The sequence below is a fragment of the Rhea americana genome, unplaced genomic scaffold (genome assembly GCF_003343005.1).
Source record: "Rhea americana isolate MKP2758 unplaced genomic scaffold, rheAme1 scaffold_400, whole genome shotgun sequence".
Classification (NCBI taxonomy): Eukaryota; Metazoa; Chordata; class Aves; order Rheiformes; family Rheidae; genus Rhea; species Rhea americana.
This window is the reverse complement of record NW_028186536.1, coordinates 29821-90768: the sequence shown is the minus strand read 5'-3', so window position 1 is coordinate 90768 and position 60948 is coordinate 29821. Positions and strand designations below refer to the sequence as shown.

The following is a 60948-nucleotide window of genomic DNA, read 5'->3' as shown; positions in this document are numbered from 1 at the left end:
GATCTGACTGTTGTCCTCTTCTCAATTTGCATCATCTCAGGCTTGAAAAATCAGCCAAGTGCTTAGCCTAAATGGAGCTAACAGTTAGGATAACAAATAGAAGGAAAAATTTCACTATAGTTTGTGTASAAGAAAATAAGTGTCTGCAGAGATATAACAAACCAATTAGCCACAGCGAGAGGTGATGAAGTCGTGGCAGTAACAATCAAATAATTATAGTCTTAATGGCAAGACATTACCTAGACACAGAAAACTTCTAGAACACATTCTCCAGATTTGGCAATTTTATTGAAAGCTTCACAAGACATGATACGTACCTAAATTGTTTAAATGTTTACTTGACTGTGATTAAAAAACAGTTTCCACTCACTTGATGTTATAGACTAAATTACTTGGATACGTTGGCTCTTGGTGGTGGAAAAATCTGCCTGGAGGTCAGTAATGGTTTAAACCACAACCAGCCACCCTCCTTTTCAGTCTGATTAACTTCAGCCTGCAACTTGTTCAAATGGACCCAGTATTCTGACTTTAAGCTAAAATTGGTTAAAGGTCTGCACAAGGGTCCTATGCAAAGTATAAGCTCTTCCATATGCTTTGTGTGTGCTGTAGGCTGTTTGTGGAAGTTAGCTGGCCCTTCTTCTGTCCAAACACACGGTAGGAGATGACTGTAATTCAGTCTCGGCCAGAAATGAGAAAAACTGGAGAAGGATCTACTGAAAGGTTGGTAGTACCACATGGGTGAAATGCAATATAAACAGCTTCCTGCACGCTGCAAGAGTGGCAAACCTTCCAGCACAGAAATTGCATTAGTAGTACCAGAGGAGCTCTTCCGAGTCTTCGAAAATCTTTTCTTAAATTGGAGAAAAGTTTCTCTCAATACCCTTCTCCACCCTTCTCCAGTATGTGACACTCAGACATTAGTCATCAGGATTTTTCTGTTTCTTTCCTAAATTACAACTCCAAATCAGGTCTTTTGGATACGCTCTGGTCTGTGCACAATCTGAGGATGAATGATGATCCATCTCCACCCCCCACCTTCAACTGAACTGTTTGGGATTTGGGGAGGAGGGGGGTTGATTCTTCAGGTTTTTGGTGTTGTGGGTGTGGGTGGATTGGGTTTGGAAGGGGGGTTGTTTGGAGGGAGGTCTTTTTTTTTTTTTTTTATCAGAAGTGCTTTTTTTCTTTTGACAACTGGCTGAAATATGCTCCTTTAAGAACCTCCTACGTGGTATGTATTTGTAATTTGTAAACACAAGATGTCAAAGGATGGTTTGACTCAGTGGTGAGGCAGCCAGCTATTTGCATGTCATGAGGTCTAAGGGAAACAAACTGACCCTCAGCCTTCTTCCAGGCAGCCAAATTCTGATGGGACCCTCAAATAGCTCTGGCAAAGCGTTCTGTTTCTTTTGGACTTACTGAATGCTGTTTCTGCAAAGACATCCAATTATTTCTTCCTTTATTTTGCTACAAAAGTTACAAGGAGAAGCAGCTTGAAACCAAGCGTGAGTATTGAGTATTTCCATTTCTCCTTTATGTAATAATGTTTCAGTGTGGTAGTGCAGCAAGTGAGTAATTGAGTATTTTAAGCACTTAAGCAGGAGKTTTTTTTCTTCAGACACAAAACTGCTAATTCCCATGGCTACAGTTTCTTTAAATTATTTGCAGAATTCCACATTTATGTTAAATTTTTTACTTTTGGGTGTCAAAAAGAGATGCCACATTTTCAGATGCAGTTTTCTTTTTATGCACTGGCTTACTAATTAATCTAGGGGAAGATTGTTTGGATCTGGGGTTTCTTTTTCCCTTGGTAATGATATGAGGATTAATATTGTTTACTTGAGAGCACAAGCCATCAAAAATGCATATGCTATTTCCTGTGACATTTGAATCATCATTTTTTCTCATGGCAAGCTTTCATAGTTATTTGATATTGAAAGAAAACTCTCTAAACAGTGTCTTTTCCGATACGGTAAGTCACTGGTGTCTAGTACAGTTAACTTCATTGCCTAGCATGGTTTGTTCTCGCTTTTTCTTTGAATTAAAAGCAGTTTCCAAGCTGGTATTTATAGCAAAATTTTGCCTTGTTATCAAATCAAGTATCATTTCAAGATAYTCCCTCCAYAAGATATTTTGTTATATCTTTTATCTAGCACATTTTTAGGATCGTGATCTTGGTTTGGGATTTGAAAGGGTAAGAGTAGAACTGAAAGAATAAATGTCTGTTCACTAAAATTGTTCTAGAAATGTGTACCTATACTGCAGAATTTTAAAAGTACTGGTAACAGGGTGGAAATATTCCATAATTTAAAGTCTATATATGTTAATTGCACTGATACCTGATTTCTTAAAGTTAAATTAAACTTGGATTAAAGTATCAAATACAWTTTATATTTCAATAATATATTTTTAAATACCATTTTTGCTTAACTTTCCTAGTTTCAAAAGATCTTTTTGTGTACTGGAACTTGACACAAAATCTCTTGACACAAAATCACAAAAACAAGTTTCAGATGTCTTTCGTATTTGTGTCTACTATTTTCACCCACATTTTTCTTCTGTTTGTGTCATGAGTTGACATTTCTAAAGTATTTTAACAAAACAGGCTGTAACAGATTTAATATACTAATGTTATAACGGATTGCTGATGGTCTTGCCTTGTAATTTTATTGCAGTGTCACAAAAGTCACTTTGATTTAAAGTTGCGTAGTTGGTAGGTTCTTAAGATGACATATTAACCTTCTTGTAATCCAAGAGCGAAATTAAATCAAAAGTTGTTTGAAAGAGATCCTGATCAACTGTGAACTAGGATATCTCAAGGTTATTTGTAGGCAGTCATATTTTAGGAAGTGTATATTTTTGGTTGACATGGTAAGACAGAAGTTCTGTGGGCCATAAACAAAAAAGCTTAGTTTTCTTTTTGTTATTTTTTTCCATTTCTGAGTTTTACTTACCAAAAAAAAATAGTAAATAGTTGAAATCTATTAGTATTGCCTAACCATGGATAGACAGGAAGAAATCTAAAATCTCAACCGTCAGGCTTCTAAATGTCRAGCCTAAAATTAGAGGGTGAAATTCTGACCCTGTTCAAGTGAAAACTCCTCCAGTTCACTAAACAAGACCTGGATTCTGATCAAGCCTTTAGATCATCTAAAGCCTTAATATTTTTCTGTATGTTCCCTGCCAGTTAACTGTAGGATGATGTCTTATGTCTAATTCCAGGATGTTCTTAAAATAAATGATTTCCAGTTCAGCTTTTCCATTAAACTTTCTAGCACCCCAGAGTTTGGAAATGGGAATGATGAGTTGCTGCTTGGATTCCAGGCGTGCTCTTACAGCAGAATTCGCTTTGCTGGGAGCAGGGCGTGTGGTTCTCTTTGGGAAGATGTGAACTCATTTCATATGCTTATATTTTCCTATAAAAAGTAATAGGGATGAAATGGGTGCAGTTTCACAAAATTATATAGACATTTCTCCAGRAACACTAAACTGATACATTAAGTTAATATTATTAAAAACCTRCAACATGAAATTTTGCAGCAGGGATACTGTGAGGGGCAGGACTTTACCACAGCTAGCTAATCTTCTTTTATTCTCTCTTTTATAATGGCTAAATTATATTTCTGCTATGATTCTGATATGAATCACCCTCAAGAGGAATTTATCTTTCTCCTTCAACTATAAAGAGCAYATTAGTGAAATAGCCTCAGTAGACTTAAGTTAGCTTTTGTGAATAGCCCCGGTTCGTCTGTGATATTGCACAGTATACATCAACTACCGTCCCTTCTTCCGTCTTCCTTTTCTTAGACTAAGAGTTTTCTTTGATTCTGCTTCATTACTTTCACACTAGTAGGTGTGTTTCTTTTCAATCAGAGCTGTCTTGAGTTTGAACTTGTTCTAGGTCCATATATAAAGACTAGTAAATTCAAGATATTATGAATAGTGGATCTGAATGGGCTTCCCTTGTTCACTGCTGGCCTCACACTTGACTACTTTTATAAACCAGAAGAACATTCATTTTTCTATAACCTGTCTTTGTGCATAGATAACTGAATTGATAGAAAGAATCAGAGCATAAAAAGAATTAGAGACAGAGCACAGCATTAGTGACAGAGCACACACAGAGGAGACCTGGATTTAGTTCAAAGTGACCTTCAAAGTTCGAAGGACAGTTGTTCTGCGCCTCAGTTCCCCATCTGTAAAACCAGGTTTGTTACACTGAGGAGAAAAAAATGAGTTCAAAATAACATTAGCCAAGATCAACTGGAGACAGCCCAGGTTCACTGGAAAATCCTTAATGATCAGGAACTGTCTCAGCTGCTGTGGTCTTAAGAGGTTTAACAAAAAACTGGACAAATTTCCCTCAGAGTGTCTTGGGTAAGTATTAGTCATAACCCCAGAGTCATTAAGGGTGATTGTAAAGTTCACAACTGGAGCACTTTATTGCTTCAGCTAATTTTAGTAGCGCTTTCTATCCAGCAGTGCTTCAGCTGGAAGTTGTGCACTGGGCAACCTTCACAACCTACAGTACTTGTAACTCCCTGTTGCCAGGTCCATGACTGCAGTCTGATGAGCAAAGTCCTCTAAAGGCAAAGGCAGGACAACAGCGAGCTTCTCTTCCCRTTCTTCCAGGTTTGCGCTCTGGTCTTGGGCTAATCAGTTATTTTATTTTGACAGGCATTAACCTTTCCTGTAGACAAGTATCTCTCGGCCGTATTTCAGGATCACTTTATTATTATTAGAATAGTGCCTGAGATCTTTGAAAGGAAGGCTGTATAAACACCTCCAAGCATTAAGCTATGAGTCTGTTTATCAGGAGACCAGTCTTCCTCAAGTGAGCAGCCTAAGCTACTAATTAAGCAACATCAATATTCATTTATGTATTATAACATGAAAAATTGTGCCATCATTCGAGTTCTTTGTATAGCTGGGTTTGTTCTCTATTTGCATGAAGGAAGAAAGAAAATTAGAGAAAATMTTTCATGTTGAACAGATATTCTAATTGTGAAAGTTTTAATCTGGTGCTTGAAAATGGAAGAGCATTGAGAAACATTTCAAATTAAAAATGCATAACATTTTCTTATTTTAAATGCAGTAGCAGAATTCTTAGATTTGTGTTTAATTGCTTGCTTTTGCTTTTTCCTGAAAACATTTACCAAATTTAACATAAGTTAGCAAAAGGACTTGAACTGTTTTTCTTTTTTTTTATTTTAACATAGTTTCTGCTGCTTTTTATCACTTGCCTCCCCCTCAGGCCAGTCTTGTCCCACAGCTAATTAGAGTTATGGACTCTGAGGGTCATCCTATGCTGAAAGTGATTAATTCCATTCTAGGTTTGCAAAAGAAATTGCTTTTCTATCACTAAGTGTCAGGGTTCACATTATCACTTGGCTAGATTTCATTGTTACCCAATACTCTTGAGTTATATTACCTGTTTTTAAAACAATCCTAAATGTAGGAAAGGATTTTTTTTTCATTATCACTTAAGTGATACTGAAGATTTTTAACACTTATAATTTGTCAAAATTAAATATTGCCTGTTTTGGGTGTTCATATAATCTTTAGCCTTAATTTCCTGTTCACTGGAATAGGGCAATCCCACACTGGACCCAGCTTTTGGATAGTATGTATTTATAATTGTAGAAAGGACTCTACTTTGAAAGTAATATAGTGTCAAAAGCCAAAAATGACATTTTCACATGCCAGGATATTACAAAAATCCCAGCAGAGCAGTAATTGAAGGGTCAGTAACCTCACATCATAATAAAGTAAGACAGAATACTGATATCTATTCATTTCAGTGTCTAATTTTAATTCATAGCCACTCCGAGGAAGACAGACCATGTTAAAATAGTAAGAAATATGTTTAAGATCTAGTATTGAGATTTTAAGACTTAAGGGAAAAGCTAAGATACCCAGTCACATAATTGTTCTGAAGACCTTACCACCCCAGCAGGCCCAATAGAAGAAGAGGGGGAGTGAAAGAGGCCGAGAGATGTGACTCTTGACGTGGCAAAAGCGCAGAGCAAGTCTCTGGCAGGGCATGAGCAGAACCCAGAACCAAGTCTAAGGACCAGTCAATGTTGCTACTCCCACGACACGAGCAGTGAAGATAAAACAGAGTCTATGCAATGACATATTTGATCTCATGAGGAAACAGGATGTTATTTACTCACCTGCTTGAGATAGAAAAAATCTTCAATTAAGATTTTTATTCAGTGAAAATGCTGATGCGCAAAAACATATGTTAAAAAAAATCAAATTTTTCTACACCAAATTCTAGCAACATTCCTTTATTTTCTCACTACAGTAAAGAAAAAAACAAAAGCAAAGGATTTCCACTCCTGCATATTTCTTTCCATCAACCTCTCCTAAGTGGGTTCATGGCCTTCAAAAGTCATCTAGTGAGCTCTCTTGTAGGACTGAGTTTTTTCACTGAGACATAATTTGCTATGTTGGGATTAAATGTGTTAGATTACTACCAACAGTGAAAATAGGTCATCTGTCATAAAGAAGTGTGTATATCTGAGTATTTTACCTTTTTTTCCCAGCCCAAAGAGCAGCAGCCTGCCCTTGATGCACCCGCATAGTTAAACTAGTAAAATGTTCCACCCTTGCAGCACATTTAAAACAAATGCAGGGCAGAGAATGAAGGCAAAATGTCACCCTGCCGTAATTCCATCTATTTAGTGAAACGCACATATGGCCAAATTGTACCAGTTTGTTTCTGCAACTTTGGTGCAAACGTTGAGACTTGATAACTGAATTGTKCCTAGTGCTTTCCCAGTAAGTATGAATTCACCCAACATGCAGAGTTCAAATCTTCATTTCCAATCCAACAMTTGACCCTGCTGAGTGGGGAGGTTGGACTAGATGATCTCCAGAGGTCCCTTCCAACCTTACTGATTCTGCGATTCTATGAATTACTAAACTGCCTGTTAYGACTTCCAAGCATTGAGTGATATTAGTCAGCTGCATTAATTTACATACATACGCAAATGTTTCTGGCATCATGGTCCAAGAGAAGAGGAAGCATATGTTCATGTAACACCTGGGAGGAAACAAAACAAGTTATATAAGACTACTTAAGACTATCCACAGGGTATTTTCATGACAGCTGGCTGTTGGACATTCTCCCAAAAACCTTTTTTGCCCTCAGTCTCTRTTATATTCTATGAGCGCTTCACTATTTTAAAAGTAGGAGAATACAAAGAGCATGGCATCTTTGGGGATTTCACCAATGGATTAGACCTTCACTGGTTTATCTGCCTAGTAGATACACATGCATGTGTATATGTATTTTTTAATACCACTATGTTGCTGTTGAACCTCTGTACTCCAGGGAGGTAGCAGTTGTAGAGGATAGTTAAGACTAGTTCTGCTAGCARTGCCTACCGAGCTGATCATCAGCAGAAATCCAGAATACACAGGCAGTCCTTGCTTTGGCATCACGCTACTATGGGCTCCACTCAGCRCTCTGCGCAGCATTTCTTAGTCTGTACATAGCAGTGACTTCCCAGCCTGTGATTCCTGTGGTCACAAATTGTCTGCAGCACTGTTGTCTGTGTTTTCCATGTAAAACTTGGTAAAAAGGAGGCATCTGATGGGTGGAGCCCTACAAGCAACAGAGCTGACTGGCCTAAAAATGTAAATACCCGGGAACAGGGAGAACTGAGATAGGGATCATACATATTAGTACTCTTTACACCAGTTTTTGTTTTTCCTAAGCTGTAATGGCATCTAGCTAGTGACAAGCTTGCAACACGACTGAGATCAGAAACCTTTAGATTTGGTTCACTTTTATAAGATTTCATATTTTTATTAGAAAGTGCTGCATCTGGGTTTATTTTTTTCCTCAGAAAACTACGTCAGGTTGGCATAGTACAGCCAGGAGAGAAAAGTAAGAGGCTGTGCTGCTGCAGCAGATGCTGTATTACCACTTGGGGACATTATGTTTGGTTTGGTGTTGTGGGAGGTGTTTTTAACTGGGTAATGAAAGTCCTTTCCAATTTTAGCTTGCTCTAAAGCACATATACTGCTGCTGCTGCTGCTCATCTTTTTCTTACTGCTCATTTCATTTCTTAAAACCATTCTGAAGTAGGTCATAGGCTTTTAAAAAACCAGTCTGGAAAAAAAATGTATTGCACAGTGAGTTGTTGCTATTTTTAATAGCATTTTAATTCATGTACTGTACCCGTTTTCAAGAAACATGCTACTATTTATCAACTTTTCTCTCCTTGAAATAAAATGTAAGGGTGGGAGAAATCCAGTCCCTGCAGCTGGAAGCATATAATAAAGGTATAGCATATTTCTTGCTAAGATCTTAAAGGCTGCAGTCAGCATCAACAGTGCGTTTTGAAGCTCTGTTACCTCTTGGTRATTTTAAGGCTGATTTCTTTCATCACCTCTAAGCACCTTACCTTATCTGAGACATCATTTTCCGCTGCTTTTGTTTCCTGGAGAAAGCTTTCAGTCCCAAAGGCAAGCTTGTTTCTCTGCAGGGAGATGTGTTCCTGCCCATAGCATTAGTGTCTTGCGGAGATGCTGCTGTTTTTCTTGGTGGAGTTTTGCACAGCTGCGCAGGCATGTTGGCCTCTCCTGGGGTCATCAGTGCCTCCTACAAAGGAGAKCCAGGAGAAGGATTTTTGACGTGTGGACGTTTTTGACGTTGTAGCAGAGATCTTCATGCTGTGGATGCACTCACTGGCCAATCTCTCAGATAAGGACTTCACCCCATGTCTTCATTTGTAACTTTTGTTTTCTTTTTATTTAAGCACTTTAAACTATTTTCCATAATTAGATCATAAGTGAGGGTGGAGGCAGGAAAGGGGGCAGGAGGAAGCCAGGCAGAAAGGGAAGAAGTGGTTGGGGGCAGAATTTCTGTTCATTGCCAAAGTTCAGCTGTGGCCTCAGAAGTCAATTCTCGCTGTGAACAGTTCAGCCCAGAATTATTAATGTTTCTTTTCCTCTTCTGAAAAAATTTAGTACTCGCTAGCGCTTAGCTTGATAGTAGTAAAAGATACATTAGTATTTCCATGCAAGTACGACATGTCATTCCTGGCCTTCCCACCATTTTAATTAGGAGACAACCATATCCCAGCATAAACATCCTTTTGCTAATGAGTTTCTTACCTCAAAATGAGATGATTCTTTAACTCAGATTCCCATTTTTCTACATTTAGATTCTACATACAGATTCCCACTTTTCTACAAATTTTCCCATTTTTGTAGGCTAATATGTACAGCTAGTTAGAAGTTCATTGCTTCCTGCAATGAACATTTTCACTTTATCTCAAAAATCAAAATTTAAGTTTTTACTAAAACATTTTTCTATCAAAAATTTAAGATCTATTTTTAGACCAACATTTTTCTTGGGTTTCACTTTTGTGAATCTTACTTTTATAAAGCAAAATGAAAATTTTCCTTGGATTTCCTTGGAATGAATAAAAATTCATTCAAAAAAATGTTAATTGGAATACATCAAAATTTTAAAATTATTAAAGCAGTTTGAACCAGGCTTAGTGCAAAACTCCTTTTCTTCCAAGAATACCCTGATGCAGTAACTTCTTTTAATTTATATCGGTTTTGGAAGCTTATATATCCTCATGTCCCAGAGCATGAATCTAATCCCCTAAATGGGATTAGGAARCTTTTCTCAAGAGCAGGTGGTTGCCTAGGCATCTCGTGTAGGGTTTCTTTTGGCTTCCTTAAGATGGTTTTGCCTGCCGAACTAAAAAACAATATGTACAACTATAGTCCTGTTCCTTCACACAGTCTTTAAATCATGGCTAAATCATTTTTAGGTCTGCCTTCCCTCCTGAGTTCTGGTCAGGAGTATATTTAGTGTGGGCTGTCAGTGCCCAAAACACGTCTTTATTCCTCATTGTTTCATACACAGCAATGCTGAGCGATGGAGCAGAGCGCTGCCGGCGCTTCCTCCCGAGCCAAGCCACCRGAATAATTGAGATTGCTGAAGGCATCCGAACCTGCATATCTCTTCCGTAACTTGATCTGTGACAATTAACACCAGCTTAACATTCAGTATTATCAATGAAGAGAAAGAGTTTTAACTTGCACCAAAGTGCAACAATATCAATATCAAAACATTTTTTTATTGTAGAAAACCAGATAGCACAGATAGGTCAGAAACTCTTTTCCACCAGAAGGCCTCAGCTCCTGGACAGTGGTTGTATCTAGATCAGGCTGGTTGACAAAAAACATATGGATGATACTTCATGCTCCGTGACAACGCAGAAAACAGTGGAACTGGCATTCGCTCTTAATTTCACACATGGCTGACACTTGAGATTGTTGGAAGTGATTTTTCCCTGTGGAARTGCTGACTATACTGAACCTGCTCTTTTCTTTGACAGAAATTGGCTAAAATCACTAGTTTCCTTTGCCTTTCCTCCTGTAACCAGATTTGTGCACTTTCACTGAATGTACTTTCACTGAGAAGGAGACATGACATATCGGGAGACATTGAAATGAATGGTAACAAATCTCGTAGCTGCTTATGTATTTTGAAAATCCCACTTCTTYGTTTTCTTTGAAAATATCTTTCAAAATCTGGGCTTTGTTGGACTTGCTCTGGTAGCTCCATGTCTCTCTTGTACYGGGCAACCTAAAACTGTACCCAGCACTCCAGCTGTGGCCTCACCTGGGCTGAGCAGAGGGGAAGATCGCCTCCCTTGACCTGCTGGCAATGCTCTTCCTAACACAGCCCAGGAGGCTGTTGGTTTTCTTTGCTGCAAGGGCAGGTTATTGACTCACGGTCARCTCAGTGCCTAGTGGGACCTCCAGGGCTTTTTCTGCCAAGCTGCTTTGCAGCTAGCTGATCGTCTTCCAAGCCTGGTGCATGGGGTTATTCCCRCCCAGGTGCAGGACTCTGCACTTCCCTTTACTGAACTTCACAAGGTTCCTCTCTGCCCAACTCTCCAGCCTGCCCAGGCCCCTCTGAAAGGCAGCACAGCCCTCTGGGGGTATCAGCCGCTCCACCCAGCTTGGTGTCATCTGCAAACTTGCTGAGGAGGCACTCTGTCCCTTCTTCCCGGTCATCAACGAAGAAGTYAAGCAGTCCTGGCCCCAGTATCGGCCCCTGGGGGACATCATCGCTGGTGACATTACCTAAACTTCCTTTAGGATTGTACCTCGCATTCGTTAACCATTTCTCAGCCATGCCTTAGGCCTGTGACCGCTTTGCTTTCAGGACTCAGTGCATTTTGAACTTGGCCACCTGAAGCTCATCAATTTAAAACAATCTAAATATCTGTTAAGTGTTTAACTCACCAGCTAATTTTGATGTAGTTTTCCACATGGGACTTTTGTGCCAAACATAATCTTCAAACTTGTGAGATGGCTAAATGCATATAACAGCCCAGAGAATACTGATAGGTTTTCACATGAAAAGGTACACCAGTTCAGGAGTGATATATTTCATAGGTTCATGCAGGATTATTGTCAGATTTATAAAACTGAAGTAATGAGCTCTGTAATGAACATATTAGGAGAACATTCTGGTTGTTCCAGAATATGTTTAAAAAAACTGTAAAAAATGCAGGTAAGAATGACTTGAGAAAAATACAAGCAATGATCTAAGTCTTAGCATTAACCTTCCCCCCCCCCCTCCCCCCCGCCCCTTGTACTGCTGCTGTTGAAGATATTGACAGCACCCAGGAATCTGAACAGATGAAAAGGGTTTGTGTTCGTGGGTAATAAATAGCTTGGGAGAGACCCGAATCGACGCAGAACACTCCACGGACTGTTCAGCTATGCTTAAATACTGAACAGCAACACTGAGGACCAGCCAAGCTTTTTGTGTGCAGAATAACAGTATCGATTCTGATTGGAAACTCTGGGCACCAGTATAAYATTTTTATTAAATAATCAATTGCAGTCCCCGACTCTCACATGTTGATTAGTTTAAAAAAATTCCAGCAAGTCATCTGGATTTAATTCTGTAGTCAGTCAGCAACTTTTCTGGCTCCTTCTTCTGAAAAACAGCTTTCAGCTGTTACTTGTGATGTGCTTATTTCTGACCTCTAATTTCTCTGTATAGTGGGTTTACTGCAATGGTAATTCTTGAGCTTCAACAGCAAACCTCGTGATATTCATTAGGAGAGAGGCATACATCAACTTAAACATTGCCAACTAAATCCCTTAGTATGACCTCGGCAGCAAGTGCAGGTTGTACTGAACAAGCTAGATGCTGCTGGTTAAAGTTGTATTGATTAATTTAAAGGAAAAACCTAGATGGCCATGGAAGAAATGGGGCCCGGAGATTCCAGTTCACTCTGGTGAGTACGGAGGAAATTTTGAGGGACGGGGTTTGTCTGCTGCAGGATTTCTGTGCATCCTCACCACTGCAAATCCTAAGCAGGTGTATTTTCATCACTTTGAAGTCTAAGCAAGTAGCAAATTATGTTGCACTGGGATAAAGGGAGTGAATTTAGCTGATGACAGCAATGTTCGAGTTTATGTGGAATAAACAAAGCTCACTGCAATACCAACTAAGGAGAAAGTTACAGAATTCCTGTGATGCTAAACCCCCTATTTAAGTCAGAGAGTTTTTTTTCCTTTCTACTCATGGTTGTAGGGTATGTAAACACAGTACAATGCAGTATGGTGCAGTTACCAGATCAACCACTATATGAGCTGCTTTACCTAGACAGTCCACTAAAATGGTGTCACTTCTGGACCTTGAAGCATTAGAATCACATTTTTATAGCCTAATCTCAGTTATCATGGCTGTCTTGGCTCCTTAAAAGCAGAACTTTATTAGTGAGAGCTCTATACCCACCAAATGTTTGCAAGGATATTGCCAGTGTTTTGAAAATGCAGCACACACTTAAATGTCCAGTGGGGAATTTATTTTTTTCCCTTCCATTAGGTCTAGTCACAATAAAACAACAGATTTCTAGGGAGTAGCAGGCCTCCAGAGGAAAAAAAAAGAAACTGTGATCTTTGAAATGAGAAAAATTTCCTTGCAGAACATTCTTTGAAACTTTAATTTATAAAATAATGATATCGTTAGCTCTAGTATGGAGTTCTAACCTTGCGTCGCTAATGTATTTTGCAAATGTATTTGTGATGAATAGTTCAGCAGCTTTCAAAAAAAAAGAGCAAATCAAATCAGCAAATTCATGTAAATGAGCAAAACTATGTTCAGAGAAGAAAACATGCTTAACTGAAAATAAACAACTGCCTGGGGTGGCTTACAGGGGTGTGTCCCTCATAATAGATCGATTTGTTTTTCTTCTCCTTCAGTTAAGTTATTGCAATGATTTATTTTGCTATCATTTTTCTTTCGTTATGCCTGTTTCAGAGACTAATGGAGAGCCTTGTTCCATTTATCACATGTTCTTAAGGAAAAAGATGAGGTAGTTCATGGCAGGCTTATTTAGATCAGGAAATAGCCCATGAGAATGTCATAAACCAAAAGATACATATTTATATATATGTGTAAAAATATATAATGTGTGTAAATGTATATGTCTATTCATTCCATCTAAGCACAACTAATATTTCTGGGCTTTGTATATTTATATAATCTAAAGAAAGTCARCGTACATTTATTTAGAGAGATATTGAGATTCCAGCTGTTCTTTTTAACTACAGTGAGAAAACAAGCACTGCTTTCCTGTTGGTTCCACATTTGTCAGGTTTGGATAGACTTCACAACCACTTTCCTACRGCTTTCCTCTCTGGAAGCTTTTTAGCACTCTACATCTTACAGGAAAGAATTTGCCTCTAGAGCAAGTCCCTCTCCTAATTTGTGATAGCTGTATTCCATCTTGCTCTGCTGGAACAGCAGGCAGAAAAAACAGCTCTGTGTTGCTTTTTTTTCATCTGCTTCATATTTTCTACCATGAGACTGCTGCATTCTTGACTCTGACCCCAGGGACATCAGTGCAATATCCTCACATCCTCGGCAGCGTTCCTCTGCACCCTTTGGGGTATTCTAACAACTATGAATCACATATCTGTGCCTACTATACACATTCAAATTAACTTACTTTACCCTTGCTCCAATTTAGATTACAAAATAATCTTTTCTCAAGGAGTGCAGAAGTCTGAGCGTTTCCCTTTGCCTAGGACGCAAGCTAGCTGCTGGGATCCTGGAGTCAGAGTTTCATTCCATGAGAGCGAACAGCATCAGACCCCCAGAGATTTCCTAAATGACCTCCAAAACACAAAGTCCAGCTTCCAGAAAGCTTAAAGTAAACATATTTCAGAGATTAGGATCAAAGCACAAGAAATATGGTCTACTTAACTGCATGATGCTTGTAACATTATTTATTTACTGGGACAAGGGTAAGTGGTACTGGGRGAGATGTGATTCACTTATTTTGCTGTGGTATCTAACAGTAAAAGCAGTTCACAAAGATTACCCAGATCTTTGTCAAGAAATTTGAAAAAATCATTCTTTTTCATGCCATCTCTGCTCCATATCCAAACATGGTCTCACTTCATCATGGTCARTTCTGAACAGTTTTTCTGAAAAAGAGCCTTGTAGAACCCAAGTTCTTTATTAGAAAAAACAGCTTCAAGGGCCTGACCTTTGATTCTAGTGTAGCTTTTAATGTTCTCCAGCAACTCTTCTCAGCTGTAAAACAAGGGTAACAGCTCCCACATAGGTTTTTAGGAGATCTGTATTAAAGATTCYGAAGTTCTTGGGTATTGCAATAGCATGTCTCCTATGAGCACACAACCCAGACTTTCTCAAACAGATTGGCCAGGGAGGGAAGGAAAAAAAAATGTACTACTTTTTGGAGAAAAAAAAATGTGAGGAATGCAGAGTTTTCTTTTCAGTAGCTTAATAGCTTATTGCCATTCACTAGAATGAACACACACAGAGATGTATCTGCAGACATCTGAAGCTATTTGCTGGTGAGCTTTGTGCTACAGAAAGCACTGTAAGTATACACACATAAGTTCTTCGTGTATGTTCTGTTAGTATTTTTCTGTTGCTACTGTTAYGCTGTGATGAAACTTTTTTGGAAAGCTGAGGTTCAGCAAGGAGAAAATCAGGTAGTCTAGTCAGGGTTATCCTCAGAGGCTKTTTAAAACTATAATTCCCATAAAAAGAGGAATGAAAATTCCTCTGAAATCCAGTTCCAAGCCTGTTCTTTGGCCTTGAATATAGAGCCCAGTCAACCACAAACATTCCTTCTTGACTGTGTCCCTAACCACCAAACTATACTGCTGCCTCATTGTAGAAGGAAAAGAACGAAAGTTAACCCTGATATTAGTGATGACCATGTAGTACTCCTGCACTGAGTTCCTGTGCTATGCATGTCTTTTTTTATATGTCACGTCATGTAAATATGCAACCTGATGGATGTCATTTTCTCGTATACATGGGTTCATTCTTTGCACGTTCCAATCCCTGATACTAAGGAGATGGAAGGCTAGCTTCAAGCACTGTTATCCCAAGGATAGGAAATAAAATGCATCTGTAATATTTTTAAGCAAGCAATTTTTAAGCAATTTTTTTCAACTTTTAACATGTTTCCCACTGATCTGAGTTGCAGATTATTTGACTTCTTTACTGCACCTTGTCTTGGCTAGCACAAAGCAGATTATTTGACTTCTTTACTGCACCTTGTCTTGGCTAGCACAAAGATTTAGGGCAATCAGAAAAACAGTAAATCAGTTCAACCCAAAAGATTTTCAATTTGCAGAAACAAAAAGTTTTACATAGCTTGTGCCTAATCATCRCTACTTTTGGTCTAAGATAAGCATTTTAGCCTTCCTCCCTGCCCCTTTTTCACGGTGTTACTACAACCTCTCCAGGAATAGATTAAAAATTCTTGGYCTTAAGCAGTTGTGCTGGTGGAAATTTGCAGTAATTGTCTTTCCCATAGTTTAAACTATCATTTTGGATTACATCTTGCAGTTCACAGAGTAGAAACCCAGAAAAAGATAAAACGCCTCTTTGAAGCTGAACTATGATTATGTGATAGGCAGTTAATGTATAAAAATAAGTATTTGAGTGAGCTTTTAATTTTAATGGGCTTCTAAATGGGCCAAATGTAAGCTCTGGGATGGTAAGTGCTCTCTCAAACCTTATTCCTCATATGCRTCTCTTCCTTATTTTCATTCTTTGCATCTAGTTAAGATAAACTGACTTGCACCATTTTTCAAAGTGCAAAGATTTCAGGTAAAGAGTCAATGAACTATAAATATTTTAAGAGACCTTCAGCAGTTTTTTTAAATCCTCACAAATTTATGATTTTTGGCACTGATTGCAGTGATTAATTTGATGACTTTAATGAAGACTGCAATCCAGCGAGCCCAGCAGATATTTCTGGGTTTGCTTCACTGGGAACTTTCTGGATTCTTCTTCATTCATTCCCAGGAACTAAAACCCAATTTTAGCAAAGTGCTGATGAGTGAATCAGCAACAACAAGGCTGAAATAAGTCCCCATTTCCACAGTCCTTAAAATGTTCAGCATTGCAGACATATAACAGCYGAAGTTCCCAAAAGAAGGATGGGAAACATACAATCGGTTCTCAACAGACTTGTGGTATTTCCTGCACTTGGCTGGCACAGAAATATCATCTCTCTCTCAGGATTTGGGCACTGCCAAGTTGGAACCTGGGAAAAAGGCAATCTTTTGCAGTGACAATAAAAGGGAAACTTGCTTTGAGTCAGGATTTTGTCTAGGTTTTATTARTTTAGTTCTCTATATATTTTGCTCTTTCACTATCCAGGGCTGCTTGCATCACCTTACATTGCCATCAAATGTTAACCCTACAACTGAGATTATAACGTGAAAGCTGACTGTGTAACTTGGAGTTCCTTGTCTTCCCCCTGTTTACTTAGGTAGAGGTGGGGTTTTTTTGAAAAGGAAGAAATGAGCAGAAGGATAGGAATGGCAAGGGAAAGCCAGGAACACACTTAGGAGTGCCTAACGCTTCTCTTTGACCTTTTAACTCTACTCTTCTTTGATTTTTAAACTCATGTCCATTATATGGACATTATGTACMCACATGGACATTATATGCCCACTATAATCTCCACCCCTGACTTTGGGATAAGATATTCCTCACAGTGCAGCACCTAATGCTCACACTAATATAGTTCAGTAAGTTGTGCACGGAGAATGGGAAGACAACTTCATTCTCGGGTACCAGACTATCAGTGTAAGTACCACTGGACTAAGCTGAAGCAACCTTCCTGCTCTCTCTAACACAACGCATAGTATATGCTGTTTAAGATTACCCATTAAATGCTATGCTACCATAATCATGCTACCATTGTTAAGGACTACTATTTTATACATACACACACACACAAACACACACACACATATATATCAGATGTTAAAGACTACCACTGTATGTCAAGACTATCATTTTACTGTGGAACAGTTCTGCATTAGAAACTCAAGTGTTCTGCAAATATCGAGAAGCACCTGTTCTAACTTGCACTGATAAAGCAACAATTATTTTTATTATTTGGGCAAGGAAACTCTCACCCACTGAATACATGATTCTTCCATTTTTCCAGATCACAGGTAAAAACGCGCCAGAATGACTAGCAATCACACAGGCTGCCATTACTGCCTGCAGTCTCTTTGTGGGAGGAAATATGCATTGAGGGAAGAAAACGCTTATTGTGTTCCATGTTACGACAGCTTATTTGCCAACTCCTGYGAAGAGTGCAAGCAACCTATTGAGTGCGATTCCAAGGTAAGGACTCAGCTTTATCTTGCTGCTGCTTGTTAAATTACAGATAAATCCCATTTCTTTAAGGTATCAGGTCTTCTGCRTATCCCTGTGCTGGTGAAGAGACCCAAGCACAGCCATTGCACCATTGTGCATCCATGCACAGCAGGGAGGACCACTCAGTGCYGACTTGGGATAGGAAAGCTCAGGGACAAACACTAGGGAATCTACACTTACGTGCACTTGATAAACACAAATATAGRGTGAGACTCATATAGCGGTTTTTGGTTGACATGCTGGATTCTGTCCTTCCTCTGCACTTACTTCCTAGCTGCAAAGACCACACAATGCTTGAGGGGTAGCAGGGCTGCTGATGTACCATGAAAAAAACAGAATTATTTAATCCATATCCATAGTACTTCTAAGTATTTCTGGTGCAAAATGGCACTTATCAAGGTTTATATATCYGGTCAGGTGTGAGGCAGAGGACTTCAAGCACATGCTTCCAGGATTTGGCATTCATTACATACTCATCTGCTTGAGAAGATAGAGAAATTAGGACTTTCCTAAAGGCTGCAACTGTCAGAGATCAGTAKCTTACGTTCAWACCCTGGCACGATTCCCACACAACRTATTTCCTAGGCTTCTTTGCCTCAGGGGCCCCTGGATTCTCTCAGTGTATTTTAATGTCTACTTCAACACACATCCCATCTCCAATTGCTAGATCAGAAAGTGTTCRTTGAGCTTGTTACATTCTTTGAATTTCATTCAGTGACACACATGGATGTGTTTTTGATGCCTGCTTGTTATGTCCYCCATTCTATTAACAAATGTATTGGTTAGAGGAATTTTTTGGCCTACAGAAAACCCACATTTGAAGGTTTACCTAACTTCAAGCAAGTATTCCTACTTGTTTGGGTGTTCAGTCCCCTAACTGTTGGGCCAGAGGGGGCTCTGAATTCACTCTCTGTGCGCTGTCCTGTTGTCTGTGCGCTGGATCACAGGAAAGGATTGACTGGTGAAAATCATGAGTGGAAAAAAGCACCTGCCTGTGGCCCAGAGTGAGGTATTAGGTGTTTCTGAAGTGCTAGGGTACCATTCCCCTGTCCACTCTCACTCGCGCAGCTCCCCTGAAGGGCAAGCACATCCTGTGGGTCACGCTGGACACCCACCCTTGAAAACTGATGTGCGGTGATTAGGTCCTAAGCAAATGTTATAGTTGCAGTTTCTGGCTGTTCTCCAGTCTGTAGGTGAGGGGTGATGTGTTTCACTGAGCAGAAGGGATTCTGACTCCTTCTTTACACTGCCATTCTGGTTTGGATTTGTTTTTTTTTTTTACTTTGGAGGGTGGTTCTTGCAACAGCAGAAAAGAAGTTATATAAAATTTTGATTTAATTTTCTCTTTACTGTCCTGCATAGCTGTAACTTTCTTTTACCTTATCTGTGGGTAATTCAGTGGATTGGGTTGAATGAAACTTTAGAATTTGAGAGCTGCCCACAGAAAATTATTTTAACTATATAGTATAATTTACTTTTACTGCAGCTACTCACATACAGAAATCAAGCTGAAAAGAAACCATATTTACACTTTTATGTTATACCTTCCATCCTTGGAAACAAAGTACCTTTTAATTTTAACTTAATTCCTTGCTTACCTTGCTTGTCTCATAGGTGACATGTTAGTGACTGTCTTCCAGGACTTTGCTTTCCTTTCCCTTCTCCCCTTTTTTAAGAACATTAATAATATGAGTTCTTCTATTCTCTTTGTCAGGGTTTCCCCCACCCTTTATTTCAATTTACAGCCTGTATATTTGACTTTGAATTTTAGGGCCAGATGAATACTGTACAAACACCTTTTGTCTTTCYGAGCTCAGTATGTACCTTCTCCCCATGCTTGCTTTGCCTATGTTCATTTGGAATAAAAGGTCATACAGTTATTAAAACAAGCCTCTCAGGAAGCCTCTCCAGCCAATGMACCTCATGGTGCTCAAAGCACATGCCATGAGCACAGCTCAGGGCTGTAAAGGAAGCATCAAAGGAAAATGCTGATTTGGATGAAAATTGTCCTCAAACTCTAACTGGCCATTTCAACAGTAAACTTGCATCTGTAGCCCCAGACAGGGTCATCCGGAGAACACATGATTGGGTTGACAAATTCCACCTTTAAAATTTAAAATTAAGTGATAGGAGCAGCAATCATTAATAAAAAAAACAAGTCTTTGGACTGAATGGAAGGGAAAATTGGGACAAAAATACTGCAGGAGTAACATGAAAGGGGTGCAACAGGCCAGGGTCAGCTTGGAAAACAACCCAGAGATCTGTCGGTGTTTGCCCCTTGCAGTACCAAGGTGCTAGGGCTTTGCTCTCTTCCTCCCCTTCTTCCCCGTTCTTTTGCCTCCAGCTGCTCTGTGGTGATAGCCTGTTTTTTAGAAACTTGAGCAACCAAAAGAAGCAAGTGCTCAGCACCTCCTAAAATGCAGCCTGGAGTGTATTTCACTTCCTGTTTCAATACTTTAAAGAGAGGGGTACTGACAAAGGAGAAAAATTAGACTGGATTTGTGCGTTTTTGTGCTTCGTTCATTATTTATAAAGAAGACCTGGAAGGATCTGGTTTATTTTGAAGGGGTTTTTCTTTTTTCTTGGTGGTGACAGTGGTAATGTGCATTTTCCCCCTGTTTTTTTAACCTTGGAAAAATAAAATCTGCTATTTGCTCTTTATTTGAATTCTTAGTGGAGGTCTCATACATATGCTGTTAGCTTTCTTGGCCCTTAAGCCTGCTGAGTCTTAAACAAACAGCTTTCTGCCAACTTTTTATGGGGAGTTATATTAGGTGTAAACAAAAGCAATGTTTTTTTTAAATAATCTTCATAAGAATCATTTCTTCCTCAAATAATGAGGTTTTAAATGCTTATTCTCTACAATAACATGACCTTCCTTTAGTCCTCTATAGTGTCAACTGGAAAAAAAAAGTGGTGATGTTAAAAAATAGATGAAATTCTAGTTAGAAGTCTGTAGAGTATGCGCGCCTTGTCAGGCGGTCTGTGCATATTAGAAAAGATTAACTATTTGCTTCCACTTGAAGGCCAACTTTGAAATATGAAATGGTTCTTCCAGTAAAAGCTTGTCTCTGATGCTAAATGCGAAAAGACAGTTGCTTGTGCTAAAGCAGGTCTTAATGGCCTGTACAAGAGATCTACAAAACATCCTGACACAGCAGCTTTGAGTACTTATCTTCGACCAGGCTTTCTGCCAGATACACATGTAAATGCTATTCAAGTGCTCTTCATTTTGCACTTTTTTTTTTTCTAGGAGAAGCTGGGGGGAAAGAACACTGTAAGGAAATACCTTCACTAACATGGACTTACTTTTTCCAAGGACTTGGCCTACAAAGGCCGTCACTGGCATGAGGCGTGCTTCAAGTGTGCCAAATGCAATCGCTCTCTGGTGGAGAAGCCGTTCGCTGCCAAGGATGAGCTCTTGCTGTGTACTGAATGCTACTCGGATGAGTACTCATCTAAGTGTTTCCACTGCCAGAAGACTATTATGCCAGGTAAGACACCAGGGACCCTTTAGTGAAAAATGAAACCATAATTTTAATTAAAAGCTCATCCTTGAATAAGCAAGCTACAAAGTCCCTGACATTCAGAGCAGCTTTCAGGTGACTACTTCTCCTTCAGGTAGTACCCTCCTAGCAGTAAATGGAGGGATGACAGACATCTCTGTCCAGTACTGATGGCATTTATGAATCCTTACAAGAAAATAGAGTTTAAAAAACAATAAAATGTGCTCCTGTTGAGTTCTTGACTYTGCTTGCAGTTTTCAGGAAACATACCCCACTGCCAGTGTATGTAGACAAACGGAGCTACTGCTAGCACGAGTGCCAGACTAGACAAGACATCTGCGTTTCATTTGTCACGTTGTCAGGATTTTGAGTATCAGACCTGGCTCACGTTCTTTATAAACCATTTGTTTTGCTCAGAAATATTTTTTGCTTAAATTGTCAAAACATGATGTTCTATGTTCAAATCATTATCAACACTGTTGCCGAAAAGAGCACATATACAGATGTGTTTATGATAGGATTACTTCTTGCCATAAGCAACTTAGAAAATTCCACACTTTTAAATAAACTACTTCTCAGCTTTCGATCATGTCTGTTCAGGACATCCTCTAGTGCTTTCACTGTTTCCACAACAGTAAAGCTAATGCAGCAGAGAGACTGCCTAAAAGCTGCCTCTTCAGAGCCATGTAAGGGCAGCAACAGCAGCCAAACACACAACATGGAATAGCTGGTCTAGGCAAGTGAGTCCCAGACGTTTGGAACAGTGAACTACTCTCAGTCCTTAAACTTTTTTACAGATCATCAGCATATCCTTAAGGAGCTAACCAATTCATAAACTAAATGCTTCAGTATAGTTCCAAACACCAGCTGCAAACTATCTGCTATGGCCTCATAACCATTGATCTGGGAACCACTAGCCAAGGACATCAGTAAATGTAGCAAGTTCGTTTTTCAGTAGATCTTCATGCCAAACAATAAGGTCTAGTCCGCACGGATTTGTTGGCTCAGTATAAAGGTTATCGGTGTATTGTTCAACCCGGAGCACTGATGCAGTTATCAGCTTTCACAATTTATTTCCTTTTCATTGTCAGTGTAGACAAAYGTTGCAATATTGTTGTGTTCAGTTCAGGGGTGATACACTGCTTAGATTTGATATAATTAAAGCAATGTTATCTAATAGATAAACCTTACCAGGTGTGACCAGAACAGCACCAGAAGACAGTGGGTTTTGCATTATTGTCCACTAACATCTTTTAACCCCGCAGTCCGGGAAGCAAGCGTTCCTGGGTTAACCASTTGTACCAAAATTCTCTTTTTCCTGTGGAAAGGATTGTACGGCACCCATGTCCTCCTCTCTCCGCAGTCCAGCGTTACCAGAGGGGGAGCAAGCTGTAATGAGAATCACTGAAAAAATCATTCTCAGATGTATATGCATATATCTTAGAAGAATATATCTCCATTAAAGTGTGTAGTGCACCTGTTTTCAAAGTAAAGTGCTCTGAAGCTCCTCTGGCAGACGTTTAACTAAGTGACATTCTTTTGAGATTGCATCTGACATTACAGTGGAACAAAACATCCAGTTGAGCAGGAGAAAAAAGAACTGTCCATCTAGAATGAAAATGATGAACTGTAAGAAGACACTGTATAGTCTGCTTTTTCACAGAAGATACTTACTTTAAGAAAAAKAACATTGCCAGCTTACTATGATCAAGATAAATAATGCATGTATGGATGAAGGAGACTTAGTTTAAGGAAGGCAAGAGACAGGAGATTAATAGATGTGCTAAATATCTAAGCAAATTCATCCTTAATTTATAGAAGTGCTGTGTACCTGAACATTATCACTGATTTGACTAGCCTGAGAGAAACTCTGAGCCACCAAAGCATATCACAGAAAAGTTWTCCTAAAACATTTATATAATTAAGTATTCTAAAATCACAGTTTAGGCAAATTAACATGTTTTTTTTCCAGGAAAGCATACAGCACATGTACTCTTGCAGTTAAGCATATACTTAGAAACTGTATTAAATTGGGGTTAAGTGCTTTCTTGGTTAATACAACTAATATTGAGATAGAAGATTTTAAAAAAGAGTCTTCTCACCTTATAAAACACATTACAAGGCTATGTTTTGGGGTGTTGTTTGCTTGGCTTCTGCAGGTTCCCGTAAAATGGAATTTAAAGGAAGCTCCTGGCATGAATCCTGTTTTGTTTGCCAGTATTGCCGGCAACCATTGGGAACAAAACCGCTGATCACCAAGGACAATGAGAATTACTGYGTTCCTTGCTTTGAGAAGCAATTTGCTCACTATTGCTACTCTTGTAAAAAGGTAATTAAATGTACAACGAAAAAATAATTTCAAAGTACTACCGTGTTATTTTTAGTCAGGTCAAAGCCAGGTTGTCCGACAGCAGAAACAGTGCCAGTGAGGACTGTTTCTGTAATCTTTAGAGTGTATGTTTGAAATTACCTCTGCAAATCCATACTTTCATTCTCAACTACAGGTTTAAAGTATAGGTCTCCATCAGGGAACAGGGAACAAAGAGATTATCAACAGAGCACATGATTTCTTCTATTTGTTCTTTTTGGATAGTCTGTAAAAAGACCATGGATAAACTATGCAGTTASGTACTAGGGCTTATGAGGACAGGTCACAAAGCTAAACAAAAGTTCAGACTGTATGCTTAACAAGCTTTAACAAAGTAAGAGCATAATTAACTTTTTTTTTGTTTGTTGTTTGTGACTTATTTTGCTGTTAACTTTTTCTGTCAATATACAATATTTTTAGTGGCTTAGAATGTTTTWCTAAAAGCAGGTAAGGAGCAGGAGAAAATGATCTTGAAATCAACAGAACTTACCCGTTGTCTAAATCTAAAGTATATATTCGTAATTGCTGATAGATGCTTTACAGGAGTGCCTGGATGTTGCTTAATCTCTCTAACAGGTATTCATACTACCTGTTYTAAAGTATTTAGCATAGATGCATATGTTAGAAGCTTGTAGTCTGTTTTTTTTTGTCATTGGAGCTCCCAAGATGTTTGAGATAGCACCTGGGAGGAYATAGGGAACTTAAAGCTCCCAGTCTAATCACTAAGTCATATGGCTAAAACTGGAGATGTGGAGACACTAAAAGTGACCTGTTCACTGGGATATCTGTAAAATCCAGAGTCCAAGTCTGTTGTGAAGAGTGCTATATTTGTAACTAATACCCACCTTTGTGGAAGCCAGCAACCCTTTTTCTGAGAGCAAAGCTAGATCAAAATGGCAGGGGGGCCGATACTGAGGACAGGATACACTGAGGGAAAGACACACTATCTAACTTTAGATAGCTGACCTAGATGCCTCTTCTCCATAACTATGCAATATTGTTCATGAAGTGGGATTGGACCATCTAAATTGCCTGGTGAACTAACAGTAAGAGCAGGAAGGGCAACTTTCCTTTGGCATCTAAGTTGGACACCAAAAGCTAAGAGTAGCAATGTTACTGTCSTCCTCTAATTAATAATGATATAAGCTTGATTATATTTGAAATAAATTTATTGATTAAAACAAATACTTYAGGGTTCTTTTGTTATTGATTATAACTTTTAAAGAAGATTGTATTTTACACATGTAAATTGTGAAAAAGCTGCCTCTATTGGTAACAGCTTATCTGCACAGAGAAGCATCTCCCTTGCAAACATTTATCAGATATATTTGCATATAGACTCAAACTACCTAAGTGGAGGAAAGCATTAACAACATTCTTATTTGTTTTGCTCCTGACATGTATCAGACATATTCAGATTAAGTAATATTCAGTTGTGATAATAAAAGTCAAATAGTGTCCCACCATTTCACTATATGATGCTTTCCCTGTGGGTACCAGAAAAATTGATTTCATATGTATTATCTTTTTATTCTCCCTTATATAAACAAATCAATTCAGACCTCCTTTGATTTCTTCTGATTTAAAACTGCCTCTAATTGATGAAAACTCTCAGAGCAATGCACTATTCTAGTTTAGGAAGATGTTTTAAGCTGCTGTCTGTGACATAATTTCATTTATTCTTTAATGCCACTATTATTTTGGAAGCAAAGGTAATTTTTCTTCACTTCATAAAAGTACTTCTAAATATTCCTGTATCTCTACATTTAGTCTTCAACTTGCACTAAATGATCACCTGAAAAATATAGTCATTCTGCTCTATATTTATCAGAAGACTTGAGGTCAGCAACTTTTTTATGTGAAATAATCAGGATTGGCTTCTTAAAAATTCTAAGGCTGCAAATAGGCCTCATCATACTTAACAGATAGAAACAATTTTGCTATGTAAACTTTCATCAACTCGCATAAATAAGAACTGAGCCTGAAGAGATTAAATTGCTAAACTGCAGTCTTGAATTTGATGCCAGATAAAGAACATTTCAGATTTTGAGGTGCTATTGTGAACACAAATGAGAGTTAGAAGTAGCCCAATACTGGAATACCAAAGAGTTTTGGAATGATTTAAGTTTTTTATTGGCTAGCATCATCCAGTATTATTCATTCTTTATTTTTCTGAAACTGTATTTCCCAGGGAAACTCTATGGTTCTTCTGTTTTTACTTATACAAGTTTCTCCAACTTTATCTCCTCCTAGTCCAGCTATGCATGCATTTATATGTTGTCATACATGACTTGACAGTGGAGAGACCATGTTATAGCTCATCTTTATTTCCAAATAAACTGCTCTATACAGTCTCTCACAATTTCTGTGAAACCTGCTTTTCACCACATATACAGATACAACAGAGCATTTGGAAATTTCATTCTTCAGCCACAACCAGAGGCGAGATCTGAGTGAGTTGCAGGGAATGAGAACTTTGATGACATTGATAAATCTTTCTTCTTCTGACAGCATAGATCTCTTTCCTATCTCATTTCAGCTTCTCTGCTGGCTCTTTCCTCATCCTTAAAATAGGACTCAGTGGCAGTTTTGAGACAGCAAATTGCCAGTTCCAATATGAGATCAACCCATAATCTCAAATCAGTTCTATCATCCACTGTCACTAAGAATTGCTCTTCTGAGCAGCTGCCTGATACTGAGCCTTTCTGCATATGTGTAATAGAAGAATTTTATAACAAGCTTACCTTTTTGCTACAAATACTGAGGTTATTTTAGCTGGGCCTGTTTAGCCTGGGGAAGAGAAGACTGAGGGGGGATCTTCTCAATGTGTACAAGTACCTGAAGGGAGGGTGTCAAGGGGAGGGGGACAAACTCTTTTCAGTTGTCCCATGTGACAGGACAAGAGACAATGGGCAGAAAGTGAACCACAGGCAGTTCTGCCTGACCGTGAGGGGGAATTTCTTCCCTGTGAGAGTGACGGAGCACTGGACCAGGTTGCCCAGAGAGGTTGTGGAGTCTCCTTCTCTGGAGATCTTCAAGGCCCGCCTGGATGCAACCCTGTCTAACATGCTCTAGGTGACCCTGCTGAGCAGAGGGTTGGACTAGATGATCTCTAGAGGTCCCTTCCAACCTTACCGATTCTATGATTTTGTGATGAAAATCAAGAATAACAAAACAATGACATGTATAGCTCAACCAGAGTTAGCTGAAGTTGATATTCCAAATGAATAAAATTGAGATGACCACACACTCTCTCTTTGCTTGTGCCTATCAGAAATCAAAAAAAAAAAAAAAAAAAAAAAAAAAAAAAAAAAAAAAAAAAAAAAAAAGGATTTATGAGAGCATAAATAATCCTTCATTTAGACTTCATTTAGAACTTAATAGCTACCTGAGCTGCTGAAATAATGATAGGTTCAACGGCTCATGATCCATACCTTTGTTTCATTGCGGTTTGCTTTCCGTTAATGCATTAGGCGATAACTTCTGGGGGAGTGACCTACCACGATCAGCCTTGGCATAATGAATGTTTTTTGTGTGCTGGGTGTAAAATTCAGCTGTCTGGACAAAGGTTTATTTCCAAAGATGAGTATCCATACTGTGAAGATTGTTTCGCCAAATTATACGCAAAGAAGTGTGCTGCTTGCAAGAAACCCATTACAGGTGAGTCTAACATTTTAGATTGGACCAGACACTGAGCCATCATCAGTCTTCTATCAAATCAGATCTTTACTTTAAAAAAAAACAGCCTGAAAAATAGTCCCTTCATGATGAAAGAGTGAAGGAGTTAACTATTASAGAGATCCCTTGTTATATGTAACATGTCTTGCTAGGACATACTGATCACACCAGTCTCCTTGCTACTGAGGAATTTTTTATGTACTGAAAGGAGTTTCACTATGATTTGTTTTAGTGTCTTGTACAGTCYTAAAGTGGAAGACCTTCAGATGACATTAAAAATCATCCTTAATAATATAAAAGAGAGGGAATTTCTTGGCTTCTCCCCAGACAGTGTGGTAGTTGGTGTGACTTTGTTTTTCAATACAGAAGTGATAAGATTGGAGGTGAATTTGATTAACTGCCTGTTGGTATGATACCTATATCAAATTAGAGAATTTGACAAGATAATGAATACTCAATCAAATTGGCAYAATTTTACCAAAATACATTAAAAAGTAATGCTTTATTTCAGATATTTATGCTAGGAACTCCATAATCTGCAAATTTTCCAAATCTCCCACACTGAAGAAACTTAATTGAAATAATTAAATTTCACTCAGTGCTGTATAGAAACTATATATATCTACACATTGCAAATGACTTTAATGAAAGTTTTTTGGGAAGATCTGCAAACCTTAATAGGCATTCGAATAAACTTGCCCCTGTTCAGAGTTCATAATGAGATATGAAAACAGGCAAGTGACTTGTGATTTTACTTAAAGTGTTTCTCACTATCTTAAATTTTAACTTTTTTTTCCTACTCTGCTGATAAACAAAAAGAATATTTTAACCTGTAAATTTTGTTTGTTTGTTTGCTATATGAATAGCAATATGACCATGCATTAGAAAACAATCTTTCTTTTCTGAACCACATCAAGAGGTAATGAATTCACATCTTCTTTCTCATTTCTCTTTCAGCTCTCGGAGGTGCCAAATTTATCTCATTTGAGGAGCGCCAGTGGCATGGAGAGTGCTTTAACTGTGCGAAATGCTCTGTCTCGTTGGTGGGCTTAGGATTCCTCACTCAGCAGGATGATGTCCTTTGTCACAAATGCGGCTCTGCTACATAGTTCTAGAGAGAGCTATACRGCTACTTTATTCTCACTCTACAACCATGTACTTCATTACTGTGCAGTAAGGAAATCAGCTAAAATGCATAATAGTTATTTAGTCATTCAAGTTACTTTCTAACAGCAGTTTAATTATATCATAGTTTTCAGCTATTTATATATAAAAACTAGATAGCTCCATATTGACCAAGAAAACAATTCAAAAAAGATTAGTAGATATTTTAAATCTAACTGCAACAYGCTTCTCCTTGTAACACACTGCACTCTGCTGTTAGAAGCTTAAAAATTTACATTTCATCTCCCATGAACCAAGGAGGAATATGAAAAGTCTATAYGGCATATGACTGGTGATGAGGCTCTAGCACTACTCCACTGATGCAGATTTTGGTGTGGAAAGCCAGACACATGCATTTTTCTGTTGGACCATAGTGTTTATCAGAGCAATGCCCTCCAAACTTYAAGCAAAGAAGCTGCTGGCAAAACAGTTCCCCCAGTATGAGCAGAAGGGGACACTGTTACACAATGGGCCATCACAGAATTTCTTCCATTCCAGGACTAGATGAAGGGATAAAAGGTCATTTTCTTCTCATTACTAAGATTACACCTCAAAAAAAAAAAAAAAAAAAAAAAAAAAAAAAAAAAAAAAAGTTTCCTATGTTCTAGTCATCCAAAAGACTGACAGGTCCTTTCCCAAAATTGGTTGGCTGTACTTAATTTCTCTTTGAGGCATAACTGCTTTAGAACATAAATACATAAACCCGTACTTTGATCTACTGTGAGGTGAGGATCTCCCAAGTCTGGATAGTGCTAAAATACAGTTTCCCTCTTAGYTAATATGCCTTAAGACTCCATCTCCATTGTCTTCATTAGACCTTTAATATCTACCAGAATTTACAGCAAGAGCTGACTCACCCTTGTCCCTTTAAACTTGTACTTTTCCTCCCCTCAAAACCCACTTGTCAGCAATCCAGCCAGTTAGTGACCTATTTCCACATGGTTATGTCTTTGACTCACACTGTATTGCCTTTCTCATAGATATGTGCTTACCTATAGCAGGTTATAAGCTCTTTAGAACCAATATCTAATTCATTTTGCCACGTGCCATATGCATTTGCCAGTATTATGTCAAAAATTTGTAATATTGTCACTGCAAGCTAGGCAGTCCTCGCTTGTGATAGTAGTACAAGGTGTTAGTTTCCAGGCAGTTGGCTTTGAGAGGATTATATCTGCTTGCTGAGCTTCGGAGCTCAAGAGCTATTACTAAAGATCATCTAGAGCAGAGTCACCAGCATTTTTTCTCTTTCTTGCTCCATGCTTGTTACACTTGAATCAAGCCACTGTGGACAGTGCAGATTCTGTGCCACTCAGCACTATTTTAGTCCTAACCTTGTATGTCTTCAAATCATACRTTCTCTTTTAGATTCTGATCGTAAGTGCATGGAGCTATTCTGCAAACCTGAGTGGGCTTTTTTTGTAATAAAGACAGCCATTGCATGAAGTASAAAAGTGAGGAGAAAAAAAAGAAAGAACACGTGAGCATAGCCAAGCCAGAGCTGAACTGCAGTAGCATAAAATCAATATAGATAATGACTGACCAGCAAGTACATAGCACTGTTTTTAGTCAATAAAATATTGATCTTTTGCTCTGTGTGGTGTTCATTTTTGTTTTTCAGTCTCTTCTGTCACGGCAGCTTTTATTGGAGTTTGGATTTTGATTAGTTTATGCCTTTTCATTTTATCCCAGCTGTTTCCTTTTCTATTCTCACATCTCACATGGCTGATACAGGCTCTTGGTAAGACTTAGATTCCCATAGATAGCATTAAGTTGCACCACCTGGAAAAAAAAAAAAAAAAAGTCCACAGTTATGCATGTTGTTCTAAAAATGTGCACTAAAAAATGAAATCAGACCATTAGTAAGTGTCAAATGACTTCGATTGTTAAATGAAAAATGATGAATCACAAGAAGCAGCTGTGGCTGTGGGGTGCACCTTTCATTTTTGTTGCATGAAATAACGTTCAGCAAGATACAAGAATGTGGTTTGGGCCCTTTTATCAATCTTGTCCAAACAATGTTCTAGCTTAATTACAAACTGATGCAAGAACTGGAGGGCAGAATCCTAAGACACAACATAGCCACAGATCAGACTCTCCGATCACGATAATCCCATCCTTCCAGCCTTAACATTCAGGAAAATGAAATTCTGCTCTGACTCATTAACTAATTATAGTTTTAGAAATACCAACTGAATTATTTACTTTGGCATTAAATATGCTACAATCAACTCTGAAACTGAGCATTTTCACCTCAGAGTAATAGTATGAAATAAATGTGACTGCTATAAATAGTTTGAATAAAAAGTTGTATCAGACATCAGCTTGTGATTTTCTTGTCTCTATCACCAGCTACTGATGTCTAGACATAAACACAGTAATGCTCTGTACCTTTTGGGTCACCTTTGCCTATGATAGATGAAATTCAGCTTTAATAGGTGCAGAGAAGGGCTACAAAGAATGATATGGAGGTGTGTAGATCATGGAGAGGGTAAGGCGACTGCTATAGGCCAAGAGACTATGTTTGGTTTAGGACCAAAGGAAAGCGAATTTCTCATGAATAGAAATTGGAAATTAGAAGGCTGCTTTTACCGAGTAATGAGGTTATAGGGCAGCCTACAACTCTGTGGTCAACCTCAAAGTGATGCTCGATCGGTTTATTAAATGGAATATATTTCCATTTAATCCAACATGATTGTCTGTGATAGCAAAGCACTGGACAAAATGAACCAGATTGTTAGTTTCAGTCCTGGTTGCTAACATTAAATTTGCGGTAGGATAATTAGGGTACAGACTCCAGTGCAATTCAATTTCATCTAATAAGTCTCAGAAGACGGAAGTTTGACAATTTTTTTTTTTTTTTGGTAAGTCAATTTTTTTTAATGTCATGTGCTTTCCTTTAATACTGTATTGTTTATTTTTCAATTTTTTCTGGTTCTTTCCCTTCTATGAACCGGCCAACTCTAAGATCATCGCATTGTTTTTGCTATGATGAGGCTAAATACAGTGATCCCTCTAACGCCCTGCTCACCCCTCCACTGTACTTATAATTACCCCAGTGGACTGGGGAAAGGGCTGCCATCTGGCACTGACTGCAGACAAGTGAAGTAGGTGCCTTATTACCACTTTCAGTGCTTAAGGCTAAAGTTTTCTTGGATCACTGCCTAATCCTGGGAGAACTTCCAAACAGAACATTCTTAAAACGTGGAGACAAGCCCTTCGGTATTATTACCAAGTGACCTTTCTCTGCACATATTTTTGAAAGTCACATTTTTCATTATGAGAAGTTCATACAGCAAAAGGAAGATATCAACCTTTTACTGGACTTTTTCTTTTAAAAGCCAGGAATGATTTCAGTAGAACTATCAGGCAACAGATAAGGTATAGTTTAACTCTGGGACTCAGGAGCACTTCCCAGCCTTTCACAGCCTAGRCACATGGTCTTGATCCATGATTTACACACAGGATGACAACCTCCATTCTCTCCTGCCCTTGTCCTCTGGTTTTCTGGAAAGAAAATCTGAGACTCTAGACAGGAGGAGACCTATAGCATAGTCTGGCGACATCAGTGAAGTGTGGGGTTTTTCCTGCGCATTCACATTACAGTGTATTTTTTTCTGATTATCTCAGCACATGTGACTTCAACAGGTGCTGCACTCTAGCACTGAATATTCTCCCACGCTTTCCTGATAGGAAGAGTGGCTCAGTGCTACCACAGGAGCATTAGGATCTGAACAGTAACATTTTGCAAGGTCTCCTGGGTGACTTACCAAATAGTACCTTACTCCAGCAAAATGTAACAAAAGCCAAACAGCCTTAGATAGTTGCTCATATTTGAGCTCAAGTGCTCAGCTGGAGTATTTGTTCCTGGATGAAGATCCTCATTTGACTGTCACTATGTCTTCACACAGATACCTAAGATTCGATTTTGCTAGACTATTTACCAAATAAAAAGCAACTCTTCCACCTGAATAAAGCTTTCCTGGGTAAAAATGCTGACAAATAGTGCAAGATAAATGTAAACAAGCTTCTGATGAATTTTGTTTTTTGTTGTTCTTATTTCCCAAAGGAAAACAAAATTTTTGGACTATTTCTTTAGAAACTGCTCTTTATTTATAAAAAAAGCAAAGCAGGCACTTTAGTCAAACATTTTTCCCTGGAAGAATAACAATCCGAACAGAAATTTCTGGCTATGAAAGCACATGGCCATAAAAGGTTGCTAATATGAGGAATAGCACTTAGCTCAAATCATACAAAAACTGGTAACAAATCTGTAATACAAATGATAGCCCAGTTTGTATTTTGTGAGCTTGTGACAGAGAGCCAATCTCAGGTCACCAGTCTCCAGTTGGCGGTCACTCTGTTCTCATACAGTCTCAAAGAGGTGACAAGTTGGGAGATCTTAACCCTTTTAAGAATTTGGATTTCTTTAACTTTTGAATTTCCTGGCTTTTTTATGATATCCATTTATTCCTTGTTAGCTTTTCTTATTTATTTATTGCTACAAATTCTTTATTGCAATATTAACTCTTAACTCACTGGAAGGTAAACACACCCTTAACAATTTTTTTTTTGACAATGCTTGCTTTCATTCACTCTGATCTTCCATTTGTAGCATGTTTTATCTTGCCTGTAAAACACCTTCAAAGATAAATGGTTTTGATTGATCTATATGCCAAGCTTTCTTAGGCCAGTTCCTGTTCTCCTCTTCTCCTTTTCCTTGTTTACCTCCAGAACATTTTGATTAAAACCATCATGTCATTTCAAAAAACAAAGCAAGCGAACAATATAACATTTGGCTTACGTTAAAGAATCCTGGAACATTTTGTTTGAGGAGTTTAAGTGCTTCACTAGATTTTAGCTCGGCCCTAACGTACAACATAAAGCAAACTTTTCTGTCACGGAAATGTCTCCTGCCATTCCCACARAAGTCCTTTTGGCCCAGTTACCTCTCTTCTTCATAAAAGAGCTGCACATGCTTTTCCTACAGAACAAATCCATGGTTCAGGCAGTGACCACAAGAGGAGAACAAAGGGTCTTAGCTTTGTTAATGAACTACCTATGGAGAATTGGCATCTGGCTCTGTTTCTGCAATGCTATATAATTTGCACAGTCACTGTTGTACCCATGTCATTGCATGATGCTCTGGAGAGCAAGTTGACCAGTTTGCAGAACTGCTGCATGCCCCCCRTATCTAGGAGATGCCATGCCAGAGCTACTCTCTGAATGCACAAAAGCACTGTGTAATACTAAGTACTCCATGAAAAAGAAACCTMAAAACACATTTTAGGTTGGGTACAAACTTCAGTTCCTCAGCTGTAAGATGAAARTAACTTTCCATCTCGGATGGATCAAGTTAAATAATTGTGAAGYTGAATTAACACATCTAAAGCACTGTGATAATGGACTGATGACTACCACAGGCCAATCTCAGAATAAAATTAGTAATTCTGYCTTCAGAATAGCTTTCAGTATAGAGCCCTACACTAAATGGCRATGAGAAGCCCAAACACAGGACAGTACTCACTGCATGAGCCACTCTGCACAGACGATGAGGAATAGACTGCCTAGAAAGAAAAAAAAATCTCACAGTGCATTTTACTTAAAGCCTGAGAGTCTGCCTTGACATGCAGGAGAAGTAAATAAGTTGCACAGGCAACTTTGAGCTCAGTGAAGAAATACCAGAATTAGAATAAGCCCTGAAAATTCTGCCCCAAATGAGAACCCTCAGCTAGGATTAGTCATTTTTATCTATATTTAATACTTTTGCAAAACTGCCAAAGAGCACAAGGTTTTCAAAAGAGGAATTTGTCAAGATTTACATCCTCTGGCCGTGGCAGAAGAGAAAGCRGAGGCAGAAGCCAAGCAGCCAGGGTTTGACTGTCCAGCTGGCGTCTTCTGCCAGTTGCCCACTAGATGGCACGGTACCGCTGCGAGCAGTAACACACAGCAAATAAATGTCTTTTTCCTGCCCAAAGCCACTCTGTTGCAAAACTGATATTAAACACAAAACTTCATAACCCCTTAGAGTTACGCGAGTTCAAAGGACGTGTCACTTATGAGCTACAGAGGTGATGCACTGCCTTAGATTTGCTACGCGTTCAGAACGGGCTGCTTTGGAAATTCAGCGGTGCTTCGCTTTCAGCTTTGCTAGCGATCMTCCGGCTCCTGCGCCGGGGCCAGACGCAGGTGTGGGAGACACGCTGCCTCTCCCCCCACCCCAAAACCATCCCCGCAGAACCGTTTCTGGAACAAAGAGTTTTTCCTCAGAAAGCAAACCGTAGGGCTGTTCACTGCAYGTAAAAGATTCAGTCCGAATATAAAGGTGCAATTCTGTTCTTTATATGCATCTAACTGGTTTTCCTTACTGAAATTAAAGCCACTCTGTGTCACGACAATAGCAGCCAATGGCAGAAACTCAGCTGCAGTTATAGGCTGATAGWTAAACAAAAGTAATTTGGAAATGCTGGAACTATTACATTTTAAAAAAGAGTTTAGGCTTAGCATAACACAATTTCTGCCTTGCTTCTCTTTTACCCAGAAGCTTTAGTAGTCTGCCGTATTCCTTGGCAGGGAAACGATCGCCGTTTCCTTGCGGGAAGGAAGCAAAGCCGCATCCCTGTTTTATCCTTCCCAGCAACAAATTATCATCTTAAAGCAGGAGCATTCAGTGAGCAGGGATTTGAACTCTATAACAAGGAGCCAGTTATTGGTACAWTCCGAAATCAAAAAAGCACTGTATTTCTTACTGAGTAAATTTTCATATTACATGTYATTAAATATTCATTGACTCAAACATATGAAAAGAGCTTTAACATTCACAATTAAATTACTCAGCTGGAAAATGCAGAGTGACCATTTCCAGCTGCRGCAGGTGAGCACTGACACTATTTGACTGTCAACCAGCCTTAAAAGCGAGACAATGATTTCTTAAGATGCAACTCTTCTGGAGGAAAGGCTGCTTCTGCAGCCTGCGGGTGTTTGTACAACAAAACAGGGTCATAGTGAGTGCAGTTTTGAGTGGGGAGAAGCCWTGTACTTCATGAGACAGATTCAGCTGTGAGATCTTCCTCCAAAAATACCATTATGACAACTTTAAGCACAGTGGTACACARTCTGGATTATGAATCAATATGTTAATTGCAGTATATGCAGGAACTTATTTGTTTTCACAGAATAGGAAACATAGGAAGCAAGGAATCTAGCTCATTAATTGGTTTTTAGCAGTAAGGTTACAATTTCAAAGCCTGACATTGATGAGAATTGTCCCTCACCAGAGGAGCAGTAGAAAAGTGGGTTCTGCAGAGATACTGCTGGACCTCCAGGGACAAGGGGCGGTGCATCTCTTGATAGGAATGGGAGTTTGTCGCAATCTATTTCTGATGAAACAASCTAAAAGCTGCTTTTACGGCATGTTTCCATAGTCACTTCGGAAGTGGTGATTCATACATTTTATCAGGTAACTGGGAAACCTTTCAAACAATACTTGCTCTTTCTTCTCATTCTGTGTGGCCAGATGGGAATTTTAAAATGATGTAGAACAGAAATAGTTGAGAACAACAGTCAGTCTATTCCATGCGGTATTGCTGGGGTAAGAATGATTACTTTTACTCTATTGTAAAATTGGATAAAAGAGGAACAGACTGTATTCCCGGCGGGTACCTAAGGTGGGTAAGTACTAACAGTTGTATGAAAATTTCTGAAATACAAAGACATGGTGTAAGCAACTATAGGAGTAGTAATGGAAAAAATTAAGAATGAACATGAGATGCAGAACAAGTAGGTCTACTGTAGCTGGCTCCAGCTGTATTGATCAGAACAATCTTTATAAGTGCTAAATCAAAAGCATATATGTAATTTCTTTGAATAGCTAATATTAAATATGTACACAGTATTCTGAGAGTGATAAGTATAGTAACAGAAAAGTGAGGGGGAGCAWATAAAATACAATAAAAAAGTAATGCAATCAATATTAATGGCACAAGTTCCATATATTAAAATGATGCAACATTTTAGTCATAGAAAGAAAATGTTAAATCTAAAGATTTGTTACGTGAAYCAATTAGATATTAAAAAGGATTGCTCTACTTTTCAAAAAAAGCTAGAAGTCCTTTAGCCTATATAACTATCAGTAATATTTTATTGTCTGTTGTATTGTCACAACAGTCAGTAGGTGGAAAGTTTATACAATAAAATGGAGGAAAAGAACAATTTTCAGTGCATTTTTCCCCTATAAATCTTTGATATGTTTTCAGCACACTTAGTACTTGCATTACTTAGGCAACATATAGTAGAGTCTGTGCAGATGCTGATCTTTATAATCCAGGCTAGCTAAGATTGTTTTCACTTAATGAAAGCATTTTGTGTTGCCACACAGATTTCCTTATCCTGTTAACTGAAGAGAATAGATATGTGTGTGCGCATTTATTTCCTAGTTGTCAGCCTTCATAAACAAAAAAGAAAGAATGTCCTCCTTGTTCCAGTAGATCTATGAAAAGTCCTTTTTTTTAGTCCAGTGCCCAACAGCAATAGGACAAAAGGTTAAACAGGCGTGGATTACCACCTCTTAGGAGCACGCACAATTGCATACTCAGTCCTCGGTGCCACTGGAGTCATGAAAAAATCAGGAGAGTTGATTTTGCACCCACACAGCTTAGGAGAATTGGACTCTTCATTCACATACAGAAGAGCTGAATCAGACAGCAGTTAGATTAGCTTATCCCACTGCATGYAACTATGGCTAGTAAGGTTGCAAATAGTTTGTGTAGTTTCTCTGCAATTGCATAGCGCAGGGAAGGTTAGCAGGATGGCTAAACAAGGCTACTTCTAATCCACCAGGTCACAATTAGTATTCAACTATGGTCAAATGGCCCTGTAACTGCTACTGAAGTTGGAGGTGTAGCCTCCAGCACGCCCCAGCCATATAGCAGACATGAGCACACTCACCTCGACCAGCCCTATAAAGCTCACAACACAGGCTCTAGCTGTCTTATACCCRTCAAGCTAGTGCTGAACAATCTTTCCAAAGTGCATTCTCTGTTGAACTTAAAAAACGGTTTTGTCAGATCAGAAAGAGAGATGGCTACTCTGTCAGGTGTAATGGAAAACTAGAACAAGCTGCTTTTACACTGTTCACATCAGCCCTCAGGAATGACCACAGACTCACCTTTCAGCATGAAGAAACAGAAATGGAAGCTACTTGCTATTATCCTTTGCAAATTCAAAGCTCACAAAAGAAAGTATTACAAGAAAGGTCTGTTAGACTAGGTTAAATGTCATCTGCAGCATAGTAGTTTTCTCTCACACCACAAGAGTCTGTAGTTCATGTGCCAGTCAGATCAGCAATAGTCACCCCCTCCTATACGGCTCTTCATAGGAGTCAATATTCACATTCAACTGACTGCGGCTCACTCATATTAAGTTCATCAAGTTCATCACAAAACACGTTACTAACCTGGAAAAATAAACATTCAACATGATGCACATTTGCAATTTCTACAATTCTGGTGTTGCAAGTCAGCTTTCTTCCGAAACAGGGTAGTTTAGCGTTGCTAGATTTTACTTGACAGACAGCCTGCCAGAGAAAGTCCATCACCCAAACACTAGGTACAATCACAAGAGGTTGCCAATTACCTGAAGGTTTCCCCACATCACATGCATGAAGTAGAAACATTACAGTATTTTTCTTATTTCCCTACCAGTTTTCATGCAAGCTAATAGTTCATCAGGGATACTGAACATTACTTATCAGGTAAAATATTGGTATTTCTAATGCCAGAATCAAATAAGAAAACCCTCCTGATGCACAAAGATATTAATATGTACAGATCTAGACATTGCTAAGCTCCAGACAACCTGGRGTTCTACTGTACTGTGTGTGCATACACCTTTCTAATTACTTGTTATCAACACACTACATTTTGAGGTACGAGCATTGGAAGAGAAGGAGGATGAGCTCTATCATTATAGTTGTGGATTAGGACAAGAGATCAGAAGTCAGTTCCTAGCTCTGCAGGAATTTGGACAGATAAGTAACCTCCTTCTACCTCACTCGCCAAGCTGAAAATGGAGACAACCATGCTTCTTCTTCCCATCCAGCCTGTTTGTTCTCTGCAAGAATCAAAACTTTGGGATCAACAGCTGTAATTCATCTTCAGCAGTTTGCACAATTAGGCTTTGACCTAATTGTGAAATACAGTACTCTAGCCGCGGTCTCACGAGTGCTGAACAGAACAAGCATTACATCCCTTGACCTGCTGGTAACACTCTTGCTAATGCAGCCCAGCATGTGGCTGGCCTTCTTCACAGCAAGGGCGCRTTGCTGATTCATGTTCAACTTGTCAACCAAGACCCCCAGGACTTTTTCTGCAAAGCTGTTTTCTTTTTAGTGGATTCCCAGCTTGTCCTGGTACATCAGGTGTGGGATGAGTATGTTAATGCTTGAGGTACACAAATAATCAAAAAAAACTTCCTATCAGCACTCTGTCATTTTTTACCTACTACCTATATTTTCAAAGAAGCTTTTTAAACAAAGCAAAAATCTCTTACCCTCTCTCAAGGAATTGTTGACTGCTAATATAACTGGGCCCATGGGAAGTTCCCATAGAAGCATTCAGCCACAGCACTCCTATATTTGCCCTCTTTTCCTTTTTATTTTGATCTTTTTTTCTGTAATTCTTCCTTTCTCTCAAAGTATTCATTCTTTAAGAAGTTCACCTTAATGTGTGATAATAAACAGCCACTTTTTTTTTTTTTTTTTTTTTTTTCCCAGAAAGTAAAAGCACAAGGACATAAGTATCAGGGGAAACATACTAGTGTGCAGCTCTGAGTTTGAGTGGTTTATGTCATTCATAATTCTGCTTTATCAAGTCACTGCATGCAGTAAATCAGCAGGTGCATTTTCATTTGTTAGTCTGGTGATACATCTGTGATTTCCTTGTAGATGATCACTGGGGTCTGAGCTGTAATCTCCTACAAGAAACCTGAGCAGTCAGTAAAACAAAATTCCTCTAAACTCTGTGAGGTATTTGCACTTGGAGTCTCAGATCTCACGACAGGGCTAGTTACATGACAGGGGATTAGGTTAGTGAGCACTGAGAGACTCTTTTTGGATTCTAAAAGTCAACTATCAAAATAGGAAAATACCACCTACAGCAGAGACTTAGGTGCTGGTCCATAAAACTCTGAGATCAGTGCCACTAGCTCTCTATCATTCCACTAACGGTTGGTGGGAAACGGGGCTATTTCTGTCTCCTTGTGTCTGCCCTGGTTCTCTAAGTGATTTAGGGATCAGAAGGGACCCCCACAGCAGAGACACCAGATTGGGAATGCCTTCAGGCACTGAATGGCATGCTGCAAGGCAGGACCTGGGCCTCTCGGGAGAGGAGCAGACCTGGCCTCTGCCTCCCATTCAGTTCTGGCCCAGGGAAGTGAACGAAGTGGTGGTGAGAGTCAGGATCCTCTGCTCCATAGGGCAGTAAGGTGCTGCTAATAAAGTGACTGGAAGTACATTTCCTCAGGATCAAACTCTTATTGATATTCTGTCAGCACACTAACAGTCACACTAACAGCTCTGTTAGTGTGTTCTTCCTGTGAAAGAAAAATACAGTTTAGTATCATCCTCAAAAGCTGCCGACTTATGGCTAGGTCATGTGGATTACTGAAGCCCAAGAGAACTTCTGTGTTAGGTCTGTAAGTATTGGCTAGCTCACCTGGGTTTGTTGATTTGGTTTTAAAGATCATCAGGAGTAAGTGCTGATGAATCTGTAATAAAAATAGTTCTAGGATGGGAAAGAAAATACTTTATTAGGACAACCATAAGAGAGAAGATGGAGACTTTTCTGACATTGGTGCATTCAGAATTTGAATTATGTTCATAATTCTTTAACCGGGATTTTCCTTCCCCCCCCCCCCCCCCGCCATATCTGAGACATTAGACTTTTAAACTCCAGAAGCATAAATCTATATTTAATGATGTTTGGCAGTTTTTCAGTAAAGCGTTTACTTTTTCACAGTGCTTTGGAAACATAAAGTACATTCTTACGGCAGAGAATAGCACCTAAAGAAATTATAACTGAAGTATTTATAGAGTCACAGGCAGTCAGAGAGAAGGGGAAATGGGCACATAGCTGCAGTCCTTCACCTTGTAACAAAACAGGAGTCTCACCTTTGTAAAAACCTCAACAGTAGGCATAACCTCCACATAACCTCAACAGGTATAAAAAGCTCAACAAAAACAAAACCTTTAGAGCACAGAGGGACTGACACAAAACATAAGGATACAGTTCACTTAACCACATGGACATGTTTTGGGAGATATATTGGAACTCATCTTGCTTAACTTTATCTGGGTAACRAGAGAGAATTTATCCCCAGCAAGCTGCAGACAACGCAGAGTTGGGGTGAGCAGTCAATACGCTGCAGGGCTCAGTTGCCATTCAGAGGGTCCTAGACAGGCTGGAGAGAGCGAAAYGGCATGAAACTCGAAGGGAAACACAAGGTCCTGTCCCTGGGCCAGAATAACACCGCACACCAGGACATGCTGGGGGACAGCCAGCTGGAAAGCAGCTTTGCACAAAAGGTCCTGGTGTACCAAAGCTGAACACGAATCAGCAATGAGCCCTTGCTGTGAAGAAGGCCAGCTGCATTAGCTGGACTGCATTAGCAAGAGTGTTACCAGCAGGTCAAGGAATGTAATGCTTGCTCTCTAATTAGCACTTGTGAGGCCACAGCTAGAGCAATGTGTCCAGTTTGGGGCTTCCCAATACAAAACAGACATCAATAACCTGGACTGAGTTCAGCAGAGGTCCACCAAAGAAGTCATGAGCTGGAGCACTTGTCTTGTGAGAAAAGCATGGGGGAACTGAGGCAACTAAAAGATCTTATGGCTGTATACAACCACCCAAATGGAGGGTGTAGAGAAGGCTGAGCCAGACTTCTCAGAGAGCACAGTGACAGAGCAGTGGCAGCAAAAGGGAAATTCCAATTTGATGCAAGAGATCCTTTTTCCACCATGGTCAAACACTGGCACAGGCTGCCCAGAGAGGYTGTGGAGTCTCCATCCCTAGAGATGTTCAGACGTCAGCTGGACATGGCCCTAAGCAACCTGATCTAACAGGCTCTGCTGCGAGCAGGGCATTGACTAGRCAAGCTGAGGAGGTGCCTTCCAACCTACATGAGTCTGAGTCTGCGACTGATCAGCTTGAGAGAAGTGTTCGTGTATGTCATACCACAGATGCTGAGGGAAAACCACATGAAACATAATGGTGATATATTCAGTATCAACATTGCTTCATGGCTATTCTGAAGTAACCTAAAACRTGCAAGTAGTTAATTCATCTCTAAGTGCAGAAAAGAATACAGCATTATAGCAATAGCAACTGCAAAGGAGTTCAAGTCTACTAACRGCTTCATGTGGACTTTATGTCTCCAGGAAAAAGGGGTAAGAGGAGATACACCTCAACCCAAAGGACTCAGAAGGTTTGAATTTCTTCTACCAGTGGTAAAACTGTCATATTCTCCTASATAATATTGATGACACTAATGTAAATAGTTCTTATTTTTAACCTCCTGACTCTAGTCAATTCAACAGTTTTCAGTTACAGTCAGTCATGAAACTTTCCAAACTGGACACTGTTATGCCACAGTATTTTCTAAGCACAAACTTCATAGCAATCCTCTAAGGTGCATTCACCAAGCTATACACTRGGACAAACAGAACTCCACAGCAAGCCTTCTTCCTTCAGCACGTATCTAGAGCATGAGTTACTTTTTACAAGCTCTCCTTGCCTTGCTCGGCGTTAGGTTCTACACTACTGTGCAGCATAACTCTTTAGCAGATACTTCCGATGTGCTAGCAGATATATATAGCAGTTTGCAAGGATATATTTGTTCATATGTAACCGTAAATCATGCCCATGGCAGAATCAACTCACTTTATAAATAAGATTTATTTTCCTTTGAAATGATAATACTGCTAATACTTTCTAATCTGTGTCAAAAGCTTCCTTTTTCTTAAGGCTCCAGGTCTTCRATTTATGCTATTCTTTTTTGAGAATTTCAGAAACTCAATTAAAAAAAAAAAGGAAAGAAAGAAAAGAAAAAGGTAAGCTAACCCTCCTCATTAGGTAAAAAGTTTGAGAACCAAAACTAGTATAGCCTGAAAGCTGATGGGGGTGGAGAAGGTGGAGAAAGGGAGGAAGCTTTTATCTTTCTTTTTTTCTTGCATTTTTAAGCAAGTTTTAGGACAATATTGGTGTCTGAGTGCATTGAATGTGCTTAACAACTCCAAAGTAAACAAACAAACAAAAAAGGGATTCAGATACAGCCTGCGTCTCATCCGCTACAAAGACATTCTGTGTTAGAGCTATAACAGACAAGGTTTGAAGACATTATTAGCCCTCCATTTGAGCGTCCTTCTCTCTGCTTGCACTCGCTTGGCTAAGGTGAACGCATCTTGCACAGCACAGGAAGACTTGTTTTAAGAGACTGTGCTATGATCTGGCAGCACTGATGTTTCTGCTGGAGGAGACACTAGCATCAGTCATAGYTGTCTTTCACTCAGACAGCAATATTCTCCAAACCTCTTCTGTTAAATCTTCTGTGTCCCCCGAGCTCATGGCACCACAGGAAAGTTTTGACAAATATCCTACACAATTTTCTGCCTATAGACAGGATCAATCATTTCCTCATTCCAAATACGTCTCAGCTGTAGCAGCCTCTCACGGTAGATGTTTAATTAAATCAGTTTGGGATTGATGCTTTCCTGAGTCGCATTGGGAAAGAAAGGAGGACGCGACCATCGCCAAGCTGTGAGCAAAGCACAGGTCTCGAGCAGTGGCTCCTGCGCGGTCAGCCCAGCCGCACTCCCGCTCCTGCCAGACGGCCAGGCTCTGATCTAACTAATCACTGTGCATATGCTTTTGGTTGTGTGCAGCAAGTGTGAACATGCTATCAGCTGTCATGTGATCCTCTCTTACAGGAGGCATTAGACCTCACAGTCTGATGCATTACCTTCCCCTACTTTTTAAACCTTTTGCTTCTACATACATGTGAAGCTTGCTGGGTGCCTTTCATTTCAGGCATACACTTATATCAGCAAGTTTAACCCTGTGAATATTTCTCTAACTTCTAGTTTATACCATGAAAACTAATTCTGTGTTGAGTTTAACCTACAGTCCATCCTCCCCAAAATACTTGTGTACCTATGGAGGTATGATGTAGAGTTATTGCATTTCAAGAACTACTGCTGCAAAGTTAACTCAGCCAATGTCATCTAAAACCATACTTTGCATTGTTGAATAATAAAAATTTGCTCAATATCACTGACTTAAGCTATGCCACTTTTTTCTTCCCTATTTAAACTTTTCTGATTTATTCCTACTGGTATATACAAGGTTTAGCCTTCTCTTTTATCTGCAGTTAAATGTTTACCCTTAATGGGACCTCAGGCTTGTTTGGCTTGTATTCCAGCATATTTAGTACAAGCTTTTAGACAGTGATTCAACAAGGCAATACAACTTTCCAGATTTATTTGATCTGTATCTTCGAAGCAAATAGTTAAACTGCCTGTCTCAGAAAGAAAATAAACTACTTGAACTCTTGCCTTGGTCCTAATTTAGAGTTCTGTTTGCATGTTTGTATTTGCATCTTCTGGGAACATTCTGTCTCCTTAAGAGCTATTCCCCCAACATAGGAACACAATTTGACTGAGGCTTTCCCAAAAGCTGTGTCAACTTAATTTTATCTTAAATGTGCAAAATGCAAGGATATAAGTTATAGTTGGCATTTTAAAATGCAATACTATAAATGGGAATTCTCATCAGCTGTTATGCTTCCAATATGTACCAATACAGTATTTGGCCTCCAAAATGGATATTATCTGAAGATATTTCCACAAAAGCTGAAAGAAATCTGATTTCTACCTCCTTAATAATCCTTTTCTGAAACCACCTAAATGCCTGTACAAAATAATAGTTAGGTGAAGGCTCACATTTTTAGGGACTTTCCACTTCCACACGTTTGAAATTTTAATCACGTGACATTGAAGTTAATGGCATTACACCTTCTTAAATCCCTGCTACAGGAAGGCAAAGCGACCACTTCTTTGGGTCTTGCTAGTTTGATCAGTAGGCAGGCAGTCTGCTCAGAGCAAGCCCAGTGCGCTATGGCTCTATATTGTATCAGAGACCTTCATAGCAAGCAAGAAGTCTGTACTTGCTGATATTATGGACACAGCAAATGTCTGCCAGCCCTGTCTACATACATTAACATATCTGCTGTGCTGCAGAACTGCATAAAACCTCACTGTAGGGAGTTTCAGTCGTACAAACGTGGGAGACAAAAGGCTTAATCTTCAGAGAACAGGCCACCTGTGACAACCAGCTTGGGATGAGAGGACAAGACGGCTGACTGAAGAATAGAAAAGCTACACAGTAAACTCATTTTAGACCACTGTAGTATATTTGCATTGAATATTCCTGGATATCATCCTCAGGGTAATTTCAGTGATAGGCAGTCTGTCAATACAGGTGTTTGCTTTGCAGCTGTGCCAGCCTCAAAGGCTGATCCGCTACACCAGCCCAGCATGTCAATAGTATATTGAACAGCACTTACTGATCTCTTGAATTTAATGTTAATTCTGAAGCAATAAAAAAAAATACAACTAGAAAGCAGTGAAGTTCTTTTGCTTCTGTTGTGCTAGAAGAGCTGGCTAAAGTAGGCTCAGCATACAATGCCTTCTTTTCAGCTGCCCAATAAACAATATTGATGTGCAAAATAATAGTAAATTGGGATGTGACAGAAAGCTGGAGTATTTTGCAGGCTGCTTTCTTCRTGACAAAGAGCAGCTGGCTCTCACCCAGTAATACTCCAGTGTATGCCAAGTTCCACAAAAATCACAAACCTGATCAAGTATCACATACCAAGAAACAAATGACAGCTTTCCAGGCAGTGGATGGCAGGAACAACATGTATCCGTGCAAAAAGCAAGTCAAAGTGGCAGCTGCCACTGTGAGACTGTTGAGGGAGGAGAAGGGGAGGTYTGCAACATGCAGTAACAGCTCTTTTGAACAAAACCATGGAGATCTAAATGCAGTAAAATAAAGCAATCAAGGCTTGGACTCCCAGAATAAAATACACTTTTAGAACTTCATTGCCTTTAACAAGAAAAAATAAAATCCAAACCATAAAATCCTATTTAATAAGAATATTAAAGAGGATTAAAAAAAAAGGTCCTTGACATAGGAGAAATTCTGTAGTCAGAAGTCTGTTGACATAAGGAAATTGCAAAGGATTTAGACACAGCATGTGAGCTTAAAGTTGACTTACTACTAAATAAGCTTGTCATACCTCCTGTCTTATTAGATAAGATACCCTGGGTGAAAGATCCATGCCTGTTCACATATTTGCTCTTTTGGTGGAAATGAGCCACTCWCACTTCTCTTACCTTTGTAGGTCTGAAGATTACAACAGCTGACAGAACCAGCTGTTCTCCATTCCTCTCTTCTCATAGTTTTTTCCTGGCAAAGCACCTAATTAGGTTTTGCTTGGATGCACTTCATGTGGTATTGGATAAACAACCCCATGTATTTACTAAACTGAAAGAAAAATCCCTTTGTCTGGTTGGATCATACTGTTCAAATCACAGCTTGGAGCCATCACTATATCCCATGGAAAACTGCAGAGAAAAAAACATCTGAGGCTTGGAGGATGATGGAAYTAACATTAACAAGTACATTAACAGCCTAAGATAAAATAGCATATTTAAAAAGTGAATGGGAAACATGAATTCTCAGTGCCAATGAGCTCTTGCTAAAGAGGAGGCTRGACTGCATCATCACCAAAATAATTTTTAAAATCTCTTACAATCTCATGATTACTAGGACAGTAAGTCCAGTGTGTGTCTCATTAAACCAATAGCTCAGATGTCTAGGAAGAAGAGGCAAAAGGCTCTAAAATGGCCAGCAGAGCCTGCTCTAACAAGAATCTGCCAGCCAGTCTATTATTAAGATAGTGGGAAAGGCTTTCTATAGAGCCAGTGGGACCGACTCACAGTTTGGTATGTAGCAGCAGAGGCTTCTAAAGATCTGGCAGGCTAATTAGGAAGAAAATAAAGATTAAATGAAAAATGTCTGCTGTAAACGCAGTGGTATATTTATCATAAAATCTAAGGTCTATGTTTTTCCCCTTCAAAGGCTGATATAATTAAGACTCTTCTGGAATGCAGCAAAACAAAACAAAAAAGTATGTTATTGTGACAATAGGAAAATAACCAAAATTGAAAAATGGTGACTGTTGCGTGAAAATAAAAAAGTTTAATGTACAAAGTGCAAGAAAAGATGACCAAGCTTCAGGCAAGTATTAAAGAGCCAATTGATGCTCCATTCACATTAAAACTAATGAAAARCAAACTCAAGTCATTTATTCAAAGAAAAGTACCTTTTAACCTACAATGACATTCCTACTACTTTTAGCACTACTTTACTACTTTAAGTTCTGTAACAAGGCTCCTAATAAAAGGTGAAACAAAATGCAATAATAAAAATGTTGAATTTTAAATATATCTGAACTTAAATAGTATAAGAAATGGTTCTTCATGTCTTTTTGAATATAGGTTCCTGCCAGTAAATGTTTTCACAGCTTTTTAATTGGATTCTAATTTTAGAGAATGAGATAAATATCATTCCTGCACATTTATTTCCGCCCTTGCATTGTTAGTCCAGGCAACTCARAGAGGCTTTTGCTGTCACTAACTCTCTCAAGAAAGATCTAAGCAGAATATGAAGTCAGTCACTTCAGTCAGATGACCCATCCTGCACTGTATTCACCTCTACTGAACAAATATACACCCTTCCAGATCATGCAGTTCTGCTAAAAAGTTCAAYAAAACCAGAGGAGAATTCAGTTCTGTTATACCAAATGCAGCAGGCTATACTAAATACATTCAGCTGAATAGATCCAGACTAAAACCTTGACAGCTCTGATTATCCACAATGCCTCTATCCTTCCTCCTACATCTTCCTTCAGCCTCAGCCTAATTGCTCCCAGTTGTTCTTAAGCTTCACTGCAATTCTCCATAACTGGCCATGCCCCATTTCTCCTGCAGCTTCTTGCAACGCTCTCAGAGCCATATACAACCCAGCTTCCAGACAGAGCTGACAAACTTCAGCACTAACTGATTTCAATGCATGTGAAGCATTCAGACCTTGTCTAAAATGGATTCCTTTCTGAAACTGGGTGTGCGATGAGTAGAAACTGCATTTCAAAAGAGTTTGTAAAAGCCCTGTGTTTGCTGGTGCACAGGCTTTAGAGCCRTGTTGTGCGTGACTGGACGCTTAGCAGCTTTGTCCGATTATGGAGCTCTTCTACCTCCCCCGACTTCAGCTTTGTTTTTGTCCTTAGGAAGACCTTGAAGTGGAGAATAACAATGTAARATTAACGTCTATTTCTGTTTTCCCTTTGAAAAACATGATTATTCCAGCCTGTTTTGAGTGAAGATAAATAATCAGTGCATGACATCTGCCAGGCGTGTGTGTTTTCCTGTAGGCATATTATTTAGAAGTCACCACGCCATGGGAGCTGTGATTTTAACATGTCTATCCTTTCCTAATTTCAAGTTCACTTTCAGCAGGTATATAGATATATCATAGCAAACCCAACCTGACAGACAAATTCTAGAAGAAATGAGAACTCTTTTCTGTTATATTAATTTTCTCCAGGGCCATATCATCAGAAAAAAATAACTTCTGGTCATGACCCAACATGCAGAGGACATGGTAAATTACAGATAGAAGGAAAACAACATCTGCACCAAAGCATGCGTGGGCCTTTACAGGAAAGAAAATGACATGTCCTGGGCAAAAGGACTTTTAGAGAGGGAAACTATAACCAAAGAAATKAGTTCAACAAAATGGGGGAGGGGGGCAAGAGTGAAAAAGAGGTCACAATTATTAAATGATCATAATGTCTTTTTAGCTGACGTTCCCCCTTCTGAGGAAAGTCCATAATATCTAGGTATTGTGTAAGCCTCATTTAGACCCTCAAAAAAGGGTTTAAGTGGCACTCAAAGGAGTTTTTATTACTAACACTTTTGTTCTTTCAGACTGAGTAATATAAGGACATACCCATATATGAGTACTGAAATTTTCTTGAAGATCCATGTATTTCTAAAGACTAGTGTAAGAACTGCTTGCTTCYGTGTTTTTATGGGACTGTGTTTTGTTTTTGTTTTCCTTAGATATTTGGCCATATATTATGAAGAGTCTTATCAGCAWTTCAGATTGTAACCTCTAGCTAACAGCCATGCAGACTATTCAGCCCAAGCTGAATAAATATGTTTGTGATTGTAGGATTTGAAATTGGTTCACAGCATAAACTGGCATAAACTAGAATGGATCTGAGATTGCATTAATTCACAGCAAATTCCTGTTGGTAGTATAAGGTTACAGTCAAAGATATTATTTTTAGGTCCCGGGATGGGCTCTGGAGAACTTCCAAGAGGTCTCCTTCCCTCTCTCCCTCAATACCATGGAGATCTTTTGCATATGCACTAGGAGGACTGCTCTGCGAGGCATCTAAAATGTATGCACAAGTGAGGTACCAAATTTAGGCAGATGGTACCTCCCTCCCCTTTTGCAATACCTTCGTTTRTGCCAGCAGATTCCCCCAAACTGGACCTGAGCAGTTCTACTTAAATTAGTAGATTCAGGCAGCACCCKAAGCCTCTCAGTATGGGTGAGCACCTTCGTCACATCCGCACCCAGCCTCATGTCAGGATGATATTCAGACATGGGCATCATCCTTCTTCCTGCCCTCCCGCACTTTGATTTTCAGGGTAAAGCAACCTTTGCACTGGAGTCAGATAGCACACACTCTGCGCTCAGCTTGGATGGAGTCAGAGGGACTGAATCTGTACCATGTCCTGAATTACAAGACACATTAGTATTGTTTAGTCAAGATTTAACACGGATTTTTAGATCTGTTTAACCACAGTGCTCTTCAGTAGCAGGTCTTTCTGTTTCTGAACGTATATCAAACCCTCTTCTTTTTTTCTTTGCTTCATATTAGTGGATCCAGCTACAGTTAACAGAGCTAGGTAGAGTATATATTTGTTTACACCACACYGTTTTACACCATTTGTGAATAGAAAGAGGTGAAGAATATTATAATGAATAGCTTCTGTTAGAAATTTCATTGCTGCATACAGATGACAGAAGAAATGAAGGACATGGTTTTATGAGTGGCTTATGTTGCCATCTCTGCGTCCCRCTTGTTCTCACTATCTCTGTGCTGTTGGAAGCTCTGCAATGAGTCACACCAACTGACCTTTTTCTCTGTCTTTTTGAGCATTCCCTGGGACTTGATCCACATGTTCCAGGCCGTTGTCTCCTTTCTGTCGGTTAAGAGTCCTTTCCCACCTCAATTTATAGATGTTGCCTAGGATGACAAGAGGTACCTCACTAACCTTTTCTAGCAACTCCCAGGTTAAGAAATGCTGATCTGGAGTGGCAACRGTTCCACTCCACTCCCAAGTACTTTACCTCAGAAAACATTTCTCTAACTCCCACAGACAATATACCCTCCTTCCAAGCAGAGCTAGTAAGAGACCCTTATTTTATAGCCTRTTTTATAACTGATTTTTCAGGTGATGTCTTTATCATCCTCATCAAATGAAGAAGGCCTCTTCCACATAATTCTTTGCTCAAAGTCCTTCTTCCTTTGTTATTTTCCTTGTGGTCTCCTATATACCTAGATCTATTTAAATGTGTGTGGGTCTGCAGTTGCAGTCACCCATAGTCATTTTAAAGTCTAAGCTGCTCCACGAGCAGCATGACCCCACATTCCTGGGTTTTTCCCTTTTACCAGAACCAACACTCCTTGATCTTCACACTGCTGTATCACAGAGCTTATCCACCTGAAAATTAAGGTAAGAGAAAAAAATATAATTTCTTTTTAAGCTCATACTTTCATTAATCCCTTGACTACCCCTCCTCAGGAAAATGTGCATGAGAAAAAGGCCAGCACAATATAAAACAGTTCAAGAGAGAGATCCAAGCGGACAGATCCAAGTTAAAACCACTTCTGTACTCCTGTAAKCTCAGGAATTGTCAGGCTCCTGACAAAACTTATAATCATCTCATCATTATTGAACTTAAAGACAGTTTCCTGAGCTCAGAGCCATCCTTAACTGCACTTGGGGAGGAATATAAGCCTACCTGAAATATCTGATCTCAAGTATACTGTTCTMTAAACCCTTGATTAGGCCCTTCATGGAGAAAACCAAAGTAATCAAAGTTTTACCAGACTTGTAACTTTCCTGCTCACTGATTGAGCACATGCTTCTCAAGAACAAAAAGGTCTATTAGCAATTGTAATTTTGTGAATCCACAAATTCTCATCTTTTCACATGTGCAGTGTTAATTAATTCAGAGTTATGGTGCAATTATCATAAATACAGCACTCTCAAGAGATTTACTAGGACTCCAGGCAGTTCTATGTATACACACATAAGATGCTAAGCAAGAGTGAACATTTTTCTCTCTCACACCAGGACGATTTGCGGGGAAGGGGTGAACTGCAGTTAGCACTGACAGGAGAGCATTCAGAATCCGTTTTTCCTCTCTGATCTTCTTGTCACCTTACCAGAGAACCACTGCAGATCTGGTTGACAGTGAAAAGACAAAGGCAAAAACCAACACCTGCAAAGACCTGCTTCTGAAAATGTGTTTGACTCCAATAAAAATTGCAACTCTGAGAGCAAAATTGCCCAAAGACTGGATTTGGTGGCAAAAAGTAACCTTTGAGTTACATATTTTTGTGGTCCTCTGAGTAACTATGCAACACCCCAGAACTGCAGAAACCTTTGAACTGGTTTAGTCTGTGCTTAAGCATGAGCAGCTCTTATTAGGATTGCACTTTCAGTAGGGTCACCCCCTACTTTTACAGTCAGCTGTATTTGGAGCACCGCGGAGCAATCCCATACCCAGGCTGAGTGGTCTGATTAAAAGCAGCCTGGGATTCCTCTGCACAAAAGACTGTTTGCCTGTATGATGATCACCCATGTGTGTGCTAGGTATCGTGTCTAATTCTCCAAGCTAATGAGATCTGTCTGTAGATCTGAGGCACGTTCATTGTTCTCAGTCCTCCTGAACTGACATATCTCCCAGGAACACAGCATGAGAGAGCTTGCTGGAATAACTAACAAAGGTGTCAAACATTACTATAGCAACTGGGGAAAAAATAGAGGCTCAATCCACATCCAAAGCTGTGTTTTTTATTTCTTTTATCATTCATACTCAATCTTTATGCAACTAAACTGCAGTCCTGTGCCATCGCAGACCTTTAGATTTATTAAAAATAAGGTAAAACAGTATTTCTCAAAGTAATGCATTTCCTTCCCTGGAGATTCCCATTGCACATTCATTGACAGGCTAGCTCCCTTTCTATATCAACACAGAAAATTAAAACTTTCTGGCCTAAAGTGAACTGAAGAAAAGTAGGAAATATGAAAATATTCTTTGAATTTAAATCATAGAATTTCTTATTTTTTTAATTAGGTGTTCCGTGACTCTCACAGTATTTTAAGGTTATGACAGTGTTTTCTAGTTTTCCAGCATTTGAGGCGCTAACATTTCCCTAGCAGGTGACTGAAGGAGCACAGGATATGGAGTACTACTTCAATTACGCAACAATTTTTATATGTTAAYTTCCTAATAATTTCTCCTCCTTTCTTTCTTTCCTACACTCAGAAGTACAGCATTTAATGATGAGAGTGGGAACAAAAGTCAGGAAGYGCTGTCTTACAATTTCTGAGATACTACATTGAATCTCGTAGGCACTAGGGGCTTGAGTTCCCATGACAATACTTTTCTGGGGACCTAAAGTGTTCCTGCTACATATACATGTCCCAAAGAGCCACCATGTTGGCTGACCTGTCCACATGAGCAACTGCTTGATTGTCCCGCTCTGAGTGCACAGAGTACAGAAWGTCTTGTATGTCTTGGCCTCTTTCATCTACAGAAAGCAGATGTCATGTTTTCTGTCTTAGGTGTCACAGCCTCAGGTTGAAGCAGTTACTCAAGATTCTTTTCCTGCTCAAAACTGATGAGGTTATACCTGGAGCAGAGTCTAGGTTTATTCCCTGCTCTGTTCAAGGAGGATGTTGAGAAACTGAAGACTGCTTAGCAGAGAGCTTGCTAAGATGGACAGGGGCTTGGAGCATATGGTCAATGAGATGATGTTGAGGAGGTCAGGATCTTTTAGACTAGCAAAGAGGATGCTGAGGGACAGTCCAGTACTTGTGACTCCAACACTGCCTTGGACTAGGGATCAGATCCCAAGCTTTTCCCGTTATACAAAAGAGAGTCTGGCAAGAAAWTGCACTGAATCGAGAAAAACATCACAATCTGCCTCCGTTATTGCCATATAGGTTTCAGCAGCGAATCCCACACAGTTTTCTGGAAATTCTCACTAGCTTCATAATACTCTCATCATCTGTGCTAACTGTGCTGTAAACCAGAATGAAATCCCCGATAATTTTTCAGTAATAGGAGCTAGGCGGGTTTTTGCRTTTTTGTACTGGACTGCAGCTCTCAGAAGGAGAAGCTGCAGATGTACGCTCCATGTGGATAACTCGCAATGATTCCCTCACGTGCAAGAAAGTCCTCTAAGGTTATTAGCACTTTTTACAGAGAACATATTGTGGAGGTAGGTGTATTTGTCTCAGGTGGCAAATAATTCCCCATTTTTATCATGCATTTTGTCCTAGTTTTGGAACATTTCTAACATTTTTTAGCAGCTCAGGCTACACGTATATTTTAGAAGAATTTTGAAAATACGTATTTAAAAGGAAAAACTTAGATGTTTGGAGTCACCAGCTCCATTGTGCAAAACAGAGTATTTTTCTCTTTTGTTGAGTGTCATCCTTTTAATATTAATCCTAATAAGGTCTAACCCAACTTCATATTTCTCATATTTAAACAAGTTATTTATTAAGCAGAGCCTAAAATAATAAAGACTTTGTTTTTCATAGATTGTGAATCTTTTATAATTAATAATTGGTGATAATTTTTTATAATTAATAATATTCATTGGAGAAAGTACAAATCTGGAAAAAGGTATCATAGGTTTGGGATAGTTTTTAAAAGTATAATGCTGGCAACTAGAAACAGATTGTAAAAGCTGAGATACCCTGTCTATCTCTGAAAAATTTGAGAACTTTTCTCTTTTATATACATGTGGTGTACATTTTGCCAAACATAATCACACAATACTAAGAATAACTTTGCTATTACCTAGAATAAGGCTAAACCTCTCTTTGTAGTCAAACAGCTCCTAAGTGATCTGCATTTCTGAGAGTAGGCTTATATTTTAAATCATGGGAAATATCCACTGTCTATAAGTAAATTCCGAATAATCAGCAAAACAGAAAATTTATAGGGAAACAAGAGCAATTGGCTGAAGCACTAACAAAATAAAATGCTCAATGAGCAGAGAAAGAGAAGAGATCTGGAAATATGAATTTATATTATGTCTCTAATCCTTGTCCAGCTTTTCACTAGCAGTAACCCCAGCTCGTCCATATGCACCTATAATACACCCACTGGGAAAAAGAAATTAGTGACTATGACTCATCTGAAGCTGGGTCTGTGTGGATAGGCCAACTTATTATGTGGCTGCTTATTAACCAGGAGGTTGCTATGAAAGAGAACGTATAATGACTGAGCTATGCCTACCTCAGAGGGCTCATAAATTTCTCCTTTATTCTGCTGCTTATTTCTGTGAAACCAGTAGGAACATAAATATCCTTGAATACTCTACCCCTTTTACAAATCTGGTTAAAATTAGGCAGCATCAAAAATAACTGGGGGAAGGAACTTGGCAGAGGGATCAATGGGAAAATTATATAATCATCTTTTTTTTTAAAGGAATCCAGACCTAAATGAATTATACATTGAAGCATCCATATTCCTTTTCATTATTAAATGTTTTTTAATTCCATCCCAAATTTAGCAACATGAAATGTTCAGTAATTTCCAAAATGAACAAACATTTCACAGCTCATAACTTGAGCCCTGTTCTTGCAGTCTGCTGCGAGCCCCGTGGGATTCAGTGGGCTGAAACCTCCTGCATAGGGATGTGGAGCTGCCTACCTAGGCTATTTTAATGCCATTTCCTTAGCCAATATTACCGTGGTAGCTTAACGCCTCATAAATGGCAAGTTATTTATTTTCATCTCGCTGTGAAGTATGGAGGCTCCCAGTTTACACATGAGGCAACTCCTAAAGCTGCCTCCACCAAGGGAAGCAACTAAAAAATCATTGAGAACAGTGGCAATAAATCTTCAGATGCCAGGCTCCTAAGCAGAATACTTCTTTTGGTCCTGGATTTCCTTTATTATGAGTAGAAGAGCAATTTAGGTGCCCAAACATAGGCACCCTGTGCCATTTTAGATGCATCAAGGTACCCCGTCTTGCCTCCTGCTGCTGCTCCAGGAAGAMTCAAGTCTCCAAAGATACTGAGTCATACCTGCCTACCTGCTCCATGCTGATGACTTGGTAACCAAGGACAACTCCAGTGGCACTAGATACCTGTRTTTAGGTATCTAAATCCCACTGCTGATGACTTAGAAGGGGATTCATGTTAACTGGATCTCTCAGGACTGCATGGGTGAAATTTATTTACCAAATGCAGATAACTGCATCTCAGGCAATGGAGAGAGATAGGTACTTTGAAGACACTATTTATCCTTACCATCTAAAAAAAAAGGTYATAGAAGAATTTTGCCCTAAAACCACCTTTTCTCTATTGACTGTTAGCAGAATCTTGAACAATAGCTCAGACAAAAAATTGCAGACTAGACAATGAAAGTCAGGTTAGACGAATTGGGATTTGTCTATCSACCTATGGCTTAGATTTCACCTTTCATCAAGACCTACAGATGTGATGTTGGTGGAGCTTATATCTGCCTTGGATTCAGAAAGCCAGAGCCCTTTCCTTCACCTGTGTGGAGAGAAAAGAGTAACTCTTTTCTAAAGAAAGACATGTCGGTGCTCTTTTATTTTATTTAACAACTGAGAGGTTTGTACACTCGACTAGAACCTTAAAGCTTTGTGTTCAGATACCCCAAGACCAACAAGGGAGTTCAAGGCCATCTCTCCCACTGAGTGCTCCAACTATGTTACAGGGGAAAAAGGAGGAGAGAGGAAAAGAAATGCTCATTAATCAATCTTTTGGAAATTTTGTGTATAATAATGAAGGATTTTAAAGTGGATGAGACAGCACAATTCTCTAAAATCTTCGTCTTCATCTGCATCTAAATATCTACATCTTTATGGCATTTTTTACATTCTCTTTTCTAAATGTTTATTACTAGTGGGTATTATAGGATTTATCAGATCTATAAATATGCATTTATCTTTGTTCTCTATTGAGAACATGGATACAATATGGAGCTTTAAATAAACTGCTGTAGCAATGATTTCAGCTTCATCATTAATATGAAGAATCAAGAACACTACTGTTTTCATGGCACTGGACCTCCATCTAGTGAGAAGAATAGTGCATGCTTCTGGAGCATAAAATCTGCACAGTTCTTGTTTCTATGTTAAAAAACATTTTCATAAGTGTAATTGTACTTAGCTATGTCCACAGATGTGGATATATTTATGTAAAATAAATAAAATGTTGTATTTTTTTATTTATTTTATATTGTGAAGAACTTCATGATCTCAGTTCCGATTAAATGTCAGTGATTGTTCACAGATCTCAGCAAAGGAAACAGGCCTTGAGTAAATCCTGCAGCACTCAGGCACATTACAGATGATATTGTATTGCAACATCATGATCATGATCAATCATGAACATCATAAATGTTCATTTAGTCTAAAGTCTGAAAAGGCCATTATATGGGWCCTCTTCTAAGGTAGGGATGTGTTGTTAGCCTTGTCACACACATAGGGAACTGAAATACACAGATCAAGTGCTGGATGTTAAGGGCTGAAGATTTCCAAAGGTGTGGGGACAGGCAGCTAGGCTTTTCAGATGTGCCTGTTGCTCTTTTTATCCAGAGGGTCACAGACCTGCAGCGTTGGTGTTTATTGCGTGGATACACTTGCAATAATGACGGTTTAGTATTCCCTCCAAGGCTTGCATCAAGAGCACATATCATGAGACCACTGTAAAAATTTCTGACTCCTTTTTGCACAAGGGCGAAGTCATCTTGGGCATCTGAATGAACAGTTTTCCCTTAACTTAAAAAAAATCAGTTGAAATTTTTTTCAGTTGCAGTTTCGAGATCCAGGCACCTGAATTATTGCTGTGAGATAGTGTACTATGGATACATATTTTTCAAAATAGAAAAATTCTTTGCAACAGCCTGCCTTCTTGTTTGCAACTCATAAAACACCAGCAAACAAAGATTTGGCTGGCTACTAGCCACAGTGGAACTTAGTAGTAGATTTTTCCCTTTGATAGCATTTATTTATTTTGGCTATTTAACCTACTGTTTTTAGCACAGGATGACCAAGAATAACTATAAACATGTAACAAATAAATAAATATGTATATTCATATTCCCAGACAAAAAAAATAAAAAAAGAAAAAAGAAAAACACACAAGAAGGGAAATAAGGTTGAGATCACTAATACTGTACATCATGGTCATAGATTTGGAGGAACAGGGGGGTTCAAATRTTAAATGGTCCTCTGGTTTTATTTTTCTGAGTGATTGACTGAGTATTTTATTTCCAAAGGTTAGGAAACCTTGGCTTATTTGAATTTATGTTCAACAAGTTTTGGGATATGTTTGTTCATGATGCTTATTTGTTCACCTGCAATCTGTGAAATAAGCTCTTAAGATGTGTACCTGCTACTATAGCTCTGGCAATATCAAACCCTTTCTGACAACATTTCTTTTGTCAACTTTTTGGGCCACAAGTGCTGCAGTTCAGTATTTGCTCATGCACTGGACTGAATTGTACAGAACTGAGGGATTCACATGCAGTGAGAAGTTGAATGCAATACCCCAAAACTTCCAGTCACTCAGGAAAGATACATTTGAGATTAGAAAACCTGAAAATAGAGCTTTAATTTCCTGTGTGAATCCTGTGCATGTACCAGAGAGCTCTTCATTTGATTACACAGCCCAAAATTCCCTGCAAGGTATATTCCTTAGAAACTATGTTTAAAGTTTCAGACTTTATCATAAATTTGAAGACAAGAGGCCAGCCTGTATTCAAAGCGATGTTCAGTTCTCAGTCTAAAAMGTTGTTATCTCTAGGCAAACAGGAGAGCTCAGGGTAAAGCCAAAGTAAGTGCCAGCTTAGTCCTATGAACAAAACAACTCCTCCTCCAAAAACAAGCCCATATCATTTGAAGATGTTAATGACGTAAAAATTAAGGATCACTGAGGTATGAGCATCCAGACTGAAACTCTCTAAAAAAAAAAAAAAAAAGGAAAGAAAAAGATGCCAAACATTAACTGCACTACATCTAGAAGGCTATTGAAGCAGTTTAAAATATCCTTTAATGGCCTGAGTTGTTGAATACGTAGCTGTCATGTAAAGCTAGGCATTCAGCCTACGCGGGCTCTCGCTATAAAGTCCAGCCTGATAACTGTGTTCCACTTTTTTCTTCATTTGCAAATGAGTATCAGAGGCACTAGATATTAGTTTTGTGGACAAGATGAAGTGGATATTTTTTCAATAGCTGGAAAAATTATCTTCCTTTTTCTGAGGAATTATCTAAGGATACTGGAGGAGTATAGATGCTCTGATGATCCTATCTATATTATTAGCACAAAATAAATGTATTCAGTCCAAAGACCATTCCATTGCATTAAGTATGGCTGATATTGCAATCTGTACATTAAGCCATCTAAAGAAGATTGTTTTAAATATTAAACAAGACCACAGTTAGGAGGAATATACATGAATGATACTGGACAAGAAAACATGTAGGCAAGCAGACCACAGTGGTTTCTCTGTGGTTGCAATTACACATAATCAGTGATGAATTCTAATAAGCTGCTACAGTTAGTCAGAGAAATCTGGAAATCACTGTAGATATGTTTCTAAAAACAGTGCAGTACACAGCAGATAGGACATTGGAGATTATTTTAGGAAGAACTGAGAAGAAAAGAAAAAAATCTACTGAGTAAGTACCTCCTGAGCAGTGCATACAGTTCACATGGTTGCTTCATCTTAAAAATAACAGGAAAGAGAAAAGGTTGTCAAAGATGATGGAAGATGGAAAATGGAATTCCTTGGGTTAAGGCCCTACAAGGAAGGGGGGCCCAGGAGAGCAGGTGAATATTCAAGCATCACTTCCTCCAAGCTCAAGAGTGGTGCATCTCTATGAGTAAGAAGTCAAGCAAAGGGAACAGAAAACCTGCATGTATGAGCAAGGAGCTCCTAGCAAAATGCAGACAGAAGAAAGTACAGAATGTGGAAGAGGGGACAGGCCACTTGGGAGGATTATAAGAACATTGTCAGAGTAATCAGGGATGCAATGAGGAAGGCTAAGGCCCATTTGGAATTAAATCTGGCAAGGGATGTCAAGGACAACAAGAAGAGCTTCTTCAAATACATCAGTAGTAAAAGGAAGACCATCTGGATGCAACCCTGTCTAACATGCTCTAGGTGCCCCTGCTTGAGCAGGGGGATTGAATTAGATGATCTCCAGAGGTCCCTTCCAACCTCAACCATACTGTGATTCTGTGATTTAGTGAAATGGTTGCCAGCACCTTTGGAAGAGATTTCTTACAAAAGGAATCCTATGAAAGGAATATTTACAAAGAAATACTAACTATATTGGAAGACTTCCATTATAAAAGACACAGCTGAGAAAGGATACAAAAGCCTATCCTTTGTAACAGAGTAAGTGAATCAGAAACAATTATTCCCCCTATCCCATAATCCAGGACACGTGTGGTGCTCAGTGGAACTATAAACATACCTTCTGAAAGAAGCGCTTGTTCACAAAGTGTACATAGATTAGGTTCATCTAGTGCTACTGAGGACAGTGATTCAGATGTACCCTCCAGTGTGGGTGATCTTTAGATTGCTGGTACCAACAGCTGGAAGACTATAAACAGGAAGGATTACGCTATATTTGCTCTACGTTTTATATTTTTCCTGCAGAAATGCTGCTTCAGCACATGGGTGCTCAGGCTCTCAGTTTCAGCAGGGTCCAAGGGGCACTGTGCAGGAAATCTGAATTCAGCGTTACTGCATGCGCAGAGCAACTGGTCTGCTCACATGGAGACCACAGTCTCCACTATGTGCACCGTGCTTCTGGTCTCACTTGCTGCACAAATGTATGCACTGTGTACGTGAACACAAAGAGCTCCCTTACCTGTGAGACAATCTTGTTTCTAAAATCCTGTACTGTTGTAAATGGATCAAGAATGCTCTGCTGTTCCCTTTACATCTTTTTAGTATTCAGAAAGGACAATACAGGCACAAGGTTTTCCTGTCAATAGCTTATTTTTTTCCATGAACAGCTCTGCACTAGTAGATCCCCCACTGAGAAATGCAGGCCTAAAGGAGGAAAGTAGAGTAATCTGTACGGAGATATCTAAAATTGTGGCTTTGACAGRCCAGAGGTTTAGTTCTCTGAGATTTCTGCAAGAGAGTAGCCTCTGTTACGATGTGATACTGCTCCTGCTTGAGGAACTGAATGATTTCCACAAACAACACACTGGCCTCCAGCACATCAGATTTCTTTACCACAAATAGGAAACTGACCTGGAAGATCAACATTCAACATTACAATATAATAATAATTCAACATTAATAGCACTTCCCCATTTTTCAGACAGAGGAACTAAATCAGAGTTGATGAATATGCTGTCAGTCTGGGGTTAGAGACATCTCATCTACTCTCCCACACCTAGTAAACTTCAGAAAGGCTATTCATGCTCAGTGATGTCTAACAGAGAATTAGTTATCACCTGAACTTTCAAGTGAAAAAAAAAATCCTCCAAAAGGCATTACTTTAAAAATCAGTATGTCCTGAGGTACTGGAAGTTTGTAGAGTGATATTTGCTTCTCTGAAGAAAGTTTCAAAGCTGTAGCCTGAGGAGCAAGATAGCTCTGTGAACAACGCCCATGGTTCCTTCCTCCARCATTCTTTAAGACACTTCCCTCTGTGGATTATATACACCTATTGTATACTCCTGCGAGGACTAAAAATAATGAAATGAATGAAATTGCTGAAGTTGCATAAGATTCATCAAAACATTCTGTTTTCTCTCTCATTTTCCATGTGGCATAGCTTACTTGAGCACTTTTCTCTGAGCCTAACAGTCCTGTCTCTTTCCATTTTCAGATTGGAGATCTAGGCCACACCATGCCTTTTCTTAGTAAGAACTTCTGTTTAATATTCTAACTGAAAAGTCTTCAGATAAATCAGCTATGCAATCTTGTATTTCTGAAGGAGTCGGATATGATTATCTGGAYTAGTAGAGGATTGGACTCAACAACTCAGGGGATGTTTTCCAGTTTTGTG

At 39.1% G+C, this 60948-nt stretch overlaps 1 protein-coding gene across 2 annotated transcripts; it reads left to right on the top strand.

Annotated features, from left to right (window-relative positions):
* Positions 1 to 972: 972 nt before the first annotated feature.
* LOC146590574 (four and a half LIM domains protein 5-like) lies at positions 973 to 29087 on the top strand. 2 transcript variants are annotated; one of them, XM_085314354.1, is made up of 7 exons: positions 973 to 987; positions 1352 to 1502; positions 17514 to 17695; positions 21048 to 21222; positions 23394 to 23563; positions 27076 to 27262; positions 28238 to 29087. In XM_085314354.1, the coding sequence occupies exons 3-7, from the start codon at positions 17537 to 17539 to the stop codon at positions 28387 to 28389; spliced, it is 843 nt and encodes a 280-aa protein (XP_085170480.1). In that variant the 5' UTR covers positions 973 to 987; positions 1352 to 1502; positions 17514 to 17536; the 3' UTR covers positions 28390 to 29087. The 2 variants fall into 2 exon arrangements, with proteins under 2 accessions (XP_085170480.1, XP_085170479.1); XM_085314353.1 differs by lacking the exon at positions 973 to 987 and adding an exon at positions 1155 to 1228.
* The last annotated feature ends 31861 nt before the right edge of the window (positions 29088 to 60948 follow it).